The sequence below is a fragment of the Castor canadensis genome, chromosome 6 (genome assembly GCF_047511655.1).
Source record: "Castor canadensis chromosome 6, mCasCan1.hap1v2, whole genome shotgun sequence".
Taxonomy (NCBI): Eukaryota; Metazoa; Chordata; class Mammalia; order Rodentia; family Castoridae; genus Castor; species Castor canadensis.
Window position 1 is genome coordinate 104776313 of NC_133391.1, and position 60948 is coordinate 104837260.

The 60948-nt window shown below is 37.6% G+C and overlaps 1 long non-coding RNA gene and 1 other non-coding gene across 2 annotated transcripts; both read left to right on the plus strand.

Moving 5' to 3' along the window:
- The first annotated feature begins 3194 nt into the window (after positions 1-3194).
- LOC141424175 (uncharacterized) lies at positions 3195-60541 on the plus strand. The gene is made up of 3 exons (XR_012449122.1): positions 3195-3355; positions 36826-36918; positions 53366-60541. It is a non-coding gene; the product is annotated as an uncharacterized lncRNA (long non-coding RNA).
- On the plus strand, positions 58997-59240 carry LOC141424568 (small nucleolar RNA U89). Its single transcript, XR_012449466.1, has one exon. It is a non-coding gene; the product is annotated as a small nucleolar RNA U89 (small nucleolar RNA).
- Positions 60542-60948: the final 407 nt, after the last annotated feature.

Sequence of the window (60948 nt, forward strand, 5' to 3'; positions counted from 1 at the left end):
AAGTATCTAAGATTGATTTGTATGGGTTTTTAAGTCCATCTAATAAATTAAATGTGTTTTCTCTGGTTAAAATAAGAAACTCAAAATGGATCTATGTAGGACCTGAAACTTTGAGAACACTACTGGAAAACAGGGTAAAAACTTCAAGACATAGACATCAGCAAACATTACTGAAAAAGACTCTAGTAGTTCAGGAAATTGGAGCAAGAATTGCCAAATGGGATTGCATCATGTTAAAAAGCTTCTGCACAGCAAAAGAAGCAATTAACAGAATGAAGAGACAGCCTATAAAATGGTTAGAAATCTTTGCCAGGTACTGATCTTTATTCAGGATTAATAAAAATAAAGAATTCAAAAAGTTAAACAGCCAAAGAACAAATAATTCAATCAATAAATGGTCAAATGAACTTAACAGATACTTCTCAAAAGAAGTACAAGCAGCTGATGGATATGTGAAAAAATGGTCAATATCTTTAACCATCAGGGAAAGGCAAATCAAAATGACACTGAGATTCCTTCTCACCTCAATCAGAATGGCTATCATCAAGGAAACAGACTAACAAATGCAGGTTAGGTTTCAGGGGAAAAAAAAAAAAACTATTGTACACTGTTGATGGATATGGAAATTAGTCCAGTGACTGTGGAAATCAGTATGAAAATTACACAAAAAATTTAAAAATAGAAAAAAACCATATGATCCAGCCATACCACTTCTGGGTATATATCCAAAGGAATCTATTCTTACTATAGAGAACCTTGAATACCTATGTTTATGTAATCTATTTTTTGTTTTTTTACATTATCTCCAGTATACTAAAATTTTTCAGTGGTATGTCTTGGTATGAATCTATTTCATCTGTTTTCTGGGGTATTCTGTGGGTTTTTTTTTTTTTTCACTTCCCTATGGATATTTAAAGATTTAGCTTATATACAAAACCTGGGCAAGGGATACAGGAATAAAATGCAATTAACAGAAGAGAAAGTTCCTAAACCAGAAATGCCACAACATAGGTGACCCCCGGCTAACTCAAAAGAGAAGTAGAAGAGAAGTTAAAAGCAAATGAATACACTGCTTGTTTTAACATATAAATCAACCTCAAATGCAGTGACTAGGGCAGAACAAAGAGATCGGCATAGTGATGTTTTGTGCATAAGTTTGGTAGTTCAGGGTCATTTTTCTATCATCAAAATACACATTTCAGCCTTAATTCAAATGTTCCAAGATGAAGCATTCTTTCAGAATCTTTTATTTTTCTCATGTATGCAGACTTCTGCCATCTTACTTAAAACATACATAATCATATATTTTTATGAGGTATGTCTTTTGTAAAATTTTGTTAAAACAGAACTGGAATAAAGTGTAAGGAAATATATTCTGTTATTAAAATTCTATTGCTTAATTCTTTTCTTTCTTTCCCTGAAGATGAAATCAAAGCATTCATCCTAGGATATACCATGAGTGAACAAGAATAGTGATTTCTTTTTAGAGGTTATACTATAAAAGCAGAAAAGATATTGTGGAGAATGGGGTAGAGGATAGGCAAATATTTTCACAGGATATAATTTTATTTACAGTATATTATCTCATTTTAAGTTCAACAACATAAAAATAAATACATATGTGGTCTGTAAAATATTTAATGTCATCTTTAAATATTTATACTTTTCTTTTCCAACCTGGGGAGATTGACAGAGGGTATTTAACAAAGAAATTTTATTCTTTCTTATCTCATTTTAAAGGGTGAGACTAATGGACGCACCAATACTTAACTATTCTGCTACCAAATTATTTTAATTATTGGGATAAAAATTTTCTTTCCCTGAGGCAGTAATACTTTATCAATGTATTAGACTTCACTAGAGGGAGAACACTTCTAAGGATATAGTTCATTAGGTCTCTGCTCTCAACACTGAATTTGGACATTCATCTAGAATCCAGATAAATGACACAAAGCAAACAACACACACAAAAAAACCAAAAGAAACGCCTGTAAGTGAAAATTTTGATGTGTCCACGATTAACTTTTATTACCCTGGCATTATTAGTGAAAGCAATAACTAATAATTGCTGAATGAGCCGTCTAAACTGAATTTTTAAAATTACACTATTTGAGAATAATTTTTGGCTGCAAGATTTAAGTTGATCACATTTCCAGATTCTCAAAAGATATTCTTTACTTCTCTCTATTCAACCACTTAAAAGCTGCTAATTTTTTAAATTATGTAATGAGGTTTATTGGTTAAAATAGGGAAGAAAAGTAAGGTTAAAAAGAAAATAAAGTAATTGAAGTAGTACCTGCCACAGAAATTTCTATCAAAGATTTGAAACTAGTTTTTTTTTTCTTTTGAGACTGGGTCTAACTGTAAACCAGACTGGCCTGGAAGTCACTATGTACCCCAGGCTGGCCTTGAACTACTGATTCTCTTACCTCAGTCTCATGTGTGCTGGGATTACAGGCATGCACCACCATACCCAGATCAGGGAATTGCATTTAATACTGGCCAAGTCAAGGAAAAGTTTTGAGACTGGAAGTCTCAAAAATATTTGCTTACCTGAATCACTAGTGGTAATCCTCTACCAACTGAATCCAGAGGATGCTCAACTTACCATTCATCTGTAACTTTACCATTTAGTCCTACATCTACAAATTAAAGGGGAAAAAAAGTCAAGTTGTCCTGATCTTTTGGAAATAGCATTTAAATCCTAAAGGGTACATGTTCTTCTGAGCAAGATAGCCCTACAGATTTAAGATTTTAATTCCATCCTAAAGTAGATCTCTGACACTTTCCTTTCCACTTACCCCAATCACAGTGTAGTTTGCAGTGACTGGCTAAGGAATGAATCGTACAGAGCCTAAATTAACTCAGTGAGCCTACTTAATGTTGACTTCTGACTCAGAAAAGCACACTACCATATGAGAGGATTAGACCACCAGGCTTCAAATAGCCACATGAATAACTCCTATTATAGGACTTGTATTAAAGTATATAAGTGGTTTGAATGGCCACATACTTTTGAAGTCCAGACTTTGTGAGCATAAATTAGAAAAAAATAAATCTCCAAGGTGCTGCCAGGAGTGATGTTCCAAAGTATTTCAAAGTACACAGTTCTTCCAGTTAATATTCACCATGGAATTTGTTCTCATCCTGAGAGATGCCAAATGTCACCATGAAACACTTTGCCTTCACAAGGGTAGACAGAATGAGAGTACTCAATTTATGAAGTTCTCACACTGTGGTTTTCAAAACCCTTTGTTATGAAAACCTTCAAATGTACAGAAAAATTCAAAGAGCAGCATATTTCTATTTGTTTTAAGGCATTTTGTTACTCCACTATTGATATCCTTTTAACCTGGTAAGTATTTAGAACATTCATAGATCCAAGATTTCAGTGTTTGTTCTTATATAATCTTCTGTTATTTATTTTAAGTGTTATTCTTTTGTAGTGAAAGAACAAAATGTCTATCATTTTCTTTTAAAAATCATTAGGGGTTTTTTTGTGCTCTAGTTTATTATGAATTTGTTTGTGGATTCTGAAAAGAATATCCTCTGTTCATGGGATACCAATATTTTAATTCTGTGTGTTTGTGTTTACTTAATATTAAAAAGTATGCTGTTCAGATACCATCAAAATTATTATGTTTGACCTACTAAACATATAAAATACTAATGGAATTGCTACTGTCTCTTACATTTATAGCTCTGCTTTTTACATTTTGTTGTAAAAAAATAGCTATTTTACTTTTAAATATTCTTTTGTTAAGAGCATATGACTCAACCTAAAAATATTTATTTTTAATTGAAAAAAATTTAATTTATTTTTATTATTGTTATACTGGTGGTACATTGTGACATTTACAAAAGTTCTTACAGTATATCATAATTAGAAAATTGAAAAATTTAACCCCTTGATAATTATTTTCATAGCCAAATCTTTGCAGATGTTAATGTGTCATCATTTTGATTATGTTTTTATGCTTCTTTCATATTTCAATACCTAGTAACACAAAAAGTTAAAATTATATGCTTTTTTCTTATAATTCTGATAGTATCCATTTTATTATTCTACAATGGCTACCATCACATTAAATAATTGAACCCATATTTCCTTAATGATTAGTTGTTGAATAAAATAAAAAAATGTGATATGAAGAAATCAGTATTCCCATCCACTCAAAACCAGATTTCTGCTAAATTGTTTATACACTGACTCTTTTTTAATATGGTGATCTTGATTTTCTTTTATTGAAAACACATAAAATATTTTCACTAATTTAACTCTGGATATCATTGTCTTCAGTATTTACAAATAATCCTTTAATACTATTATTGAGTCTCATATTTGTTTTATTATTCCTTTATCTGAAATGTATCCATATCATTTAAGGGGAATTGATTAGTAACATATGTATGGTTTTAGGCCTTCTGCAACTGAGACTTATTTCTGCTGTCTCATATATGAGTAATAAGTTTGCTTTTTTGTAGATTTCCTTTTTTGTTTTTGGTGGGACTGGGGTTTCAACTCAGAGCTTCACACTTGCTAGGCAGATACTCTATTATTTGAGCCATGCCTCCAGTTCATTTTGGTCTCGTTATCCTGGAGATAGGGTCCCTCAAACTATTTGCCTGGGCTGGCCTCCAATTTTGATCCTCCAGATCTCAGCCTCCCAAGTGGCTAGGATTACAAGCATGGCATGAGTCACCAGCACCCAGCTTCTCTGGAACTCTTGAATTCCCCCTCCCCCCCCCCAGGATTGTAGATGTTTCTCTATTTTCTTTTAATTTATTATGAGGTGTTTAAATTTCTTGTTATAAGTATCCACGGCAAGCCCATGCCTCATGCAAATTCTGCTTCACTTTCTGGTACCTGTAAGGATCTTTCTTTTTTTTTTGAAAGTCTCCAAAGTCATGAAAGCACATTTAAATAGTAATCACTTTTCATAGTGATGTCTTCTTTTTTCCTCCAGGATCGTCCTTCCACTTTGGGCTTTCTAAAAATTTTTTATTAGTGTACATTAATTGTACAGAGCAGTTTCATTGTGGTATTTTCATACATGCATATAATGTGCTTTATCAAGTTCTCCCCTTCTATGATTCTTTCTTATCTAACCTCTCCTTCTTTTTAAACAATTCCAATGGGTTTCATTATACTATTTCCATACATGCATATAAATAATGCAGTCATATTCATCTCCCTATCACCCTCTCCTTTTGCCCTCCTTTCCTCCCACTGCTTCCCACCCCCAAAGAGTTCCCCTGTTTTGCATTAATGTCATTTTTCTTTCTTTCTTTTTGCTTTTAGATCTAGATTCTGCATATGAGAGTAAACATACGATATTTGTGTTTCTTAGTCTGGCTTCTTTCCGTTAACATAATGATTTCCAGTTCCATCCATTTTCCTGCAAATGACATTATTTCATTCTTCTTTATAACTGAATGTTACTCGATTGTGTATATACACCACATTTTTGTTATCCATTCATCAGGTGATGGACATGTAGGCTGATTCCAAAGTTTGACTATTGTGAATAGTACTGCTATGAACATGGGTGTGTATACTGAATTACATTCCTTTGTACTTATGCCCAGGAATGATATAGTAAGACCACAGCACAGTTTCATTTTTTTGTGCTTTTTTCCATTTTTAGTTTTTTGAGGAATCTTCATACTTATTTCCTGGTTGAATTAATTAACATTCCCTCCAATAGTATATTAGGGTTCCTTTTTCCATTCATCCTCACTAGCATTTGTTGTTGTTGTTTTCTTGATGTTTGTCATCTGATTGGAGGGAAATGGAACCTCAATGCCATTTTGATTTGCATTCCTTTATAACTAAAGGTGTTGAGCATTTATTTGTGTGTTTATTGGCAATTTGTACTTCTTTTGAGAATTGTGTGCTTAATTTGTTTGCTCATTTATTAATTGAATTGCTAGTTCTTTTTGGTCTTTAATTTTTGGAACTCTTTTTATATTTTGGATATTAATGCTTTATTTGATGACTAGCTGACAAAGATTTTCTCCCATTCTTAAGTTGTCACTTGATTCCGGTAATTATTTTCTTTGCTGTGCAGAAGCTTTTTAACTTGATGCAATCCCATTTGTTAATTCTTGCTCTTATTTCCTGAGCAATTGGAGTCTTATTCAGAAAGGCATTACCTATGCCTCTATCTTCAAGTGTTTTCCAGGAATAGTTTTAAAGTTTCAGATCTTATAATAAGATCTTTGATCCATTTTCAATTTACCTTTTTATAGTTTGAGACATAGAGATCGAACTTCAGTCTTCTATATTTTGGTATCTATTTTCCACAATGCCATTTATTGAAGAGACTATCTTTGTTCCGATGTATTTTTTTGGCACCTTTATCATTGATCAGATGGCTGTTGCTGTGTGGGCTTATTTCTGAATCTTATATTTCATTGTTGTATATGTCTGTTTTTGTGCCAGTACCATGATGTTTTTGTTACTATGGCTCCGTAATATAATTTGAAATCAGATATTGTGATACCTACAGCATTGCTTCTTTTGTTCAGAATTGCTTTGGTTATTTGGGGTCTTTTGTGCTTCCATATGAATTTTAGGACAATGTATAAGTGATCATCTCAATAGATGTAGAAAAAACATCTGACAAAATATCCGCTCATGATAAAAAGCCTTTGAAGATAAGAGTAATAGAAGTTTTATAACTCAATATAATAAAGTCTATATATAATAAACTTATAGCTAACATCATACTAAGCATCAAAAAACTGAAGCCATTTCCTCTAAAGTGAGGAATAAGACAAGAGTCCTAATCTCTCCACTTTTATTCAATACACTGCTTGAACTTAGCCAGAGCAATAAGGCAAAAGAAAGAAAGAAAAGGAATACAAATAGGAGAAGAACAAGTCAAATTATTCTTATTTTGCAGATGATATGAACCTTTACCTAAAAGACCCTAAAGACTCCACCAAAAAACTCTTCCAGGAAAATAGCAGAATAAAAAGTCAACACTCAGAAATCAGTAGCAGCTAGGCACTGGTGGCTCACTGAGCAGTCTGTAAGCCTAGCGACTCAGGAGGCAGAGATCAGGAGGATCACAGTTTGAGACTAGCCCAGGCAAATAGTTTGTGAGACCCTATCTCAAAAATATCAGCACAAAAAGGTCTGGGCTGGTGGGGTGGTTCAAGTGGTAGAGCACCTACCTAGCAAGTGTGAGGACCTGAGTTCAAAGCCCAGACTGCCAAAAAAAAAAAAAAAAAAGAAAAAGAAAAAACCAGTAGCTTTTCTATATATTAATAATGAAAAGGCTGAGAAAGAATCAGGAAAACAATCTTATTCATAATAGTCTCAAAAAAACTAAATGTCTAAGGATGAATCTAAGGAAGTGAAAGACTTCTATAATGAAAACAATAAAACTTTGAAGAAAGAAACTGAAGAATGTACCAGAAGATGGAAAGACTTCACATGTTTATGGATTGGCAGAAAATAGCTAGAATACTAAAAGCAATCTACAGAGTCAACGCAAACCCCATCAAAACACCAACGTCATTTTTTACATAGTAATGTCTCTTATTAAGTGCTTCCTATGAAACAAGCCCATTTGATATATTGAACCACACCATTTGAACCACACCAATCTTTCAGATGAGAAATTTTCTTCTATTAGGTATGAAGCTTGGGCTGGGAGTGTGGTCCTAGGGGTAGAGCACCTGCCCACAAGGCTCTGAGTTCAAACTCCAGCACTGCTAAAAAAAGATATGAAGTTTCACTTCACTTTTATTTGTTGCCTCTCTGTTCTGTGCCTTTTATTGCTAGGATCTTCTCTTACATAATTTTATTTTCCTATTTGCCCTAGTGAATCTTCCTTCTTAACAAAACACTTTTCTATAACTGTAATTTACTAGTTATGATCCTGTTTTCAATTCCATGGATACATTTTTCAAAATTTATTCCTGATCTTTCTTTGTATAACTCAGTTTCTAGTCAACTCTCTTCTTATTCTACTGTGGTGTCTCATCTTTTAGTTCCTAATTCATAAAATCTAGTTTTTTCCTGAATTTTTGGAAATACAGAGAAAAACTTTAAAATTTCCTATGGTTAAAAAAATTTCCTATGGTAAATGTTCTTCAATTTTGTACTGCTTGTTTATATCATAAATGTGATACTCAAATATAATATTTTCATTAGTCTCTGTGATGGTTAGTTTTATGTGTCAGCTTGATTCAACAAATCTCTAGTGTAGTGTTCTTTCTGGGTGTAGCTGTATGGTCTTTTTGGAAAAGGTTAGCATGTAGACTAAGTGAAGAAGATTCAGTCATCAATGTGGGCAGGTAACATCTGATTCCTTGTGGGCCAGAGGAAGGGTAAATTTTCTCTCTCTTATTGTGGGACTCTTCCTCCAAAATTCATGAGACAATTCTCATAATGGCTCTGTCTCTGTCTCTCTGTCTCCATGCTTCCCCTCCCCCCCAATTTTCTTGTTTCTGTTTCTCTGGTAAACTCTGACTGAATCCTTTGAGCTACACCTCCCTATCTCCACTTATCCCTGATGACCACTGTTTTGTTCTATGTATATTTGAAATTTTCTGTATTCTACATATAAGTGACAACATGCAATATTTTTGTTTCTGTGTCTGTATTTTTTCACTTAATGTAATATCCTCAGGTTCATCCATCCTGTGGCAAATAATAAGATCTCATTCCTTTTGTGGAATAGTATTCTTTTAAAGGAATATTCCCCCTGTATATGCATACCACAGTTTCTGCAGCCACTTAAGTTTCCATTGATAGACCCTTAGTTTGTTTCTGTTCTTGGCTATTGTAATTAATGTCACAATGAACACAGGAGTGCAGATTATCTTTATTAAGTGATGATTTTGTTTCTTTGGGGCATAGTCCCAGAAGAGGTATTGCTGGGACATATAGTAGTTATACTTTGAATCTCTTTTAGAAACCGCCATGCTGTTTTTGTAATGGCCACATCAATCTACATCACCACTAACAGTGTACCAGAATTTCCTTTTCTCTACATACCCCTGCCAACATTTGTTACCTTTTGACTTTTGATAATAGCCATTCTAGTAGATATGAGATGATATCTCATAGTGGTTTTGATTCTATTTCCCTTATGATTAATATTGAGCACCATTTTAGGGACCCATTGGCCATTCTTAACTTTCTTTGGAAAACTGTCTACTCAGTTTTTTGCCCATGCTTTAATGAGGTTATTTATTTTCCACTATTAAGTTATGTCTTCTCTTTATGAATTTTGGATACAAATCACTTATTAGATGTATTGTTTATAAATATTTTCCCTTCTCTTCCAGGAGTTTTATAGTTTCTCATCTTATATTTAGGATTTTTGTCCATTTTGAGTTGATTTTTGTGTATGGTATATGATAGTGGTCCAGTTTCGTCCTTTTGCATTTGGAATTCAGTTTTCTTACCACCATTTATCCTTTCCCCATTGTGTCCTCTTGTGCCTTTGTCAAAAGTTAGTAGTTTGGGTATATATATTCTCTATTCTCTCTCTCTCTCTCTCTCTCTCTCTCTCTCTCTCTCTCTCTATATATATATATATATATATATATATATTCACTATTCTGTTCTCTGGTCTATGTGTCTGGGTGGGTGAAATATGTCATTTTGCAAGTAGTGCAAGGGTTCAGGGTAGGAGAGAAATTTTGAGGTAACCTCAAGGCAGGGTTATTTGTTCAAGTCTTTGTAACCTTCCATTATTCCAACTCTAAAGGGATATAAGAAGGAGCAGGGGTGGCATTATCATATTCTAGCTACTTCCTGCTGACTGAGGGGTGCAGATGATGCATGGGGATCCCTTAAAATCTGGAGGAGGAGCATGGTCTTGACTTGTTCACATGTTGTGGTCTGGGATATGGTGATCAAAAATCTTTGCAGAAGGCTAATAAAGCAAGGAAGAAATTTAATTGTAACAAGAGTACAATGAGAGGGGTGATAATGGCTGGAGCCATGCGGGGAGGCTTCCAAAGATAGTGAGGGAGCTGGCACTTCATTGTCTCAAAAAATGAGTGATGGGTATGGGGAAGACTGAGGCATCAGTGGTGCAGGATAAAGGGGGGAATAGGTGTGCCAGAGTACAGGTTTCTGTTCAGTTAGCAGGCAAGCATAAGTAAGCCTGATATCTGAGAAAGAAAAATACTCCCAGTTTTAACTCCAGGCAGATCCAGGATGTGATCTCACTGAGAAGTTTTGCCTGGTCTGTGTTGATCTCTCGGTGGTAAGAGCTGAAGGTGGTGCTTGTATGTGCCACGGTGAATGGTTGTACCTGTGGTGAGCTGGTGGAGGTTACCGGCTTGCCCATCTTTCAGTTTTTTGGTGGAGGAAAACATGGGTGTTGCAGAGGGTGGTAGGAAGTATCCTACAGTCTTGGGGTGAGAATGGGTCTGGAAAGGAGAGAGCAAAGATGGAAGTGGTCCAGACATCGGGGGGTACAGGAGTCAAAAGCCATTGAGTGGTCGAGGCCAGTGCAAATCCAGCATGTTGGCCAGGAGGGGTTAGTTTTAAACAATAATGATGCAGAGGAATTCAGGATAGGAAGCAATGATAGTGCATTGCTTGGTGAGAGTGAGGCACTTAGTGAGAAAACAACAAGAGTATAAGGCAAAGGGAATAGAAAGTTATTTGGTCTGGGGTGTAGCAGAGGAAAGTTCCCTGGAGCCACAAGTCTTCAAGCAAATCTAGGGTCTGTGAGTTAGAAAGGTTGAAGACAGGAGAATAGAGGTTTTGAAGGTCAATACTAAGGACAGTTAGGAATTGTAGAAAGTGGGAAATAGAGAACATTAGCTAGGGGTTTCTTTGTGTTCCAGGATGGATGGAAGCAAGAAATCTTCAGGGACGTAGGACCCGTAAAGGTGGAGCAATATGAATGAGGGGGGTATAGTTTAAGTCTAGATATGTGAGCCCAGGTTGGGTATTCTTTCAATTTGGCTGCTGTGGTTGTGACTAAGATAATTTTGTATGGTCCTGTCTATTTGGGCTTTAGGAAAATGCTACAGTGATGTGTGGAGAGATAGACAGAGTCACCTATTTTGATAGAAGAAGGGGTCTCGGTGGAGGGCAGAGCTGGGGAAAGTGAGAATCTGAGTGTGCCAAAGGGCAGCTCTGAGGTGAGACAGGAGAGGCTGAAGCAGTGGTGGGGGCAGAGTAGCTGGGGGAGAGGGTAGAGGCCCTGGTATGAGGAGAGGTCGCCCATAGAGAATGCTAAACAGGCTGATTTGGAGGGGTTTCTTAGGCATGGCCCTTATTTTGAGGAGGGCTAAGGGTAGTAGGTTAATCCAATCTAGGTAGGTTTCAATGGCCAGTTTGGTTAGTGTGGTTTTTAAGGTACGATTCGTGTGTTCCACCTTACCAGAAGATTGTGGATGGTAGGGAATGTGGAATTTCAGAGGGATGTTTAGATATTGGGGGCTGTCGATGTAGGAAGCCAGACTTTTGAGGGAGATAGGATGGTTTATGATGAGAGGCTACCTGGGGTTTGGTTGTCTTCCATACAATAGGGTTGATGAGTGGGTTGTCTGGTTCAAGAGCCCTTGGGGAATCAGGGAGAGACTTAGGGAGCAAGTGGTTATCACCAGAGACTTCTTGTAAAACAAACATGGTGGCAGAGGCAAGGAGGGAGAATGTAAAGGAAAGCTCCTAACTTATGGAGGAGGTCTCACCCTAGGAGAGATATAGAGCACTGACCCATGACAGGAAAGGAGTGGGTCAGTGTGAGGTCCCAAACGTGCATAGAACAGATGGAGTTATAGGAGGATACTCAATTTTTCCTGAAATTTCCATAATGGTTTGGGAGCCCTTAATTGAGAGGCCATGCCACTCAGTGAGAAGGGAAAAAGTCACCCAGGAGTCGACCACATAGGTGAATGATCAGCCGGCCACTGTCACTGTGATCCTAGGCTCTTCGGACATACCACTGTGAGTGGTGGGGGTGAGAGAGCCCAGGCCTGCTCATTCCAGAAGCTGGGTGTAGGGGAGGTTACTGGTTTCATAGGCTGAACCAAGGGCTGGGGTGTCCAGCCTTGGGGGCAGTCCATTTTCTAGTGCCCCCATTGTCCGCAGGTCGGACATGGCTTGGAGGGAGGCCTGGGATTAGGGCACGTCTTACCCCAATGCCTTGGATTGCCAAAGCAGAAGCATGCACTTGGGGAAGCTGTAGGGGCTCGGTGGGATTGACTTGGGCTGGGAGCCTAACTATGGTCTGGGAGCCTGGGAATTTAAAGCTGAGGCCAACAGTTGATATTTAACCTTTAGATGTTTTTCTTTCTCCTGTTTGGCCTTGTCCTCCCTGTTATTAAAGACTCTGAAAGCAGCACTTAGGCAGTCCTGCTGGGGTGTTTGGGGTCCTGGTTCTAGCTTTTGGAGCTTTTTTCAAATATCTGGGGTTGATTGACTAATAAATTGAACATGTAAAAAGACAGTCCCCACGGGAGTAGTGAGGTCTAAGTTGCTGTACTTGGTGATGACCTCAGTAAGGCAGGCTTTAAAAGGGTAGGGGGCAGTTCATGTGGTCCTTGTGTAATTTCTCTGATATTTTAGAATAAGGGACATGGACCCTGACAGTACCCTCTGCTCCTGCCACCTCTCTGATGGAGAAAATGTAGGGTTGGGGCTGGACTTTAGAGTGGGTGAGGAGGGGGAAGGGGCTGAAGGAGAGGAGGAGGAGCTGGGTGGGTGAATCAGGAAGAGGGAGTAGGGTGAAAAGGATGGGGTTGGGGGGAGGGCTTGAGAAAGGTAAGGAAGGGGTTTGTTTGCTGGGTCGAGATCTGAGAGGAAAGGGGGTAGGGGCTTTGAAGGGGGAGTTGAATTAACAGTGGGGGTGATTTTTTGGAAGACATTTCCTGGGGTCTTGGTGAGGAGAAGCTGAAACACAGAACAAGACATACAGAGAGAAGGTTAAGATCTGAGCAGATGGAAAGCTTAAATATAGAGAACCTCTGACCACTTGCTACTTCATTGGAGGAAGTTATTGAGGTCACATAAGAGATTTGGGGTCGAAAGTCCTGTATTCAGGCCAGTGATTTTGGTTGTCTAAAGAATATTGAGGCCAGATTTGTATGCAGAGACAGTGAAGTTTTTTTGCCTGAACCTATAATGGGAGTGTAATGGAGGAAGGGCTGGGGCAGCAACCTTGTCAGGGTATCCCTTAATTCTGGTAGTGCCAGGAAGAAAAACTCCTGGGGAGCAATCCAATGTCCTGAATCAGCCACCAGGAGGGAAACCTTGGGGTCCAGAAAAGGAAAGAAGTCTGTCCCAGGGAGCCACTTGGGAGAGACCAGAGGCCCTTACCTCAGGAAATATGCAGAAATATGGCTGGTGATGGATGGTGGAGATCAAATGGCAAATGCTCTCTGGTCTGGAGGTCAGTCAAGGGAGCAAAGAAAGAGAGAGAGAGAGAGAGAGAGAGAGAGGCGTGGAGTGGATTGGAGTTTTCTAGCAATGCCAATAAGAGGCCTGAAGAGGTCTCTGCACCGCTCATATAGCAATGAGGCAGCGAAAGCTGTTCCCTTCCAAAGAGCAACTGAGCTCAGGTCGAGTACTGGCTGCCATTTAGCCAAAGTGAGCCTGGAGGGCTTACTGAATCCCCAAAACTGCCAAAGAGAGAGAGAGAGAGAGATGTAAAGGGTGAAAAGAAAGGAGGGAAGGAGACCCCAGCCCTGAAGCCAGGGGCCCTCCTCCTGGGTTTCAGCACCAAATGTTAGATTCAAACTATTTAATAAAGCAAGAGTAGATGAGAAAGAAAAAAAGAACTGACCTCAACAGACTGGACAGGCCTTTATTAAAAGCCAGAGGGGCACCAATTATGCCCAGAGGAATCTGAAAGTAAGGGCACGTGGTTGTGGTAAAGTGAAGTCCTTAAGTAGGGAGGGAGGAGGAAAGAAATGTCATTGGGTAGCTGGTTCCAGGAAGGGAGAACATGTGTCTGGGTGGGTGAAATATGTCATTTTGCAAGTAGTGCAAGGGTTCAGGGAAGGAGAGAAATTTTGAGGTAACCTCAGGCAGGATTATTTGTTCAAGTCTTTTGACCTTGTATTTAAGGTATGGGAAGGTGGAGGGATAGAAAGCTCATGCTCTATGTTCCTTGAAATTTACCCTACACTACAGCATTCTGCCTCCAATTCCTAGGAAATGAAATTTCCATCTGATGTCTGAAATAACTCCTAAATTCTATACTACTGAAATAATACTCTATCTGTGTTTAAAGGAATATAAAAAAGGTTAAGTCAAGAAAAAAAATCTTAGAAACACTTTTGAGGAAAATGCTACATGAAATCTGAATTGTGAGTAACTGCAAAAGACATAGATTTCTCTTAACTAGGTATCAGACCATGTACAAAGTAATGACTATTTGGACACTAGTACAGTGTATTGAATAGTGGGAGCAAACTAGAGGATTCATCATTTAACCCAGAACTAGGAAACAAGAGACAATATTGAAATAGATTCAGTGCTAACAGTACTACAGACCTGACTGGAGGTTTCACAGATTGTCCATTGAAGAAGGATCAGTTACTACCAAAAGAAGACTCATATTGAGTTCAGCTTGCTGTAATATTCTTGCTAAAGTTAATTGACTGATGAACTTCTAGTCCATTTTATAGTTATAGCAGCTTCTTCGGTGGTTATTACCCAATCTCAATTAAAAGAAATCATGAAGTATTTTTAACCTGACCCTGGCAGATCCAATTTACAAGCATCATCAAGGTTCTTATGCCTTATGATGGCAGTCCCTGCAGACAGCCTCTCCTTTTACAGAGTGTTACCTAAATAGATTCTGTTATTTTTCAATGTGCAACATGTTTGCATTAATCATCCTTTTAATTTTCTGTTTTATTGATGCTGTGACACCCAGGGGACTTACCCATACAGGAGAGAATTGCTCCTCCCAGTGTTAGCTAATTTCCTAGATAGTAAACAACTCTCCTGCTAGTGCCTCTTTCATACGCAAACCAAACAATTCAGAGCCCTTAAGGCAACTACCTACTTTATCTGGCTATTATAATCTGAGCCACTGACTACCTATCCTAATCACCACAGGGTCAGTTTACCAGAAACTGCAAACAGCACCTATGCCCCAGAGTGCACTAAAAGTATTCAAACCAGTAAATCCTGAGCTGGCCTACCTTCCTCTTCCCATGTCTCCTGTTCCCAGAGAAACTGAGTATAAACTTCCTTCACGACAGTCTTTTCCATGCCTGTATATCTTACCACATTTGATTTAAACAAATCACACATACCCTACAATAACATTCTACTTGAAATTCAAAACTGGTGCTACATTCAATGTAGTGCCACAACTGGTAACACAGTTAATTTGTATTATTGTCAGTCTAGAAAGGGTCACAGAAGGAACTCCCCACATTGGTTTAACCTGCCATTTAGTGAAAGTCTTACTTTAAATTTTCCAGCTGAAACCTTGGCATAATAGAATACTTGTTTCTAAATTGGTACAACTAATGGGACTTTGTTAAATGTGAAAATGAGAAAACTGTAATATTGCCACACACAAAACAAGCATGGCTCCTTCTGATAAAATGGAGTAGATATTCTTTAATTTATTGCTCCTAAGAAATAAAATAAAGTGAAAATGAGTATTATAGATACAACAAAACTATAAGAAGGTTTTGAAAGTTGGAGAGAGAAAAGGTAGACTGACTAGAAACTATAGTGCCCTGAAGAATAATATCGGTAAATTCCCTGGGTTTTCTTCTTCTTAGCAGTACTGGAGTTTGAACTCACGGCCACAGGCTTACTAGGAAAGTGGTCTACCACTGAGCAGAACAATCTCAGCCCGTTTTGCTTTTATTCTTTTTCAGATAGGGTCACAGGCTTTTTGCCCAGCTGGCTTCAGACTCCTACCTATGCTATCCTCCTACCTATGCTATCCTCCTACCTATGCCTCCTGTCTAGGTGGGATTACAGGCACATGCCACCATGCCCAGTTTATATGTTGATCCTGTGGTCCTCTTATCTCAGCTTCCCAAGAATCTGGGATTATAGATGTGCACCATCATACCCAGCCTGAGTTTTCTTTTTAGTGCATATATACCAGACTTAGAGCAGAATCCAAAAAATTGGAAATACTTGTGTGCAAAATGTTTTTTAAGTCCCCCAACAAGATCTGTTATTTCTGACCAAAGGATAAGAAAAGAACTAGCCTAGCAAAACTGAAAAACTTCATAAGTAATTGGGGTTGTGGGTGTGGCTCAAGTGGTAGCACTCTTGCCTTGCAAGCATGAGGCCAAGTTCAAAACCTCGATACCACCAAAAAAGTGTTTTTTTTAAAGGAAGTAATAACCACTCTATTCCCAGCAGAAGGCCACAAAACTGACTACACTTCCACCTCCATCAGCAAAGAACTAAAGAAGAGCCCAGATTTCTCCTTTTTTAATGTAACAAGGGGTTCCAACACCCTGTGCCTGGGTGGTGCTGTTACCAGAGCATATCCCTATGGTATAGATGGAGAACCACTTGGAAAGCCTGAAGACCCACCTTCACCAGCCAGTGATGAGGGATCCTTCCCATCCCTGCTGGGACTTTATCAGAGGAAACCCACTATAGAGCCAAACTTTTACAATGAAATTAAAATAAAATTTGAAGAGACAATAAAGTGTCACCATAGGGGTGTCAATGGAGATCATGTGGGAAGTGCAGACTCCTACCTCTGCCCAGCAATAAGCTGAATTTTCCCCTCTCAGATGTCAGTGGAGGCTGAGAGGAGAATCTGGCCTTCTATCTCCACAGGAAATGAGACTGTCTCCACTCCTCTATCCGAACACCGTCAAAGAAAAAACAACTAAATTAGAAAATTTGAGTCTCCTAACAATATAAAAATGTCCAGGTTTCAGTGAAAAATTACTTATACTAAGAACAAGGAAGATATTAAACTGAATGAAAATGGCAATCAATAAATAATCAACAAGATGACAAAAATGTTACGATATTCTGACAAAGATTTTCAAAAATACATTGAATGAAAATTAAAATATAACACATCAACTATGTGGGACACAGCTAAAGCAGTGCCAAGAGGGACGTTTATAGCAATAAATGCATACCTTAGAAAAGACAAAACATGTCAAATCAGTAATGTAAGTTTTCACTTCAAGAACCTATAAAAATAAGAAAAAAAATCTCAAAGAAATCAGAAGTAAGGACATAATATCAGAGAAGAAGTCAATTAAAATTAGAAAGAGAAAAACAATAGAGAAAATTAATGTGACAAATTACTAGTTCTGTGGAAAAACCAGTAAATTTACAAACCTCTCAGTACTGACAAAAGAAGAGAGAGAGAGAAAGAGAGAGAGAGAGAGAGAGACAGAGACAGAGACAGAGACAGAAAGAGAGAACACAAATTACCAACATGGGGAAAGAAACAGGGACTATTGCATGCTTCCCCACATGACTGGGCATAAGGCAAGATGTCCACTCTTACCATTCCTATTCAATATTGTGGTTAAAGTTCTAACCAGTGCAATAAGGTAAGAAAAGGAAACAAATTTATACACATAGGAAAGGAAGAAATAAATTGATATGAGTTCAGTGCACTTTATATCAAATCTCAGCAAGATTACTTGTGACTATAAAGAAGACCATGTTGTCTTAGTTTGTTTTCTGCTGCTGTAACAAAATTTCATAGACTGGGTAATTGTAAGTACTTGAAGTTCATGTGGCTCACAGCTCTGGAAGCTAGGAAGTCAAAGAGCATGGGACCAGCATCGAGTGAGGACTTTCATGCTGTCATGACATGGTTGAAGGGCAAATGAGTATATGAATCCTTTCATCAGGAGCCCAGTCCTGCAATGACAGCATTAATCCACGCATGACAGTGAAGCCCTCACGGCCTAATCATGTCTAAAAGCCATACTTCTTAACACTGCTAAAGTGGCAATTAAATTTCAGCATGAGTTTTGTAGAAAAATTCAACTCATGGATAAAATGTTTTTTCATGAAGTGAGAGGAATTAATTTACCTGACTTCCAGACTTATTAAAGGACTGTGATCATCAAGTTCAGGTAGTGTGAGTAGTGAGGCAGTCACACAGATCAGTGGAACAAACACAGAACCCAGAAACAGGGCAGCACAAATACGCCCAACTCAGTTTTGTCAGAAATACAAAAGAAATTCAATGAAGGAAAGAGCTTTTTCAAAAAACAGTTCTGAAGCAAGTGGAAAACCATGGGTTGGGGGAACAACTTATGTCTCACATTCAAAAATTTAAATGAATGAAAAATTTAGATGGAAAAACTGAAGTTATAATGATTTAAGAAAAAACATAAGAGAAAGTCTTGGGATACAAAGAGTAGGCAAAATGTTCTTAGATTTGACACCATAGGCATTATTCATTTAAAAAAAAATTTATACTGGGCATAGTGGTACAGATAGCCTAGACTACAGAGTGAGGTTCTGTCTCAAAAACAAAAGCCTGATATGTTGATGTGATCAAAATTAAAAACTTTTGGCCAGCAAAAGAATGAGAAAAAAATTAGAGAGTAAGAGAAAATATTTGGAAGTATATATTTAACAAAAGAATTGTATCCAAAATGCATGAAAAACTCTCATAAGAAATACATTAAAAAGTCAACAGTAAAAAAGCAAAGAATTCAATTAGAACATAGGATGGGCAAAAACATGAAAAGACCTTTCACCAAAGAAGATAGGTAGATGGCTTAAAAATATAGAAAGATGCTCAACATCATTAGTAATTTGGAAAATTGAAAAAAAAAACACATGAAGAAAACAACACTAGAATGAAACACTAGAAAATAGTGATGTTGGGGAATGTAGCTCAGTGGTAGAGCACATGGTTTTGTTCACTAATACCATGAAAGGGAAAGAGAGAGAGGGAGGGAGAGGGAGAGGGAAAAAGGAGAGGGAGAGAGGGACAAAGGGACAGAGAGAGAAAGAGAGAGAGAGAGAGAGAGAGAGAGAGAGAGAGAGAGAGAGAGAGAGAGGAAAGGGAGGAAGGGAAGGAGGGAGAGGAGATAAAAACAAAGAAAGAAAAGATAGGAAAAGGAAGAAAATAGTGACCACCAAATGACAGTAGCAGGAATGAGAACTGCATCACCGATATACTGTGGTAGAAATGTAAAATACAGACTACTCTGAAAATAGTTTAACCATTTCTTTAAAACTTAACGCTCAAATATTTCCCAGTCCAAAATCACACTTTTTTATTTGTTCCTGAGGGATGTAGACATAAGTTCATACAAAAGCCTGCTCATGGGGCTGGCGGAATGACTCTAGCAGTATGAACACCTGCCTAGCAAGCATGAGACCCCAAGTTTAACCAGTGCCACCAAACACAAACAAACAAAACAAACAAAAAAAGCTGCTGATGGATATTTATTTATTTGTAATAATTAAAAAAAAAACCAGAAACAACCCAGAGATTTTCCACAGATCTATGATAAAAGCAAACTGGTACATCCATACCATGGAATGGTGCAAAAGGAAAAGGACATATTGATACATACAACAACCTAGCCACCATAAAATTTTGATGAGTGAAAAGTGCCAATGCCAAAAGGTTATATACTGTGTGATTTCACTTATCTAACATTCTTGACATTTCAAAAATTTTAAAATGCAGAACATATTAGTGGTTATTAGGACTAATGGCAGGAGGGTGGAAAGAAGTAAGAGTGGTTATAAAAGGGCAACATAAGGGATCCTTGTGGTCATGGAACTGTTTGGTATCTTAATTGTATCAACTTCAAAGTTCTGAATATGCTATTGTACTACACTGTCTTATATGGTACTGGTAAGATGTTACCATTGGTGTAGGGGAAGAGGACAAACACTAAGTGGGTAGAAGATATATTGGATAATTTCACTATTCTTTCTTTCTTTCCTTCCTTCCTTTCTTTCTCTTTCCTTTCTTTCTTTCTTTCTCCATCCTTCCTTTCCTCCTCCTCCTCCTTCTTTCCTTTCACTTCCTCCCCCTCCTTCCCTCTCTCCTTCCCTCCCTCCCTCTTTCTCTTCTTCCCTCCCTCCCTTCCTTCCTTCTTTCCTTCCTTCCTTTTGACTAGCCCAGACTAGTCTCAAACTCACAATTCTCTTGCCTCAGCCTGAGTGCTGAGTTTACAAGCATATACCACATGCCTGGTTTGAATTATTTCTTAAAATTGCATGTGAATCTATAGTGATGTTAATACAAAAATTTAATTTTGAAACAGGATTTTTAAAACCAGGCAGAATACTTGGATATTTATCAAGAAACCATAAAAATGACAAAAAGGAAACATTATTTGACAGAGCACAGTCAGGTTCTGGCTCAGATGAAAAAAGGAGAAAAAAAAAAATAACTGACTCAGATCATCTGGTTGTAACCTACTAAAAATTTTATCTTAAATTGATAGCACTCTTTCTCCAACGCATGGTTTGCTTACTGCAATATGAGACATTTATATGACCCCCATCTAAACCTTCTAGGATTTAACTGGACTGTCCCATCATGCTATTTTCTCAGAGGTCATTTATTTATTTTGCAGTTCTAAACATATAAACTGAAAATTGCAGCTCATTGGGAATCTTGTGTCTTCCCCCTCTTATCTGGGTGACTCTAAACAACTGTAACCAAGCAGAATTTTCTGCAGTTATTCATATAGCTTAATGGACAATTGATGGCTTTTCCTCCAGTCACTGCTGCTGCCTCTCTACGTTTCACATTACTTAATGACCACTTTGCCATTAAAGTTGACGCGGTCCTAATACTAATGTACTAATATTAGTGTTACTAAGTACTTACCACATACCAGTTGCACGCCAGGCACTATTTAAACATTTTATATACAAAATGTTTATACATTTATTATCTTTTTAATATGTAGCATTTAATACTTATTAACATTTGTTAGATGTTAATAAATTAACATTTATTAACTTCCTAAGAACCCTGTGAGTTAGATTCTATTGTTGTCACCATTTTACATATAAAACACAAAAGGCAAATTAATTTATCCTAAATGACACTAGTGCCACTAAATAGTGAAGCTAGGAAATAAATTCAAGTGATTTTAGCTTTGAAGTTCATGTTTCTAGTCACTGTGCTCTATTACTGTTCACAAAACTACTACAGGAAGTGTATGGGAGTCCTCTAAACATTACGTGCTAAATGTAAAATGTGACAGATTCTAAGTAGTTATGCTTGAGCTTTAGTAAATCCAGGTGACTAAATTTTGGCCAGTGGGATATAGGCAAAAGTGATACACATCACTTCCAGGCTAACCCACACAACGTTCTGACCATGATTTTCCATTCGCTTTGCTTTGCCCAAGGTTTTACTCTCAGCCTTCTTCTCCTCATTCTCCTTACTCACCCATCTGCTCAGCAATTTTATGCTTCAGTGATAAGTTCCATGTGATTGAGTCCCAAGTTTCTCTCTTTCCCCATCCCTCTCTCTTTTAGGGAAATAATACTTTTCTCTGTTTTTTTTTTACTTTATTGTTTTTATATTTGCTCACATGCATATACATTGTTTGGACAATCTCCCCTCCCTCCCCTTTCCTCTGTCTTTTGGTCACCTCTATGTAAGTATCTTCTTCTTCACCTTCAGTCTAGTTGTGTCCAAAACCTAGATTATCTCTATCTCTCATCTGGGTGTTGATGCTTTGCTTTTATGTGTCCAGACTACGAACACAACCTTGAATTTACCTTTGACTTTTCTCAGTCTTTCCATTTTCTCCTCATAATTCAGTCAGTTGTCCTCATGGTCTTCCTCTATTTCCCTCCTTTCTTTTTAAAAATTTTTTTTTGGCAATACTGGAGTTTGAACTCAGAGCTTTGTGTATGTTAGACAGGTGCTGTACAGCTTGAACCACACTTCCAACCCTTTAGCTTTGGTTATTTTGGAGACAGGGTCTTGATTTTTGCTCAGGCTGGCCTAACCCTCGATCCTCCTTGTTAATGCTTCCTGCCATAGTGGGAAGACAGGTGTATAGGTATACACCAGCATGCCCAGCTGTCCGTTGAGATGGGGGGGGTGTCTCATGGTTTTTTTTCCTCAGCTGGCCTGGAACCATGCTATTCCTTCCAATCTCAGTCTCCCAAGTGGCTAGAATTACAGGCTGAGCCACAGGTGCTAGGCTCATCTCTATTTTCTCTTTTCCATTGTCATTGTTCTTTCCTAGATTGCATGACTCCTCTTGAAGTTTGCAACACCTCCTAAACTAGGATTTGAGGTTATGTCTACTTCATTTCAGTATCTTTCTTTCCCTTATAATCAAAGCTCTAGTGAAGTCATGCTAAAGTCACCAATGACTATTAGCTGTTATAATTTAACATTCAAAGTTATCAAAATGATAATCTTTAAAAATGTTTAAATGTAAAATTTTTCATCATATACCCCAACACATACTTACTTTCTAGCTAAAACTTTAAATCTCAATAGCCTAGGACATTTTCAGCTACATTTCAAGACCTTTTTTATTTCTACTTGCACTTACTAGTTTATCAAAATAGTACCTTTTTGTGAAATTTATCTTAACTGCTACTTCTTTCATGAAGTCCTTTTAAGATGTCCTTTCTAATGAAAAATTAAATGTTTACAAAATATGGACATAATAGTATACTGAACCCCCATAGATCTATTTTATAGCTTTGAAATCAACTGATACCTAGTCTTGATTCATCTGCACCCTTTCCATGACCTTCCCTTTCATCAGATTCCAAGTTAGATATAATCATTCCCTTCTCTTTGCAGCTCTCTTGCAGCACTGACATTGCTATGAATATTTTATAGCTATTTGTATTTATTTTATATTCTCCCTAGATTTAAAGTCCCTTGAAGGTAAGGTCTTTGTGTTGTTGCCTTTCAGGACCTATCCATCACAGCATAGTGCCCTGAGTCTATAGGCAAAAACAGCAGATTTTTTAAAAATTTGAATTGAAACACTTAATGCTATTTTAAAGGGAATTGTTTTCCCCAGAGTTAATAATCATATCCTTTGTCAAAATTGTCTCTATACAAAGCTGACATGAGTACCAAGCCTATTTTTAAATTTTCTGAGAAGATCCACGTGTTTCTTTAGTAATCCAACATCCTGTTTGGATTATCTCAATAATCACTAAATTCTATGCTGAGCCTTAGCTCAGGGTGATATTGGATAAACCGTTTGGAATTAGCATAGTGAATATATTCTCTTTGCCTGTTTTCTTATTAACAAATTGCATATTTCCATTCTTACCCACAGAGAATTATGAGATAAATAGGGTAGTCACCTATTGATTATACAGGTTTTAACCATTCTGGTTTTCTTTTTTGCCCTTTCTAGGTATGGTGTCTAATTTTGTGTATTTTTATTCACTAATTCTCTTCTCAAAGTATAACATAGAGCGCGAAAGAGGACAAAAAGCTTAAAATATTTAGCAGTGGGATCAGTAAAATATTTGGCAGAATGGAAATTTAAAGCCATTAACTAAAATGAAGATAATCTGTCTCCCCTTCATTACCAGGAATGAGAAAGAATCAACAGTGAAGGACTCTGAATTCCACAGGAAGTCTTTGTCGTTGTTAGTGTTTGTGTATCTGAGTATAAGTGTATTCATCATGGAAAGCCTTAATTTCTCCAAATTTAATATTTCATTGATTCAAGAATTTCATCAAATCTTAGGAGAATATACAGAATTGAAAACATAAAGTTTACAAAGCATAGACAATGTTTCCATGATAATTTCTAACATCGAGGATGAAATGGGGAATTGTATTTAGTTTCCATTATGCTTATACACACTTTGGAGTAAAATTCTAAATTCAACATTAAAGCAAAAATGGGATTATGGAAAAGACTATGCAAAAGACTATATCTGATACATGGCCAACTAATCTTCAGCAAAGGCTGTAAGAATGAACAATGGGGGAAGATAGTCTCTTCAATAAATGGTATTGGGAAAACTGGATAGCCACATGCAAAAAAGAAGAAAAAAGAAAGGAAATTGAATTCTTATCTTACAGCATGCAAAAAAACCAATTCAAAAATTTACTGAAGACATAAGCATAAGACCTGAAACTATAAAAATTTAGAGGAAAACACAGGAGAAAAGCTTCATGATGTTGGTCTTTGTGATGATTTCTTGACCCTAACACCAAAGGCAAGACAATAAAATAAAAGTAAAAATTTGGGGGAATTATATCAAACTAGAAAGTTTCTGGACAAAAGATTTTCTTTTCTCTATTTTAAATCAGCTTTTTGTTTGCTTGACTTTCTTTTTTACTATTGAGTTACTTGAGTTCCTTATATATTCTGATACTGACTCCTTGTCAAATGCATAGCTTGCAGTAATTTTTCTTTTTAATTTTTCTATTATCATACTATTGTACTGGGTACATTGTGACCTTTTCAAAAGTTCTTACAATATATCATAGCTGAATTCACACCCTCCATCTTTCTCTTTTATCCCCCTTCCTCCTGCAGTAATTTTTTTTCTCTGTAAGTTGCTGTGTTTATTCAGTGCAGGTGATGAAACCCAAATCCAAGGCTTCACGCATGCTAGGCAAATGCTTTCCCCTGAGTTAATACCACCAGTCCTCTCCCTTTTATTATTTTATTTTGAGACATGGTCTTTCTATGTTGTTTAGCTGGCCTGAATTTTCAATGTTCCCAGAGCCTCAGCCTCCTGAGTAGCTGAGATTATAGGAATGTGCCACTATGTCCAGTTTGCTTTTTCATTTTGTTGTTTGTTTCTTTTGGTATGAAAAATCTTTGTCAGCTATTCATCTCACAGGGAATTGATACCCAGAATATATAAAGAATTGAAAATTTAAACACTCAAAGAACAAATAATCCAATCAATAAATTCATAAAATAACTGAAAAGTTTTTTTTTTCTTCTTGTTGTCATTGTTATCATATTCTGTTACTAGGGAATGAACTCAGGGTCTTCTGCTTGTTAAGCAGGCACTCTACCACTTGAGCCATGGCCCAAGTCCTGAACACTTCTCAAATGAAGAAATACAAATGGCCAGTACTACCAAAAAAAAAAAAAGAAGAAAGAAAATTTCTATAGATTGCATCTTGAGTGCCTCCCACCCCCAAGGCCCATATTGCTAAAGGTTTGGTCTCCAGCTTGTGGCACTATTTGGAGGGGTGGAACCTTTAGGAGGTGGGTCCTAGTGGAAGGAAGTTAGGGCATTTGGGACATGCCCTTGAAGGAGATACTGTGACCTTAGCTCCTTCCTGTTTCTCTCGTTGTGGCCTAGCTGCCATGAGGTAAGCAGTTTCCTCCACCACATACTCCACCACAGGCCCAAAGGCAATGAAACAACTAAACATGGACTGACGCTTCTAAAACTGGGAGCCAAAATAAACCTTTCTTCCTCATAAGTAGTTTATATCAAATATTTAGTCACAGTGGCGAAAAGTTGACTAATACAGAAATAAAAGCACTATCTTGAAGAGATATCTGCACTCTCAGGTTCTCATTGATCTCATTGGGATCAATGTTAGCAGTAGCCAAGATACAGAATCCGCAGAAGGGCGTTATGCTATGTGAAATAAGTCAGGAACAGTGAAACAAATAATGCACAATCTCACTTATATGTGGTACTAAAAAAGTCAAACTTATTAAAACAGAGTGTAGAAGAGTAATTAGAAGTGGTGGGGAGAGAAATGGAAAAGGGTACAAAATTTCAGCTATCAAATGAATAAATTCTGGACCCCTAATGTATCGCATGGTGACGATGGTTAATAATTTACAAACTTGAAATTTGCTGAAAGTAGATCTTAAGTATTTTCATCACAAAAAAGATAACTATGTAAAGTGACAAATATATTAACTTTGCTATGGTAATTAGTTCACAATGAATATATTATCAAAACATCATGCTTATACCTTAAATACATAGAATTTTTATTTGCCATCTATATTTCTGTGAGGCTTGTGAACCAAAAAAGCTATGCATAAGAGGAAAAGATTATCTGAACAGTTACATTGTTGTGCAATGTTGACATGAGGGAAAAAGACCTGTAGGCAACAGAGTGAACCTAGAATGTGTACTCATTGTGTAGGCAGTCACTCATTAAATGATAATAAGCTATATTGGGGTGGGGAAGAATTACATACTTTGTTGGTACTAATTCAGAGATTTGAAAGGTCTAAGAGCACATCTTTATAAAGACCAGGGTGGCTTATTCTTGAGAAGGGAGTATAGAAAACTGGAGAGGTCATCTGGTTTAGCCTTCATTGCTTGGGTTAGGCAGTGCCCTAAAATTGTGCAGAGCTCTAAGCCTTGGGGCCATATTGAGACCATTTGGATGCCCTCATTACTTCCACTTTACGAAGCTCTGTCGTCAGTGCTCTTACTGACATGTTATATATGGTTGCTTCCTCTTTATTCTTATTCTTTAAATGTAAGTGTTCATGATTAAAAGAAAACTTTAAAAACTACCATTCAGACTTACCACTACCCCAAATCACCTCTACATAAGATGTCACTTGCACCTGAAGAATGTCTGGCATAAGAGGTAGGATCTCATTTGTGACAGCTAATTATACATGATTACTTGTATGCGCTTTAGTTAAACACTGCTTTTTGAAGTCTTCATTGAAATTCTTGTAGTTACTAGTTCTTCATAGCAAATTGTTAGATTGCTTTCCCTAGAATTTATTTTCTATGCGTATTCTCTCTTCTCAATCTTCGATTGTTCTTTACTGTTTACTAAATCGTGAGCATTCTAGCATTTGAAGTCCTCAGTCATGTGACTCCAGAGCTATCTACCATTGCAAGCCTCCAGTTGTCTTAGAGTGCAGTGAAGTTGAGGGGCCAGGACAACACAATATGCCCACCTTCTTCGTGATTTATTGTATGTGGTTTTGACCATGTGCAGTCAAAAAGTAACAAATAAAAAGATCAAAAATGTTTCAATTCTTCTGTCACATGATGTCGCACATCACTTGATGTGGAGAAGCCATCAGTCCCATTTTATCATCACTTGTCTTTAAGTCATTGCGTAAGTGTTAAGTCATCTGCTCAGTGTTTCCCTGCCTTTAATTTTGTGAAAATATGCTTCCCCAAAACCAACTGGTGACCAAAAAGCAAGGTAAAATATGTTTAATTGACATGCTAAAGTAAAAAGTTTAGATTTGTTGAAAGGTGTTGTGTTCTTTACCAGAAATTGGGAGGCATTCTGGGAACAGTGAATCAAGCATCCACAGACCTGAGCATTTGTGTTTTTCCTCGATGGTGGTCTCCTTGGAACCATTTACCTGTGAATACAAAGAATCTACTGTATCTACATGCTGTGTTGAATTAAATCACATAAAAACAACACCATGCAAACAAATCTCTGCTACTGTCTATTATGCTTCTCACTGTTAGCACCTACTAATTAATTTTTGAAAAACTGGTTGAGGGAGAAAAAAATGTTTGATTTTTCTCTCTGAGAGATGTGGCTTAAATTTTATGGAAAGTGAACATGAATATTTCTTAGTATTGTATATCTTCAATCTTTCAAGATGTAGTGTATTTCATCCCCATTTAAAATCTCGTTTTTAAGTCTTCAAGACATAAAAACAATATATTTAATATTAAATTTGTGTTATGATAATAGGTTAGTAAGTGTGTTAAAAAGCCATCAGTTTGTTTACTTTCTGAAAGCACATAAGAAAAGAAAAACATAATTTTTTTTTTTTCATTTTTCTTTTATTATTCATATGTGCATACAAGGCTTGGTTTATTTCTCCCCCCTGACCCCACCCCTTCCCTTACCACCCACTCCACCCCCTCCCGCTCCCCCCCTCAATACCCAGCAGAAACTATTTTGCCCTTATCTCTAATTTTGTTGTAGAGAGAGTATAAGCAATAATAGGAAGGAACAAGGGGTTTTGCTGGTTGAGATAAAGATAGCTATACAGGGCATTGACTCACATTGATTTCCTGTGCGTGGGTGTTACCTTCTAGGTTAATTCTTTTTGGTCTAACCTTTTCTCTAGTACCTGGTCCCCTTTTCCTATTGGCCTCAGTTGCTTTAAGGTATCTGCTTTAGTTTCTCTGCATTAAGGGCAACAAATGCTAGCTAGTTTTTTAGGTGTCTTACCTATCCTCACCCCTCCCTTGTGTGCTCTCGCTTTTATCATGTGCTCATAGTCCAATCCCCTTGTTGTGTTTGCCCTTGATCTAATGTCCACATATGAGGGAGAACATACGATTTTTGGTTTTTTGAGCCAGGCTAACCTCACTCAGAATGATGTTCTCCAATTCCATCCATTTACCAGCAAATGATAACATTTCGTTCTTCTTCATGGCTGCATAAAATTCCATTGTGTATAGATACCACATTTTCTTAATCCATTTGTCAGTGGTGGGGCATCTTGGCTGTTTCCATAACTTGGCTATTGTGAATAGTGCCGCAATAAACATGGATGTGCAGGTGCCTCTGGAGTAACAGTCTTTTGGGTATATCCCCAAGAGTGGTATTGCTGGATCAAATGGTAGATCGATGTCCAGCTTTTTAAGTAGCCTCCAAATTTTTTTCCAGAGTGGTTGTACTAGTCTACATTCCCACCAACAGTGTAAGAGGGTTCCTTTTTCCCCGCATCCTCGCCAACACCTGTTGTTGGTGGTGTTGCTGATGATGGCTATTCTAACAGGGGTGAGGTGGAATCTTAGTGTGGTTTTAATTTGCATTTCCTTTATTGCTAGAGATGGTGAGCATTTTTTCATGTGTTTTCTGGCCATTTGAATTTCTTCTTTTGAGAAAGTTCTGTTTAGTTCACATGCCCATTTCTTTATTGGTTCATTAGTTTTGGGAGAATTTAATTTTTTAAGTTCCCTATATATTCTGGTTATCAGTCCTTTGTCTGATGTATAATTGGCAAATATTTTCTCCCACTCTGTGGGTATTCTCTTCAGTTTAGAGACCATTTCTTTTGATGAACAGAAGCTTTTTAGTTTTATGAGGTCCCATTTATCTATGCTATCTCTTAGTTGCTGTGCTGCTGGGGTTTCATTGAGAAAGTTCTTACCTATACCTACTAACTCCAGAGTATTTCCTACTCTTTCTTGTATCAACTTAAGAGTTTGGGGTCTGATATTAAGATCCTTGATCCATTTTGAGTTAATCTTGGTATAGGGTGATATACATGGATCTAGTTTCAGTTTTTTGCAGACTGCTAACCAGTTTTCCCAGCAGTTTTTGTTAAAGAGGCTGCTATTTCTCCATCGTATATTTTTAGCTCCTTTGTCAAAGATAAGTTGCTCATAGTTGTGTGGCTTCATATCTGGATCCTCTATTCTGTTCCACTGGTCTTCATGTCTGTTTTTGTGCCAGTACCATGCTGTTTTTATTGTTATTGCTTTGTAATATAGTTTGAAGTCAGGTATTGTAATACCTCCTGCATTGTTCTTTTGACTGAGTATTGCCTTGGCTATTCGTGGCCTCTTGTTTTTCCATATAAATTTAACAGTAGATTTTTCAATCTCTTTGATGAATGTCATTGGAATTTTGATGGGAATTGCGTTAAACATGTAGATTACTTTGGGGAGTATCGACATTTTTACTATGTTGATTCTACCAATCCATGAACATGGGAGATCTCTCCACTTTCTATAGTCTTCCTCAATCTCTTTCTTCAGAAGTGTATAGTTTTCCTTGTAGAGGTCTTTCACATCTTTTGTTAGGTTTACACCTAGGTATTTGATTTTTTTTGAGGCTATTGTAAATGGAATTGTTTTCATACATTCTTTTTCCGTTTGCTCATTGTTAGTGTATAGAAATGCTAATGATTTTTCTATGTTGATTTTATATCCTGCTACTTTGCTATAGCTATTGATAATGTCTAGAAGCTTCTGAGTAGAGTTTTTTGGGTCTTTAAGGTATAGGATCATGTCGTCTGCAAATAGGGATATTTTGACAGTTTCTTTACCTGTTTGTATTCCTTTTATTCCTTCTTCTTGCCTAATTGCTCTGGCTAGGAATTCCAGTACTATGTTGAATAGGAGTGGAGATAGTGGGCATCCTTGTCTGGTTCCTGATTTTAGAGGGAATGGTTTTAATTTTTCTCCGTTAAGTATAATGCTGGCTGTAGGTTTGTCATATATAGCTTTTATAATGTTGAGGAACTTTCCTTCTATTCCTAGTTTTCTTACAGCTTTTATCATGAAATGATGTTGGATCTTATCAAAGGCTTTTTCTGCATCTATTGAGATGATCAAGTGGTTTTTGTCTTTGCTTCTGTTAATGTGGTTTATTACGTTTATTGATTTTCGTATGTTGAACCACCCCTGCATCCCTGGGATGAAGCGTACCTGGTCGTGGTGAATAATCTTTTTGATGTGTTGCTGAATTCGATTTGCCATTATTTTGTTGAGGATTTTTGCATCAATGTTCATTAAGGACATTGGCCTATAGTTCTCCTTTTTGGAGGTGTCTTTGCCTGGTTTTGGGATAAGTGTAATACTGGCTTCATAAAATGTGTTTGGCAGTTTTCCTTCCCTTTCTATTTCGTGGAACAGTTTAAGGAGGGTTGGTATCAGTTCTTCTTTAAAGGTCTGATAGAATTCAGCAGAGAATCCATCAGGTCCTGGACTTTTCTTTTTGGGGAGACTCTTGATTGCTGCTTCAATTTCATTTTGTGTTATAGGTCTATTCAAGTGATTAATTTCCTCTTGGTTCAGTTTTGGATGATCATATGTATCTAGAAATCTGTCCATTTCTTTTAGATTTTCAAATTTATTTGAATATAGGTTCTCAAAGTAGTCTCTGATGATTTCCTGGACTTCCATGGTGTTTGTTGTTATCTCCCCTTTTGCATTCCTGATTCTACTAATTTGGGTTTTTTCTCTCCTCATTTTAGTCAGGTTTGCCAGGGGTCTATCGATCTTGTTTATTTTTTCAAAGAACCAACTTTTTGTTTCATTAATTCTTTGTATGGTTTTTTTGGTTTCTATTTCGTTGATTTCAGCTCTTATTTTTATTATTTCTCTCCTTCTATTTGTTTTGGGATTTGCTTGTTCTTGTTTTTCTAGGAGTTTGAGATGTATCATTAGGTCATTGATTTGGGATCTTTCAATCTTTTTAATATATGCACTCATGGCTATAAACTTTCCTCTCAAGACTGCCTTAGCTGTGTCCCATAGGTTCCGGTAGGTTGTGTTTTCATTTTCATTGACTTCCAGGAACATTTTAATTTCCTCTTTTATTGCATCGATGATCCATTCTTCATTAAGTAATGAGTTATTTAGTTTCCAGCTGTTTGCATGTTTTTTGTCTTTACTTTTGTTGTTGAGTTCTACTTTTACTGCATTGTGGTCAGATAGTATGCATGGTATTATTTCTATTTTCTTATATTTGCTGAGGCTTGCTTTGTGCCCTAGGATATGATCTATTTTGGAGAAGGTTCCATGGGCTGCTGAGAAGAATGTATATTGTGTAGAGGTTGGATGAAATGTTCTGTAGACATCTACTAGGTCCACTTGATCTATTGCATATTTTAGATCTTGGATTTCTTTATTGAGTTTTTGTTTGGATGACCTATCTATTGATGATAATGGAGTGTTAAAGTCTCCCACAACCACTGTGTTGGCGTTTATATATGCTTTTAGGTCTTTCAGGGTATGTTTGATGAAATTGGGTGCGTTGACATTGGGTGCGTACAGATTGATGATTATTATTTCCTTTTGGTCTATTTCCCCTTTTATTAGTATGGAATGTCCTTCTTTGTCTCGTTTGATCAATGTAGGTTTGAAGTCTACTTTGTCAGAGATAAGTATTGCTACTCCTGCTTGTTTTCGGGGGCCATTGGCTTGGTAAATCTTCTTCCAGCCTTTCATCCTAAGCATATGCTTATTTCTGTCAGTGAGATGAGTCTCCTGTAAGCAACAAATTGTTGGATCTTCTTTTTTAATCCATTTTGTCAAACGGTGTCTTTTGATGGGTGAATTAAGTCCATTAACATTAAGTGTTAGTACTGATAGGTATGTGGTGATTCCTGCCATTTAGTTATCTTAGTTGTTTGAAGGTTTGATTGTGTGTACCTAACTTGATGTTACTCTCTACTGTCTTGCTTTTTCTTATCCTGTGGTTTGGTGCTGCCTGCCTTTTCATGGTTAAGTTGGGTGTCACTTTCTGTGTGCAGGATCCCTTGCAGAATCTTTTGTAATGGTGGCTTTGTGGTCACATATTGTTTTAGTTTCTGCTTATCATGGAAGACTTTTATTGCTCCATCTATTTTGAATGATAGCTTTGCTGGGTAGAGTATCCTGGGGTTGAAGTTATTTTCATTCAGTGCCCGGAAGATCTCACCCCACGCTCTTCTTGCTTTTAATGTTTCTGTTGAGAAGTCTGCTGTGATTTTGATGGGTTTACCTTTGTATGTTACTTGTTTTTTCTCTCTTGCAGCCTTCAATATTCTTTCCTTAGTTTCTGAACTTGTTGTTTTAATGATGATATGTCGTGGAGTAGTTCTATTTTGATCTGGTCTGTTTGGTGTCCTGGAGGCCTCTTGCATTTGTATGGGAATATCTTTCTCTAGATTTGGGAAATTTTCCATTATTATTTTGTTGAATATATTACGCATTCCCTTCGCTTGCACCTCTTCTCCTTCTTCGATGCCCATGATTCTCAAGTTTGGTCTTTTGATGGAGTCAGTGAGTTCTTGCATTTTCTTTTCACAGGTCTTGAGTTGTTTAATTAATAGTTCTTCAGTTTTTCCTTTAATTACCATTTCATCTTCAAGTTCTGAGATTCTGTCTTCTGTTTGTTCTATTCTGCTGGATTGGCCTTCCGTTTTGTTTTGCAGTTCTGTTTCGTTCTTTTTTCTGAGGTTTTCCATATCCTGGCTGTTTTCTTCTTTATTGTTGTCTATTTTTGTCCTGAGTTCATTTATCCATTTATTCATTGTGTTCTCTCTTTCACTTTGGTGTTTATACAGTGCTTCTATGGTTTCCTTTATTTCTTCTTTTGCTTTTTCAAATTCTCTATTTTTATTGTCTTGGAATTTCTTGAGTGTCTCCTATACATTTTGGTTGACCCTATCCAGTATCATCTCTATAAAATTCTCATTGAGTACTTGTAGTATGTCTTCTTTTAAATTATTCTTGTAGGCTTCATTGGGTCCTTTGGCATAGTTTATCTTCATTTTGTTGGAGTCTGGCTCTGAGTTTCTGTTCTCTTCATTCCCCTCTGGTTCCTGTACTAATTTTTTGCTGTGGGGAAACTGGTTTCCTTGTTTTTTCTGTCTTCCTGTCATTGTCCTTGGTGTTGTTACTGTCCCTGTACTGTGTGTAATTAAGTATTTTCTAGCTTGTAATAATAACAATGGTAATATTGAGAATGGAAGAGTGAGCTGAGATGGAAAGCAAGAAGTTAAAGAAAAGGGGAAAACAAATATACAGACAAGAGGGAGAAAGCAGAACAAGGTATCAGACAAGAGAGTTTCAAAGGTATAAACAGGGAGTGTTAGTGTACTAATCGACAGTAAACTGAACAGACAATAGAGTGACAGAGAGAGGATTGAAAATCAAAGATAAAAAAATAAAAAATAAGTATATGAAAGTAATATCTATTTATAAAAATGAATTAAAATAAAATGGAAAATAGAAAATTAAAAAAAAAAAACAAAAAACCAAAAAACTTCCAAGTTTATATGCAATGCAATTTCAGTCTTAATAATTTGGATGTCTGTCTCAATCTCCAGTCCTGGAGTTGGTGCCTCAGATGTTGTTCTGTAGTTGTCTCATCAAAGGGGATGCATAAAGTAGAACAAAACTACACTCACACACACACAGAAGATAAAAAAAAAAAAAAAAAAAGTCCCACCAAGTGTCCCCAGTTCAAATGCAATACAGTTTCAGTAAGTTTTTCGGCTTGCAGGTGTAATTCGGTTGTTCTCTCATCAAAGGTAGGGAGAAAAAGAAAAAAAAGCGTCTGGAGGCAGTTCTGAGGGTGGTATCTGCAACTGTGGCTTGCCTGCCTGCTGCTCTCTGCCTGTAGCTGGTGGCGTTATTTATGCAGATCTCTGGGGTGAGCTAGCACTCACCTGGTCCCACAGGCTTTGTTTGCTCAGAGTTCTCCTGTGCGGTGGCCTCTGCTATAGGCTTTCCCCTTTGCAAGCACTGGGAAAGGTGCCACTGCCCCGCGTTGTCAGGCCTGGTCCGCGTCTTCCCAAGCCATATGGGCGCCGGCCCCGGGCGGCCCCCGGGGTCCTCCTCGGTTCTCCGTTTAACGTGAGGTGGAGATTCTCTGCGCCGGCTGGAGATGTGGAGGGGTCGAAGTTATGCCTTTTCTCGGTGATTATGCCTGCAAAGTGTGTCTCCAGCGTCTCTCCAAGATTTCACTATAGGAGGCTCGCTTTCTGCTTCCTCCCTCTAGCCGCCATCTTGGAATTCAAAACATAATTTTTTTTTTGGTAAATTTGATGCCAAATGAAGGACTGAAATCCTTCATTTATCTTCAGTCAAATAAAACAAGGGAATGAAACACTGAACTCTATTCCAGTTATTTATACAATTAAGCATTCTATTCTATTTTAGAGAAGACATTCCACATTTAAAATGAAGAAATTCTATTTAAATCAAATGTTTAAATCCAATATGGTACATTTTAATTTAATATTAACAACAACTATGAAAGCAATTAGGCTTAGCTGTTTTCTGTTTATTTCTATTTCTGGAAGATTCCTAATATAGTCTTATGATCAATTTTCTACAGATAGCTTACAACTTATCAGTTTGCTTCAGTTAGCAATCATTAAGGCATTTGGATGTACTAAATATAAATATATGATAGATTTTTATACTGTACTGTGTAATTTACTTTACCTTCTGGTGATTACCTAGTAACTAAATATATATATATATATATATATATATAATATTTATATATTATTTTTATCTGATAGAAATACATATACACTCTTTAGAAATGCTGTTGTAGATTGAGTGAATATTGTGTTTTCAGTTATACAATGTGTGTTTTTTTTAACGGTGCTGGGGTTTGAACCCAGGGTCTACACCTTGAGCCACTCCACCAACCCTTTTTTGTGATGGGTTTTATGAGATAGGGTCCCATGGACTATTTGCCAGGCTGGCTTCGAACTAGGCTCCTCATGATCTTTGCCTCCTGAGTAGCTAGGATTACAGGTATGTGCCACGCATCCGGCTATGTGTTTTCCTTGTATGGCTCTTTCAGTTTATTATATGAATCAGCTACACTAGTCACAGTTCAACTTAAACAAGGGTATTGCTTTTAAATTGTTTATCTGGGTTTGAGGATAGGACAGGTGATGGGGAGTTAGAGGTTCCTGGAGCACAGAGAATGAAGAAGCTCCATGGCTAGGTCCAATAGTTTCCCGATAGACTAATCCAACTCACTTCTCCTTGACTTCGTAGTTACGATTGTTTGAGGTTATGTAAATATTTTCATTTGTTCAACATTGTAATTTTTCTTTTCCATGTTCATATTCTCACAATTAGTGAATGGGCCTAAAAAGAAATAAATAAATTGTTGCTGCTTCCTTTTCTGGAGTATATACCTAGTGTTGTCCTAGTGAGAAGCAGTTAATTGCAAATAAATTGCCACTTGGAATCTCTGACCCTTAAAATCCACTGCTTGTTTATTCTTTTCCAGTGTATCTTGTTGCCTATGGCATGCCTCACAAAAAATTACAGTGAATGTATCCTATTTCAGTACCAGTAAACTTAAACGTTGTGCTGTCTATCACAAAGTGGAAAGATATTTATGTTACATCATTTTATTCACATTAGATAATTCATTCCTCAGTACAATTCTATAAAGAAGATATTCTTACTAGTCCCATTTTGTATGTGAGGAAACAGAAGCTTACAGAGGTTAACAATTTGCTTAAGGCTACAAGATAAGGGAAGCTGGAATCATACCCAGCTCTATCAGCCTTGGGAGTTTAGACCTTTAAATGTTACATATTATCTGTCTAGCCCTGGAGGTAGTGAAAATCTAATTAAGAAAAAACATAAAGAACATGGAACTATTAGTAAACAACTGCAACGCATTGTGTAAAACAGTTACATGGTAATAAATAGCCATTCTAGTTTCTATTCAGATTTTTTTTAAAAATTACATGTACTGGGCAATAGAGCACATCTAACAAGACACTGAAGAAAAGGAAAGTATTGTAAGTTCAAAATATGGGTTTCCTGTATAACTGAGTAGCTGGAAGTTATGTAGAGGTCAGCAATGAACTTTAAGTGTTGTTAGTGAGTTTACTCACTATATCCATTGATCCTTAATCTCTGCCTCCCCCAAGGCGCTTTCTTTCTCTATGCGATACTGAGACCTAAGCATTCGATCTTCAAATTCTTCAGGATGAACCCAGGGCCTTGGCATGAGAAATAGGCGCTCTACCACTGAGCTACCTCCCGGGGCCTCATGTGAATGTTTTTAAGAGAAACAAGCAGTCTTTCTCAAATAAGATTTTGACGTTCCTACCCCTTTCTACAAGTCTTAGTTTTTTTCCTTTTTCCCTTTCTTTTTCATTTTAAACTAATCCTTGATAAAGTCTACCTTGTTGAACTTTGCTGTTCTATACAACAAAGAAGGTTATCTGGAGACGATCTGGGTCTAACACAAGAGCTCACCCTAATGTCTTTAGGTATCATTGGGCAATTGCAAAGTCCACTTTCCTGATCCCACTCAACCAGTTCCCAAACTTCACTTGAAATGCCTTTTCTGGACCATTCTTCAGGTTGTGATCTGAGCTACTCTGAGGCTGTCAGATTCTCTGTTATCTCTCTTTCCCTTAAGTCTATCAGCTTAGTTTCCTGTGCACTCTTGTATTATTTGCTTACTTAAATTTTAAGTCAAAACAAAAAACATGATCTATTTTACTTCTCTTCAGAACCTGACATTCTCTTGCAGACAGTTGCACCTAGATTCCAGCTAAAGAGAACAAACGAAGAGTCTTCAGAAAGAGCTGCTTCTCCTTGTTTAGGTATGAGTTTGACTAGTTTTTATTTTTCTTCATTGGTAGTACTGAGATTTCAACTCAGGGCCTTGTGCTTCTTAGGCAGGAGCTCTACCACATGGGCTGTACTCCCAGCCCTTTTTATTTTAGTTATTTTCAGATAAGGTCTTGTGCTTTTGCCTGGGTCTTGTTTTTGTCTGGACCACAATCCTCCATTTATACCTCCCTCTAATTGGGATGCCAGCCATGAACCACCAGGCCTGGCTTATTTGTTGCAATGAGGTCTTACCAGCTTTTTGCCATGGCTGGCCTTGAAGGGTGATCTTTCAAATCTCTACCTCCTGAGTAACTGGGATTATAGGCACAAGCCACCAGGCTCAGCATAGAGTACAATTAGATTTGTATAGATTGAATTACTGCCAAGAAAAGAGATATTTTGGAGCAATGGCCTCGTTTTTACAAAAGAAATTATTTCTATAATTTCCTAGGTAGACAAATTTGCTTAAAGTTCAATGCTAAAGACTAGACATCAAGTCTCTTGTTTCTAAGCTTTCCAATTGCTAGTTTTCATCCATTCAAACATTGTACCTTGGAATAAGTTTTTATTTATTCATACTGAACTTGAAATAGTGATATGATTAGTAGTTTTTTATATTTTAAATTGTAATACTTACAGCAAAAATAAGGGGTAAGTATTTATAGATATTATTATCAGGCTTTGTTTCTTTAAAAACTATACCTACGTAAAGCTACTATTCTGTGGAAAAAAATGATTAAACTAAGACAAAATGAAAAGTGAAAAGAGAGTAGCACTTCCTTTTGAAGTGAAAAGAAATCCCTTGGTCCAACCAGAGAGTGCTGACTTGGAAAAATTGGTAGTTTGACACTGTGGAAGAAGTAAAATTGTCATGAACAAAGGTGAGGAGAGATTATATTTGTCAAAGGATTCCTTCTGGATGAACTGTCTGAGGGTTGTGGCATGTCATGTCCTGTCTTGGAGAGTTAATGACTGGTAATGTTGGAGGAATAGGTCTTTTGTCAGATCATTAGAGCAGTCCCAGTTACAACTGTCTGCCTCAGATAAGGGGCCAAAATACTTCAGGTGAAACAACTCAATCTGATCCCCTTTTCCCTGAATGGGAGGAGCAAAGATTTTACCTTGAAGGCACTAGGGAGAGCCCGAGGGCAAGAGCACAGAGCTGCCTTTGGTCCCCAGGAAATGAGCTGGGGAATTTGCTTGACCTCCGATTCTGCACAACTATTTGGCTGTATTTTGGCCACCTTGCTCTTCTCTGAACACAGTTAATTTGTAATTTTCTCTTCTTAGTTAAGAATTCTGGAAAAGTAAGAAGACAAATTAAATTTGAAAACTGAATGAAGCTGTATGAACAGTGTCATTGCTCTTGAATTAAATAAAATCTTTCTCCTTAAAAGAAAGGACATAATATTTCAAAGTTTAAGTATCTCAAGAATGTCAGGAAAGCAATAGAAAGATTTTTCCATTTCCAGAGCACCTGAAGAAAAATTTAAGACTTAAGTACATTAAGGAGCATTGGTTTTTCTCCACCTGTTACTGCATCCTACTTTTTTGTTCTAAGTCTAGATCTCATCCATTGTTAACAAGAAAACAAAAGCAGCAGCAACAACAAAAAAGACCAATGGGTATTACTAGGGTAAAAATAAAAATTCTCTTAAACTGTATGTTAATAGCTAATTTTCAAGATAGTTTTCTCTGGTTTAAAATAATAAAATTTAGAATAAGATAGTGCCTTTTCACCATGCAGCTCATGATAGGTGTTCAGTAGATGTTAGTATTTTTCCATTACTTTTGTTAAAAATAATGAGCATCCTTTATGACAAATGTAAAGCAGGTCAACTATAGAAATTTGGAAAAATTCTAAAAAGCAGACATAAAAAAAATCACTTAAACTTCTGCCATCCAAAAGTATACATTTATAGTCCTGTCCCTGGGAACTGGGTTCCCCACTAGGGACTGTGGACCCCCCCCCACCCGGGGTGAAGATGTTCCCTCTGGGTACTCCACATCTCTCTCTCTCCTGAGGACCTGATATTTCAGGGATGCCTGCCAGATCTCTCCTCAGGTCAGGCCTCACCATGAGAGTTGGACCATCCAAAATTCCTTCAGACTCCCCATTGGGATGTCTTCTGGCCAATCTTGATTGGCCTCATGCCTGTTCTTAAGCCCCCAAAGCTCATTTTTCTCTGTAATCAGGCCTGGCCCCAATATCCATTAGACAATGCTTCCAAATGGCCACTTAATTGCACTTTCAATCCCAATATTTTAGGGATTTATACAATTTCTGTGAACATGCTGGTAAATGGAAGGAACTTCCCTAGGCCCAATCCTTTTTCTATCTCCACACCAACCCCTCCCACCATGCCGTACTTCCTGTTCCCCTGTGCAGATTCTATTAGCCTCTAAACCAGCTTCTAAATGAACCAAATCCTCTCCCAAACCTCCTCCTTCCCCATGTAAGCAGACTTCTTAAGCTGCTCACACTGCTTGTTTCTTCCTACCTTCCTGAGGGAATTTCCCATCATGGTGTCAAGCCACTCTTTGCCAACTCTGGCCTCAAGGCGATTCCAGCTCTGGGAGAGTTTATGCTCCCTCCCTGTGGGCTGAGACCAAGCCCCGGGTTTATTTGGGGATGCCTCATGCTACATTGGCGGAGTCCTGTTTGATTATGGCATCTGATGACTGCTTCCCCTCCCCCCATCCCTGCCATCTAATGCCCTTTTTTCCTGAGACAGCAACCCAGAGAGTGGAGGTTTCATGTTGCTGAAAGTTTTCCAGTACCAGTCAATGGGAGCAACCTAGAGGCACAGGTGATAGCTAATCCCTCAGGTGTGTGTCATGACTCCAGGGTCTCCCTTACCTAAGATATCAGGACACCTTTTCTGCTTCCTCCATGGTCTCACCATGTATCCTTTGTCTCTGTCTGCCTTCCCCTCCCTAGGCTTATTGGGACCCCACCTCCCATGAAAAGCTTACAGCATAGTATCTTATGACTTAAGTCATTCCAACTAGTTTGTCAGGGGAGGAGGGAAAGCAAATAGGCACACTCATGCACAGCGGGAATGCCTGCCATAGCTAAGAGAATCAGGCCAATCCAACACACATCCTAGGCCACCAGCTGCACATGGCGGTGGCTGCGGCCTGCCACCACTTCCCCTAGAATAAAGTGCATGCAGAGTACACAGGAAGGGGGGAGGGGTGACAGGGCTCAGGATCAAGCCTAGGCAACAGGCTCCCTTGTGTGTGGAGGGAGTGTCGCCTTGCACAAACCCTGCTCCTAGCCCCACCTCACGCCTCAGGGCATCAGACCCAGCCCTTGTAAGCCAACTGTTAGCTCAAGGTTATAGTTCCAGAAATAGCAAAATAAACATTACTGTGGTCTCTAAACTTCTCATTTAAAATTTTCTATACTTTCAGTCTCAGCATAAATTTTTCCCTCCAAATATTAACATTAGTTGCCCTGTATGGTACTGTTATTGGCCTGAGATGCCCTCTGAATGCCCTTCTCTAACTTTACAGACAATTTGTTCCTTTGATAAAAAAGTAGGCTTTATTAAAGAGGCTGCCTGCTGTTAGCTAAAAGACAGGATCCAAACGTTTTCTTCTTTCTAGATGGGACCTGCATCTTCCAGTCTTCTGGCTTGTAGATGTTGGAAGCTTTGTACTGAGGTCGGCCTCAGTATGCCTTGGGTGACCAAGAGAAGTGGCCTTCACAGGGTTCCTTAAATTACAATACTATACTCCAATTAGACCTTTTCTATAAAAGGGAAAAAAGTAGACTGAGGTCCCCTATACAAATTTTCTTTCATCTCAGATTGGCTCCACAATTGCTATTTAGATACTCAAATGCTGGCCATCTTTACCCTACCTTCTAAGCCACCCCAATATTCAGAACCTCCTAATGGGTACTTGCCCCTTCAATAGGTAATGGTAGGAAGAGGGTGAATCTATGTCCCCTTCCAGCTATCAGATCTAAGGGAAATTAAAAAATATCTGGACAGCTATACTGATGCCCAGACAAATACATTCAAGCCTTTATCTCTGTGATCCAAACCTTTCAATTGACATGAAAGGATATTATGCTTCTATTAGACCAGACTCTTGTCTCATTAGAAATGCAGTGGGTTCTGGCCCAGGCCACTCAGGTTGGAAATGATTACCGTTTACAATGAGCCCCAATACTAATGGCACCTGGAAATGAGGGAATAAATCCACCTACCTACAGGGGTACAGGCAGTCCCCTTGACAGATCCACACCAAAAGGGACTGATGATATGGCTCAAGCAGTAGAGTGCTGCTTTGCAGGCAAAAAGTCCTGAGTTCAAGTCTCAGTACAGCCAAAGGAAAAAAATATATATATACATATGTATATTTGGGAGTAAGGACATAGCTCAGTGGGAGAATGTCTGCCCAGCATGTGTAAGGCCCTGGGTTCAATTCCCCAGCATTGCTAAATCAAAAAAAAAAATTGTAAGGAAGATAAGTGGTATTAATGTCACTTCAGCCATCTCATACTGGAAGAAAGTAGTTTAACCTAGACCACATCCCTCATTCTTCAAGTGAGAAACTGAGGACCAGAATGGTTCAGATACCTGCTCTCCAGAGTGTCAGGTATCAACAGCAACACCCTGAAGAAAATTCCCTTACCTTTCTGCAGCATCTTAAGGATGCTATCAGAAAGCATACCACAATGGACCCAGAGTCACAGGTGAGAGAGATTCTTCTCAAAGATAAATTTCTAACAGTCAGCCCCAGATATTTGTAGAAAACTCAGTCTGTGGCTGAAGGAGAAAAGCCACTGGACCAAGTAACACAGCTAGCCATGTCTGTATGGATAGCTATGTCTGTATGTCCGGGACATTACTAACAGGAGAGAAAAAGATAAGAAACTCCATGGCCTCACTGCTGCTGTCAGAGAGGGCCCCACCTGACTGGGGCCTGCATCCTGAACTTGCTACCATGGTGGATAGGAGGGGCACTTCTGCAGAAGATGCTCAAAAGGAGGGACAGCATGGGAGACAGACTCACCCCTAACTGAGACCCTGCCCTCTCTGCAAAGGTAACCACTGGAGGTCTAAATGCCCCTGCCTCCAGATGGAAGGTGAGGTGCCAGCCCCCTGTCCACACTCCAGTTCTTGACATCAGTGTTAAGGAGCCTCGGGGTAGCCATGATGGCAGAAAAACAAAAGGTCATTTTCCAGCTAGACAGTGGAGCTCATTTCTCTGTCTTACCACTCTCTCCTGGTCCCTGGTCCAATGACAAAAGTTATCATTTGGGGCAAATCTGGCCAGCTCCTAGAGCACTAGCTTACCCGGGAGACCTCTTCTGTCACTCTTTCCTCATAGTTTCTGAAAGTCCAGTGACTCTGCTGGGATGGGATTTACTATTTCAACTAAAAGCTCAAATTCTTCTTCCCCAGGCAGCTATCTCTGCTGCCCCCTCCTTCAAGAACAAATAGATTCCACAGTATGGACTGATGAGATGAGTGTAGGGTGAGCTAGGATGGCCCTCCCTATTCAAATAAAACTCAAAAATCCCTCACAATTTCCACACCCAAAACAATATCCCTTCAAGCCTGAGGAAAGATGAGGCCTTATGCCTATCATAAACGCCTTAGAATAGCAAGGACTACTAATTAGTTACTTCAGCCCCTATAATAAATCTAAAATTCTTATAAAAGTTAATTTTAAAATACAAGTTACAAAGTAAACAACTGGAAAGGATATAGATAAGTAATGAATGTATTTTTTGAAAAGTTAAAGGAAAAAGGAATGGCTTTTTGGATGAGAAAGGATTTTGTAAAGAAGGGTTTGTCCTAAAGATTGTTTCAAATAGGATAGATAAGGACAAACCATCAAAGGGTTTAGTATGTTGTATGAAGGTCTGAGTAAGTTTTAAAAGTGTATAATAATAAGCTTTGGTGTGTAATAAAGTTAAAGTTGAGTATAATCTAAGAGTTGCCTAAAAGATTTTTAGGGTCATGTCAAACTAAAATAAAATTCTCTATGTCTATAAAATAACAAGGTTATCTTAATATTGTTCTGCTCTGAATAACATCTACAAAATCCATTACAGAGAAAGATTTTACCAAAGAAATTATTTATGTTTTCTGCTGAGCTTGTCAAGCTTTAAGTACTACTAAATCAGAGTTCATTTACATATTTGCTTATGTGTCTTAAATGACCACCTTGTAACAGTGTTATGTCTATACTTTATCTAAATATGGTACAAACATTTACAAAGTTATATAAAAATGAGCTAGAGCTCTCTTTCATCCATGAGTGTTACACTTTACCTAAATCCTGACAGCCCTTCCCTCCCACAGGTCACCTACCTAGGTGTGGCCTTAAAGGGACAGACTCACTCCCTGAGTCATGAGTGCATCAACCCAATCTTCCGTTTCCCTCTCCCCCATACCATAAGGCAGTTTACAGCTTTCTTGGGAGTTATAGGATTTTGCAGAATTTAGATCCCTAGGTATGCAGTCCCTTAGCAGACACCTTTTTATGTTCCTCCTAATATTCCTATTTGGGTCTTAAATAATGTATGGCCACCCATTTCTCTTAGAAAACTTGCCTCCAACAGACTCTGCTCCTCTGGATGACTACCTACCTTATCTTAACCTTCTCAGGGAACTTCTCAGAGAGCATGCAGACCAGATCCTGCCCCACCCTATTAAAATTTCTGTTAAACCAGGGGATCTTGTTCTCCTAAAGGATCTTCTACCCTCTCCATTGGGACTTTGATGGACCAGCCCTCATCTGGTCATTCTCACAACACCCACTGCTGTCAAGCTCAATGAGATCCCCCAGTGGCGGCACCTCTCAAAGAACAGTTAAAAAAAAATGGAGAAGGGAATTGGAGGACCCTTGAAATTGTCTAGGGAACAACATTTCACAGTGGTTCTCCTGGCTAATGCCCATCCTAATGCCTATGTTTCTTGCTCTCCTATTCTTAAACTTCCTCCCTTGTATTATACTACATGTCTGCTATGGCTAATCAAAAGTTTAACCAGTTGTACCTCCAGGGATATCAACCTACCAGGATGCAGGAGTCTGAGGATCTTGCCCCATACAATGCCCCCTGCCAGCAGGAATCAGCTAAAGAGACCAATGCTTCACCCCAATTCCTGATCCTAAGCCCCTACCCTCATCATTATTAAAGAAAAAATGGGGGAATGATAGAACAATAATGTCGCCATTTATAAATCTGTGGCCATTTTATCCTCAGACCTCACTTGAGAAACTTCCAAGGACAGCCCTGCCTTAACAGAAATTCCCATGCGGTAAGACAGCCCCACCCCTACCAGAGACTACCTTGCATATGCTAACTTCCCTAACCTCCCCCTTCTATAAAAGCCATGTCTCGCCCAGAGTCTGGGCTGCGCCATCTTTCCCCAGCCAGCCTGGCAGTTCGAACCTGCCATTAAACTTTGCTCTTGGATGTGAGACTTTCTTTGTGAGCGGCCTTTTTCCTAACAGTCACTATGCACAAATACTGCAAGCAGTTATGTTTGGATGATGGAATTTGGTACTTTTATTTTTAGAATATTCATTCTTTTCATGTATATATGGTATGCTCAATATGTTGGTTGAGTCAAAAAAGTTTTCATTTTAATTTTCAAAGACTGTAGTCTTCTAAAGTATGTTCTTTGATCAAAATTAAAATAATTTTATTTTCAAATATTTGAAATTAACATTATACTAACTGGTGTGTCAACAAATAAAAAAGTAACAAAAAAGAAATGATAATGAAAGTTAGGAAATATTTCAAGCTGAATATAATGAAAATATACATATCAAACTTTATGGGGCATTTGACCTTTATCCAACTGCTCAACTCACCCCTTGAGGTGTACTTTTGGTTTCCTAATAAATCACTCTTTACTATCTTCTAATTTTATAAGGTTTTTTTGCTGTACCTGGGCACTGTCTTAATCTTAGACACTGTAGTTAAGGACTAAGGAACATCTGGAACACCCCAAAACACTGGTGAAATTTTGTTACCATAATTCATATCTGCTAGAGGAAGCACAACTCCTAACAATACAACCTGAGCAATGTTTTGAGACTCCCCCTATAGGACAGGCAGGATTAAATTTAAAAATGGACTTCAGGTCACCTTCAATTCTTTAAACAGGTGGACTCCTGGGTAAACTTCTGTGATGAGGGGCTGCAGAACACCTTCTTGCCCATAGATGTGATAGCTGCTTTATTTCATGACAACTATAGTCCTGTTGGTCCAACAGTGGAAGAGCATGTTCTCAGCAGTCATCTCTGCCTGAGCCTAATCAATTCTCTTGTGTTCTGACAGAGAACAAGACTCTGTAGCTCCTATCAGCAGGAAGCAGACAGATTGGTATTGCCCCCATACCTCTGAAAGATTTCAGGATTCTGAGCTCTTGAGGAGGTGTATAGGTAAGCATGAGCAGGAGTGGGAAATGCCCCTGGCTACAAGACTCCATTCTAAAACCTCCAGATGGCTTACACCCTGGGCCAATGATTAAGATAATGACCTTATGTTCTCCTTATGGAGCTCACTTCCCATATGAAGGTTAAATCAGGAAGGGCAAGGAATATCAATGGGACAGAGAGAGGATCAGACAGGAAGGGCAGAGGATGAAAGACACAGGTGTATGCCTTCCCACATCCAGGCAGCATCTGCTCAGTGGCCAAACCATTTGGGGAGGGCAACAACAGGAGGGCCCTCAGTTTCATGCCATTTTGTAATCCCACACTACAGGATAAAAGCCCAAGTCCCAACAGCCTCCAGGCATTTGGCCCTTATCCAACTGCCTACCTTACCCCTTAAGGTGTACTCTCTTTGTTTAGGAGGTCTACTCTCATTCAAATGCCCAACTCATATCTTGAGGTTTACTTTTGCTTTCCTAATAAATCTTTACTATCTTCTTAAAGAAGAACATTTTAGAGGATTCAACTAAAAGTGTGTTTAGGAAAAAGTTATAATTCTAAATGCATATATTAGAAACAGCAACTTAAGTCTTTATATTAAGAAGCTAAAAAAAAGAAAAGCAAAATAAACTCAAAATAAATGGAAAGGAAAATAATAATGTAATGTGATCAAGAAAAACAAAAAGTTAACAAAGTCAAAAATCATTCTTTGAAAAGGTTAACAATAGTGATAAACTCCCTAGCTAGACAGAGAGAAACACAAGTTATCATTGTCAGGAATAAAGGAGGGTATACAGCACAGATTCTAAAGACATTAAGTGAATAATAAGGGAATATTAATATCTTTATGCAAAAAGATGAGGTGCACAAATTCTTTGAAAAATATAACATACTAAGCTGGCAAAAAATGAAACAGACTACTTAAATAGACCTTTAATTTAAAAAAATTAGAAGTTTTTTGTTGTTGTTGTTGCGGTACTGGGGCTTGAACTTAGGGCCCTCACTTTGAGTCATTCCACCAGCCCTATTTTTTTTTTTTTTTGAAGGGTTTTTCGAGATAGGGTCTCTTGAACTATTTGCCCAGGCTGGTTTCAAACCACCATCCTCCTGATCTCTGCCTCCTGAGTAGCTAGGATTACAGGCGTAAACCACCAGTGCCTGGCAAAATTAGAAGTTTTTAATTAAAAAATTTCCCCACAAAGAAAGGTCTACTTTCAAATGGTTTCATTGGTGAATGCTAACATATATTTTAAAAAGAAATAATACTTAATAATAATACTTAATAATATTTAAACTCTTAGAAAATGTGGCAGAAAGAAGCACTTCCCAATAAATAAAACAAATGATGCTGTTTTAAAAGCAGGACAATAAACTGAGAAAACAGTTGAGCCTATAACAGATCAGGAGAGCATCTTTTCTAGTTTATAGAAAAACAACAGGAGAATGTACAAAGAGTTGGCTGCATGGTTATAATAGTTCTGCATTCTTTGGGATGTTAAAAGATAACCTAATTATTATTTTCTTTTCTTTCATAATGTGAATAAATAATACCTGTATACAGTAAAGAAAGCAAGCAACAAAAATAATAATAAAAGCCTCAAAAGTGACAAGAATGTAGACAATGAAGGGAAAATTCCCTCTCCCTTTCATATCCTATCTTCTAGTCCCAGTGTCCTTTCCCCAGAGGCACCCAGTTTTCAAACTCTTTTTAATCTTTACAGTTAAATTCTCTGCATACATAGCTATATGTGTGACATTGGGGGAACCTAACTTGAACTATACTCAACTAGAAAATAGTGTGTAGATTAGTCTTCCAATCATCAAGAATGTAAAATGAGAAAGAAAAGAAATGCACAAGGATAAATACTATAGGATTGTGCCAGGTAATTAACTAATAAAAACATAATTTTATTTTTCTTGATTCTGTTGTGTTTGTGGAAATATTATTTAAAATTATTTCTTATTTTTAAGTAAAATTTTATTTCTTTGCCCCTACCTTTTTTTGGCAAGTGCTTTACCACTGAGCTATACTCCAGCCCCTCTTACCCAAATTTTATTTTTATTTATTTATTTAGTACGTACTGGGATTTGAACATAGGGCTTCATGCTTGCTAGGCAGGTGCTCTATTATATGAGCCATGCCTCCAGTCTTTACCCAATTTTTAAATTTTGAATTTAAAATTATTTAAAAGAGAATCCCCAAAATTGCATATGCTTTACGCTATACAGAATTGGATCTTCCCCTGTTCAAGTCGTTGGCAGTTTTGTAGTCCTGCATGTTCATGTAGTTAATGAATTTTTGTGTTGTACTTTCAATATAGTAGCCACTGTGGTAGATGCTGAAAATATATTAGTAAAGATGGATAGAATTCCTACCCTCATAGACTTTATAGGGTTTCCCTAGATTCACCAAAACAGAAACTCTAGGGAATAGGAGAAAATTAAAATTGCCCCACATAATCCTTATAGCCAAGCAAGTATGGAGCTTGAAGGTTCAATTCCACCTTTGCCCTGATGTGGTTCCTGATTCAATTCTCACTGTAGTCAAAGACATAACTATAGGTCTGCAGATTAGATGATATCTTATAAACTGATATGAGTTCTTAGTTTCTAGACTATTATAAATTTTCCTATTTATGCTTATGATTTTATTCAATAGATATGACAACTTAATTAAAAGCATTTGCTGAAAGTATAATTGATGCTGAAATATAAAATGGAATCTAATTTTAACACATAATTTATGCTTGTGGTAGATGATCTCTAAAGACTATTCCTATTGTTTTTTCTGATTTTTAGTGTACGCTGATCATACTATTAAGAATTGGATTCTAAAACAGGTGCAGTGGCTTACACTCATAATTCCAGCTACTTGGAAAGTAGAGATAGGGAGGATGGAGGTAACTGACCAACCATGCCAAAAAGTTTATGAGACTCCTGTCTCAATCAATAAAAAGCTAGACTTGGGGCTGGGGGCATGACTCAATTGGTAGAGTGCCTGCCTAGCAAGGGCAAAGTCCTGAGTTTAAATCCCAATACCAAGAAAAGAAGGAAGAAGAAAGGAGGGAGGAAGTGAGGGAGAAAAAGGGAGAGGGAAGGAGGGAGGAAGGAAAGAAGGAAAAAAGGAAGGAAGGGGAGAGAAAGGGAAGAAAAGGAAAATAAAGGAAAGGAAGGAAGGGCTGGTCCAGGTATAACCATGAGACCCTATTCAAAAAATAACTAAAAGCAAAAAGGGCTGGGAGCGTGGTAACTCAAGTGGTAGAGTACCTATCTGGCAAGCACAAGGCCCTGTGTCCAAACCCCAATACTAAAACAAAGAAGATGGACTCTAAATTCCCTTCCCATTAAAAAAATCTGGTCAGACCAACAGAATCTAACCTGTAGAATTTAGCAGAACTGATGTCCTGGGACTTACTGTAAGAAGCTTTGCAGTTTCTATGTTTCATATTGGAATGCTAGACAGAACACTGTCTCAGAAATCTAACCACATTGAGTCCATCATACATGAAAAGATCCAAGCTATCCATATGGAGAAGTCACAGGAGAAAGACATTCCTAGAAACACCCAGCTGTTCCCTGGAGGCATCAGGCAGACAAATTAAGAATTCTTGGCTACCCAGCACTAGCAGACATTTGATTGCACCCATGTGAGAGACTGTAAGGGAGACCAATTTACAAGAACATGAAAAATATTAATTAGCTTGTTTTTAAGCCACTACATTTTAGGCAATAGATGGACATCTGGAACAGACCATAAGAAACAATTTTTAATATGACATAGCTTTTATCAAAACAAACAAAGTGAAGAACCATGGGAATATGCAGGAGAGGCATTTATTCCAGCATGAGCAGAAATATCATGTCTCTAGGGAAGTTTGACAAAGAAATTAAGAATGAATAAAGGGACATAGATAGGTTCTTCAGTTCCTGAATTGATTACTATTAAACTGAGTAACTCTTGACAGATTCTCATCAGGGCTCAAGCCTTGTCTCTTGAATCACTAATTCCTTGTTGTATGGTACCCAGAACCAAAATTATTTCCCCTGCCCTACATTGGAAATTTTCATTGCTATAGTTCACCTATTTGATTAAGCCTCTTGGATCATGACATCATCCTGAATTTGCTAGGCCCTCTGATTTAAATTGCTGCTACTCTCTTTGGGGACAATTCTTACAGCTAAGATTACTTCCCAGATCCAGTCTGCCATTTTCAAGCTTTCTCCCTGACAACTGTTGGGTTTCCTCAATGCCTTACAAGAGAGCCTTCATAATACTGTGCAGTTGCAAAGAATTTGTGTTAGTATAGAAAGAGGGTTTAGAGTAAACTAAACTACTTCTCCAAGTCTCATTTTAAAAACTGTAATATGAAGAAGTTAGAGAATTTCTGGGCCCTAAAGTTTAATGTGCTAAAAGTGATCCTGATCAATGATTTAAATATACTCATAAGTTCAGATCAAGATGATGAAGGGAGCTCAACAAACTGTTCATCACTCCAGAAAAAAATCATCAGAAAAAAATTAAAAACAAGCAAATCTTATGACTTTACTTAAAGATAAGAATATACCTTATTCACAGACCAGAAATTTTAAGGTATCTATGAAGCACAAAAGATGAAGACTGGCAGAATCTGGTTAATACTTAAAATAGAGTTGGTAGAGTGACCCAAGTGTTTGAGTGCCTTCCTGTTAGACAAGAGGCCCTGAGTTCAATCCCATGACCACCAGAGAGAGAGAGAGAGAGAGAGAGAGAGAGAGAGAGCCTTGAATAAAATTGTGAGTTGCTTTGGAGCTTTATATTCATTCATTCATTCATGATTCAGATAATACAAGCAAAGTACCTTCCAGATGTCAAACATGGTTTTAAGTACTGAGAATAAAATGGTGAATTAAACATAGTCCCTACTTTTATGGAGTTTTCAATCTGATAAGGAAAATAGATAAGAAACAAATAAATAGATTATATATGTCTGATAATGACAAGTAGCATGAAAAATAAAGTAGTGTAAGCTAAGGCTATACTCATGTAGTATAAAGTGGGTTCAGAGGGTGCTATTTTCCATAGGATGGTCAGAGAAAGTCTCTCTGAGGATGTGACATCTGAAAAGAGACATGAAATAAGTATGTGACCATGTCATCTGGGGAAGAATATTTCAGGCAGAGTGAAGATGAAGTGTAAAGACCCTGAAACTGGATTGTATGCTGAGATGAGAACACGAGGAAGTCTCAGTGGCTAACGTGAAGTGAGCACTGAGATAATTGAGGTTGGAGATGGATGCACAGAGGAGAGGTCAGGCAAAGTTTTATAGGCAGGTCATGGTAAAGATTTAGAATTTTGTTTTAAATGTGATGAGATGTCACAAGAGAGTTTTAAGTGATGATACGATTTGATTTGCATTTCAAAAAGCAATCACTCTTGCTTCTGTATAGCAAATAGAGAATATGATAAAGGAATAGAGTGGGTACAAATGGAAGCAGGAAAAACAGGCACAGGGATGGTCCAGGAAGAGATAGTGATGGTTTGCTCTAGGGTGGTGGCCATGGAAATTGTGTGAAAAATAAAAATAAAAACAAACAGAAAACCACTGGAACACATGGAGGCAAATCTAAATAAAATCTAAATCTGAAATAAAATTCCAGATTATTACCTGAAGTGATACAGGACAGTAGTAGGAGAAAAGGAGTAGAAGGAAGTGAAATTAATCAGGAACGGGAAGCAGATGCTACTTAAGTCTAGGCATTAAGAGAAAATACATGTGAAATGCGAGTTAAAATGTAAACATCAATGAGCAGAATAAAATAAAATGTGTAATTTCTAAACTACTAAGACAAGAAAGAAAGCAACCTGATTAAGTTCATAAAAGGCAAAAAAAAAAGAGGAAAAAAGTAGTAAATAATATAAAATTTCAGGAATAAATCCAATCACATACATGTAAATAAATAAGTTCCTCTAATAAAATAAAGCCACCATCTAACTAGGCTTAAATAATCCTACTATAGCTTTTTTAAAGAGGGAAGGAAAATGGACTTAAAATTATGTTGGAACACAATATCAGAACCACCAGGAAATGCATTGCTAAAATTCCCTTGAAAAGGCAGTCTGTTAGAATCAGGGTTAGACTTTGGGAACAGGAATTTCTTTTTTTCAGGACCCTAAAAAGTTAAGCAGAAATGTCTGGTATGTCTGGACACTAACACTCGTGATGGCTTCTGCAGGAAGAAATGGGATACTAAAGACCAGAGAAAGAGGGTTCTTTACTTTTATTCTTCACATTCTTTGTTTCTTTTTTTTCTTTCTTTCTTTCCTTCCTTCCTTCTTTCCTTCCTGCCTTCCTTCCTTCCTTCGTTCCTTCCTTCCTTCCTTCGTTCCTTCCTTCCTTCCTTCCTTCCTTCCTCCCTCCCTTCTTTCCTTCCTTTCTTTCTGCTGTACTGGGGTTTGAACTCAGGGTCTCACTCTTGGCAGGCAGGTACTCTACCACTTAAGCCACAATGTCAGCCCTAGGCAATATTTTCTTTTTCTTTTCTCTTCTTTTTGGCAATGTTTTCTTTAAAATAAGAACACTAATCACAAAACAAGAGACTGATAAAGGCCTTCTTCCCTTGGAATAGTCTTTTCATTCCTACTTCTGATCTTTATCAGGGCTGAGCTAATTACACATAAAGGAGATGGTGGTAGTGACAGTAAATAGGTAGCAGAAGCGGTAGTGGCCCCTGCCTTTGTGACAGCAATAGCAGCAGGAGTACCAGTGAAAAGGTAACTGAAGAGTTCCAGAGAGTCCCTAGGGATAGAAATGTCAGAGCAGATGTGGCAGAGATAAAGAAGGATGATAGAAGTATAGAAAAGGTAAAAGCCAGGTGGACAGTTAAGATGGTAGTGGGTAGAAACCTGTAACAATGAGGGACTGCAGGCCCTTGCTACTGGAAGTGTTCCAACGAGCTGACAAGTACTAAGGGCCAATGGTTCCCACTTCCCAGAGCTGTGGCACTAGCCATTGTTAGGAACTGAGGATCCTGACACCCAGGACATGGGAGCTATAACACTAGCTGGTGCTGACCGCTACTACTGCTAGTTGCTGTAAAGAACCAAGGAATACTGTACTTGCTGAATGCCAGGACACTGGCAATCAAAGCCCAGAGCAAGAAGCCCTGACCTAAGCACCAAGAGCCATAAGCGTCCAGTTTTCAAGACTTGAAGCTATAAACCTCTGAGTCTGTCAGCTGAGTCCATAAGCCTTTGGCACCCAAGGGCTCAGGACTGCCAACATTAGAAAAGTTACTTCTTGCTTATTAGCAATTTCCATACAGGTAGAGCAAAAAGGACCCTAGCCAGCTGATTGGTAACATTATGGTCAGAAAAAAACTAATCACTTGTATATTTAAGAAAGTGAAGTTGCTTTCACTTTCTTCATGTTCTCAGCCTGATGAGGAATTGACTCTCCAATTTTATCTGAGTGTCCCTTTTATTATATTTTATCATATCACATTCTATTTTTCTATTATAGATCCTCAGACCAGGAAAAAAAATTCTTTTTTTCCCCTTTTTTCTTCATGCTCATTGCACATTGAAATCACTCTTTTCTATGGCTAGCGTGTTCTCTCTAGCCTCTCTTCAAATGTAATCTGTGCTCCTCCAATCTTTCCTGTCTACAGCACCTTTAACAATGAACATCAGAACTTTCAGGAGCTAAGGTTACCTCTTTGTCTCTATGCTTCCAGAATTCACTTTCAAGAAAAGGATTTGATAGAGAATTTACTTTTTTAAACATGTAACTACTTAAAGGAATTATCTTTTTTAAATCTTTCAAATCATCATTTAAAATAAATTTCTAATGGTAAAATTGTAAAGTCTGACAAAATGGTAGAAAGATGGTGGTTGGATTTTTAGGTTAGTACCTTTTCTTATTCCCTTATAGCTATAACACATGAGCTCTTTTCCTGTAAAGGTAGTTCTGTTTTCAACAGACTACAAAGTATAGCTATCTGATCTTCCCTTAGTCCCATGTAACTTTGATCTATTTTCTTTCACAGGTATCTTCTTCTCAAAGAGCCAGGAGGAACTGGCAAAGAGTTGAAAAGAGATCTTTTTTCTTTCACCCAGACTGAAATGACCTAAGTTGCAAGACTAGGTAATCTCAGTTTCTCTGGAAAGTACAAAGTGTTTTTCTTGCTATAGCATCAGTAATACAACCAAAAACAACCCTTCAGTCTATGACCTATTGCCTAAATCAATAGCAGTTTACAATGGACCTGCCTATAGGTAGGAACCCTGAATATAATAAAATGCCAGCACCTACAACTTCTCTAAGAAGGATTGTCAGGTATAGAAGGTCCAATCATTGCTACTCTTGCACTAGAACCTGAAGAACATTTACACTGTCCAATAATTAGGAACCTACAGCTTTGGTATTTTAAAATCATGCCTGAGTGTGTAGTCTATAGCTCAAAGGGATTAATAGCATTTTATATGATGTTAATATATGAACATTATTTGAGGTTCAAATCAGGATTAATGAGGGAGCCCCCAAAATAACTAACCAATGCAAACAAAACAAAACAAAAACAAAACCAAAAAACCTCACAGAGAGATGGTAGACTCAACTATTTTTGATGCATTACTGAAAAGCAGGTATAGAAATCTCTGTGGTTCTACTTAAATACAAACCTTGCTCCCTTGAACATCTTATATAAATAGTAAATTATCAAATAAACGCCAGCTCAGTATCCCTACAACTAATTCAAAATGGAAGAGCCCCCAAAAGACTTATAAGCTCCTACCTCAATTTGTGTCTTTGACAACAGCAACTGAAATCAGTATCTACAAAGAAAGAATGAACTTATTCAAGGAACTAGTGGTTATGGCCTAGGAACTAACATGACAAAATGACTAAGTATATTAATAATAATATTTGTAGCTGCCACAGACCATACTTACTGTGTTAGAAATTGCTTTAATACCTCATTTTATATTGTTGTTAAGTATTTTCAAAATTCTGTAAGGTATTATTTTCAATTTACAGAGAACAAAGCTAAGGAACAATGTGCTAAAATTGTTCCTAAAGCTTAGTATGATGGCATATGTCTGTAATCCCAACACTTGGGAAGCTGAGGTATAAGGATCATGAGTTTGGGGCCAGTGTAGAGTACATAATGATAACTTATCTCAAAAAAACAAAACACAACAAAAATTGTTCCTAATATTACATAGTTAGGGACTGTCAGAATTTGAACCTCAGCAGTGAGACTCTGAAGTAATATAATAGCCATCTGATCTCATTAATCAATCAATCAGTTAATCTTTTTTAATCAAATATTCTCATCACTGTGATAGGGTCCAGGGCATACATGAATGTATTATATCAGATATGGTACCTGCTCTTATGGATTGTAGGGTTTATCTAGAAGCAAACATGAATATTAATGAGTCACACAAATAAATTTAAAATTGCAATGTGTCTGGTGCACAAAGGAGGGATGTATGATGCCATGGGAGTCAAACAGGCAGATTAGGGAAAGTATGGATGAAGAGCTGATATATGCACTATGTATGAAGGATGGCGAGCCATAAAGTACACGTGGAAGAAAAGGAAGAGATTTGAAGGCCAAGGAAATACCACATAGGAATCCTCTGTGGTTGGCTGGTCATAGTGGCAAGACCTTTAGTCCTAGTTACTCAAATGGCTGAAGCAGAAAGATTGCATAAGTCCAAGAGTTTGAGACCAGTTTGGGCAACATAGATACCCTCTCTCAGGACAAACAAAAACTCCTTTGTTGTCAGTGGGAATAGGAAGAAGGCTAGTGTGAAGTAGGATCACAGAGAACAGGATGGAGAAGAGTAAACCTCAAGGCTGGAAAGCCTGGTAAGTAGTAGAGTTTTCGTAGGCCATGTTATGTCTTCACCTTATAATTTTACCACATGACCTTTTCTAGGCACTGAAATATTTCAAATGGGAATGGGTGGTAGAATTGCATAAATAGATATGTGTTTTTAAAGGACCAGTCTAATGGTTTTAATGAGACCAAAGAGGGGCAATAGGTAACAAGTAAATTAATTTGAAGTTTATTTTAAGTCCAGGTGAGAGATGATTATATCAAAGATGATTATATCAAAGATGGTGATAAAAAGAAGTGGATAGAATCAAGCTTTTATAGACAGAAAAGTCAATAGGAATCTCTTTAAAAATGATCTAAGATAATTCGGTCAAGCACAACTATTTAGTTATTTTGACAGATAAAAATAGTCACTAACTATTTGAGGTAAGTTGAAGGGGGAAGGTATGTTACAATGACAGTAGGCCTCAGACTAAATTCTGTCCAAAAATGACTATTGGGTTTTTTTAGATAAGGTTTTGCTATGTAGTCCAGGCTGGTCTTGAACTTTTAAGACTGCTTCAGTCTGTTGGGTGTTGGAGTTGTAGGTATGTGTTACCACACTCAACTATACAATGCTTCTTTTTTTTTTGGACTGGGATTAGGGTTTGAATTTAGGGCTTTGTGCTTGCAAAGCTGGGCCCTCTACCACTTGAGCCACACCTCCAGTCTATTTTGCTCTGGTTATTTTGGAGATGGGGTCTTGCAAAGTATTTACTCTGGCTTAGCCTTAAGTTGTGATCCTCCCAATCTCAGCCTCCCAAGTAGCTAGGATTACAGGTATAAGCCACTGGTTCCTGGCTATACAAAACATCTTAAAAATAAATAGCTATTACCATGGAGGCATATATACAACAGTTAATATCTCTTCTATTGAATTAAACTCCAGCTCTCTAACCTTTGAAGTACTATGATGTAATAGTTATCTATTGCTGCATAACAAATTATCCCAAAATTTAGCGATGTGAAACAACAGTAAGAATTTGTTATTTCACAGTTTAGGTCAGAGATTTGAGAACAGATTTGCTGGGTAGTTTTGGTTGATAATCTCTCATTAGTTAAGAGGTTGACCAGAGCTGTGGCTATGGCTTAAGAATCTGCTTCCAAGATCATTCAATCACATGGCTAGCAACTTCGTCTTGACTATGAGCAGGCAACCTTAGTTTTTCCCATGTGATTGCTTCATAAGGCTACTTTAACAGCTTTACAACATGTAGCTGTATTCCTCCAGAACAGATAATAAAGAGAACAAGGTGAAGTCTGCAATGTCTTTAAGGCTTAACCTTAGAAGTCACATTTATTTATTTTAAAATATCTTATTGGTTACATAGATCAGCTCTATTTGATCTGAAAAAGGACTGCACAAAGGGATGTACACTAAGGGTTATTGATATTAGGTTATTGTGTTCATGTGTTGGAAACTTGGTCCCAATATGGCACACTTGAGAGGTATAACCTTTGGGTGGTGTTTGAGGGCTCTGTCCTCATTAATGAATTAATACACTCAAGGATTAATGGAGTAATAGAATAATCAATTAATAGGTCATATGGAAGTGGTTTTGTTATAAAAGTGAACTAACTCTGGAAAATTTCCTCTGACATGCCATGTGATGCCTTCTGCCATGTAATGATGCAGTAAAAAGGCCCTCATCAGATGCTGGCGACATGTTTTTTTTTTTTTTTTTTTTTTTTTCCTAGCATCCAGAGCCACAAGATAAATAAACCTCTTTTTTCTTTTGGTGGTGGTGGTTCTGGGGTTTGAACTCAGGGCCTCACGCTTGCTAGGCAGGTGCTCTACAACTTGAGCTATTCTGCGAGCCCTTTTTTTGCGTTGGGTATCTTTGAGGTAAGGTCTCATAAACTATGTGCCTGGACTGGCCTATAATTGTGATCCTCCTTATCTCTGCCTCCTGAGTACCTAGGATTACATTGGCCACCAGCACCTAGTTAATTTTCTAGGTAGCAACAAAAAACCAATACAGTCACTGAGGGACAACTTGAAGATCGACTATCACATATGACTATAACACTCAAGGCAGGTTTATTGCTATAGATAGAGCGATATTTTGAGGCAGACTTCAGGCAACCAGAGTCTACTTAATCAATAGCTAAATAATGGATATTTTAGGGACCAAACCTTGGTTGCCATTCATAAAAAATAAAGGTTATGGTGCTTGCTAGATTTTTATACTCTATTCTGCAAAGGTAGAAAGTCTAAAGTATATTATCCAATTCCCATACTTTGAACAACACTAGCTTCACCAACAAAACCCCCCTGCTAAGGGAGGAAGGGGTAGAAATGTAAATATAATGGAAAGGATGAACTTGTTCAAAGTACACTGCATACATGTATTGAATTATCACAATGAAATTCTCCCACATTAATAGCTACTAACTCAAAAATAAAATAAAAACCCTTGCAATTATTCATCATACTAATTAGCAAAATTCTGATTCCTGTGGAACGTGGCCTTTTAATTAGGTGTTTGCTGACCACTTATGGGAATATGAATTCTTAATTATGACAACCAACACCACTTGTGATGTAGCCTCAATTAACATATACATTACATTGTATATCTGCAATTATACATCATAATACCACCCATGATTTATAAGGCACAATGTATAAAAAGAATAACTATTCTGGGCAATGACTGTAACCAAATGGAACTGCTCATCATTCTGAATAGAGATTTACAATGGAAATTACTGAATGGTCATTAGTAAAGCATTTCTGGCATTGAGGTGTGTTGCAGAAAAACATCTATGTTGATTCTAACTTTTGAGGACAAAGCATTTTTAGGTTATAGGGTTATTTTGAGAATTACATGAGTTAATAATTTCAAAACACTTAGGACAAGTGCCTGGTCCATAGTAAAGTTGTCAATAAATGTTTTTGATGATTGGTGGTGGTGATGGTGAACGTCTGATCTTCTTATAGATAACATGCTTTTTCATGATTATTAATTGTATTGAACACTGATCTACTCAGATTCTTTGTCAGGACCAAAGACTTGATTCCTCAGCTATTGGACATGTTGTTGGGTGATAACTTTCAAAATGTAAGCTTCACACAGATTACACCCACCTTGGGGGTAGTCTTTATGCAACAACTGGTAATTAATGGTTATACAAGGTTCCAGCCCCCTGCCTAAACTTGGGACACCTCTGACGGTTTACTCTAGTTCAGAACCACCCATAGGGTCAGAATAACGTTTGTTTAACTATGTCACAGTCCAACTGCTCCCTCTACTCAATTCTGCATTACATCATAGTGCTGGCTTTGCTCCAGGAAAGACAGTTTGGTGAATCATGTGTTGACTTTTAAATGCTTTGACTTGGAAGTAACACGTGTTGCTTTTGGTCACTGTCCATTGGCAGAACTAATGACATGGCCCTGCTCAACCTGTAGAACTAAGAAATGTAGACTTGACATATCCACAAATGAAAGAAATACTGAAAATGTTGGTGTATACTGGTATTGTCAGCCACATGATAATCTTACACTGTTGATGGAGGCTAATATTTTAGTATTGATAAGAATTATTTTGTATCTTACCAGTACTGATAAGAATAGAGAATTCTATTATTGAGACAATCTCTTTGCATAGGTCTTATCCTAGGAAAGAAATTAATTTTAAGCACTTGTATTTATTATGTAATTTAAATGAAAGCAAATTTTGTTAAATGTAAATCATTTAACATGTAACATCATTTAATGTAAATCATTTAATAATGTAAATGTAAATCATTTAACATGTAACATCATTTAATGTAAGAGAAAATCAGCAGCTAAAATAGAATTTGGAAAACTGTGGGTAACCTCTTAAATGACAAGATAGTTAAAAGGGGAGCACACTTGGTGGGAATACTCGGGGACTGGCTCCCTGCTGTAAGACCAGGGATAGCACTGCTGGCTTTGCTTTCACATGTGTTACGCCCCAGTTTTTGGCAACAGCCTGTGGAGAGGCCCACAGATTTGGGCCAAAGTGGGGATGGCACGAGCCATGTGAGCTCAACCTTGGATTTGGCAGAAGAAAAAAAGGGGGGCACAGTTGAGTGAACTGTAGAAATTTAGATAAAAGGTTTTTTTCCCCCAGAAACTTCCTTGAAAAGATAATTGTGAAATTTAAAAACAAGAATAAAGTACGAATAAAGGTCACCTTTGTTGGAATTTACTTCTTTATTTGACTCTTCACTCCTTTAAAGAAAAGGAATAAAATTACCTTGTCAAATAAGTACACCTCATACCCTTATTTCTGCCACATTTATTTATTTTGGAGACAGGATCTTGCTATGTAACGCAGGCTGGCCTGGAAGATGCTATGTAGTTCAGGCACGTCTCAAACTCACTGTCCTCCTGCATCAGCCTCTCAATTACGGGAATTACAGGTGTGAGCTAACATGCCTGGCTCTGTCACATTCTTCAGTAAGAAAAATGTTTTGTATGAAACATATTCCACACCATGGATAGTTTATAGTATGAGAAGTTCAAACATTAAGAGTCTTCTGTAGTGTGGATCTGAAATGTCCCCTCAAAGGCCCATGTGGTAAAGGCTTGGTCTTCAGCTTGGTGCTATTGGAGAGTGGGTTATTTAGAAGGTGGGGCCTGGTGAAAGAGTCTTGGGTCACTGCAGTCATGTCCTTGAAAGGGATATTGGGACCCTGACCCTTTTCTATTTCCCCGTTGCCATGAGGTACAGGGCTTTGTGCCGCCACACACCTCTAACATGATGTATTGCCTCACTATAGGCCCCAAACACTGCCACCTGATCATGGACTGAACCCTCTGAAATTGTGAGCTAAAGTAAACCTTTTCTCCTTTTAAGTTGATTATCTAAGGTATTTTGTCACTGTGACAGAAACCCGACTACCAGAGTCAATGAAAACAAAAAAGTGAATGATGATGTAAATTTCTTTTCTTTTTAGGACCTTAAAAATAAAGACATTAATTCATCTGGAACATATCATTCTATAGAATTCTATCATATACAATAGATTAATGTAGGTATCACTACAATTAGAATATGGAACTATTCCATCACTCTTAAGAAATTTGCTTACGGTATTCGTAGACCTACACTCCCCCAACACTAACTTCTGGTACCACTCACTGATCTGCCCTCCATCACCCTAATTTTTCTATTTTGAGAATGTTTTATAAACAGAATCATTCAATAGATAACCTCTCAAGAGTGTATTTTTTTCAATCAGCATAATGACCTCAAGTTGTTATATGAATCAATAGTTACTTTGTATTACTAAGTATCATTTCATACTATGGATGTACCACAGTTTATTCATTCACCTAGAGGGTGTCTGTGTTGTTTCCAATATGGGGCTATCACAAATAAAGTTGATATGAATATTTATGTTGAGGCTTTTATGTAAACTTAAAGACTTTCATTTCTTTAAATATATACTTTGTTAGATTTCTGCATTGTATATTTTTCTATATAATAAAGTGCCAAATCCTTTTTCCAGAATGGCTGTGCTATTTTACATTCCCATCAGCAATGGGCAATGGATGAGAGATCCAGTTGTTTTCTAACTTGTCAGCACCTGATATCATAAGTATTTTTAATTTTAGCCTTTGTGGGTTTTTTTCTTTCTTTTTTTTTTTTGGCAATACTGGGGCCTGAACTCAGCCTCATGCTTGCTAGGCTGGCGCTCTACCACTTGAGCCACTCTGCCAGCAATTAATTCTCACTAGTGTGGAGTATTTCAAATGATAAAAGGCC